Genomic DNA, 72089 nt, shown 5'->3' with positions numbered 1-72089 from the left:
AAAGTTTTCTCGAAAATCAGCTGGAAATCCACGGACCTCGGCATCAAACAGGGTCGCCAAGTGGTCAAACTTATCCTAGCCATGAGAGGATCTGTCTCGTACAATGGGGGGCACCATGCAAATTAGCTTATAAGACTAATGAATCAGATCCCCAGAAAGGATAATCTCCTTAAAGATCAAAAATCAGCTTTTAAGCCTGATATTACTCAATCCTTGAGATTAACTTTAAAGATTGAGAATTACAAACTCATGGAATTCGATGATATCTAAACTCGAGCTTGAACGAGAAAATATTTTGATCAAACTTACAAACCGATTTGTTTTCTGAAAACTCATTTTCAATGCGTTCATTACCATTGAACGTAAAATCCTAGGAATTCACCTGGAATTCATTAGGTCACCTGAACCAAATCGGGTGTCAACCGTAAGAACGGTGGTTGCATAGCATGGTCGAAGACAGGACCTTGTGCCAGACCGAAAAACTATAGGGTGATCTTTACTATTGCTCCTACAAAGGATAGTAATTGCATCCGACACGTTATAGATCATAATCAAAAGCATGTCACGGGACATTGCCTTAACAGTTGCTTATTCAATGCTTTCCTTTACAACCGGATGGTAGTTTACCGAAAGGTAATATTCGGAGCAAGTATACTGGACGTGTTACTTTCCTAATACAAGGTTAGCAAGTGGGTGACACAAAACTGCAAGTTTTGATCTAAAATTTTCAAATCTGAAACCCACAAAACCCACAAAAACAATTTGCAAACACCGGTGAAGGGTTATTCCGGAAAACTTATCTAGGGTAAAAGCTAGATTGAATTTGCAAAAGATCAAATGTTTTCATAAAGATCCAATTTCCTAAAAGGATCTAAATTTTCATAGTCATGTGGGACTGTAAACCAAAATGTCACTACCATTGTTCATACCGCCGTATTAAAATCACTGATGTACAAAGTGTGAAGAATAAAGAAGTGATTCAAGTTTGTTTATATTCAAGTTCTATATTGCTTGAGGACAAGCAACGCTTAAGTGTGGGAATATTTGATAATGCTAAAAACGAACATATATTTCATAGCATTATCCCTCAAGAAAGACAATCTTTTAGTGTCAATTGTTCTATTTACAAGTGATATTCGTTTAAATAATAAAAGGTGAAGACAAAAGACAGATTCGACGATTTGAAGATGCAAACGACCAAAAGGCCAAAAAGTACAAAGTACAATCAAAATGGTTCAAATTATTGATGAGAAACGTTTAAAAGTTACAAGAGTACGAGCCGTGAAACGCAAAGTACAAGATATTAAATTGTACGTAAGGACGTTCGAAAATCCGAAACCGGGACATGAACCAACTGTCAACGCGCGATGCAACGGAGCTAAAATTACAAGTCAACAGAGTACAAGAATATAATATAATATATAATTAATTATATAAAATTATATATATTATATTATATATATATATATTAAAATTCGAGCAGCCCACGTTTAAAATCAATTGTGACCAGTATTTGACGGCCATGCGATCGCATGGCCAGCATGAAGAAAACTCATGCGATCGCATGAGCCCAGGAGCTTGGCCACATCTATAAATTCAGCAGTTTTTCGGACAAAAATAATATACCTTTTTCTATCCACTCTCTCATATATATATATATATATATATATATATATATATATATATATATATATATATATATAATTTATAATTTTAATTTTAATTTAAGATTATTAATAATAATAAGGTTATGTTAGCGAATGTTGTAAGTGTGTAAGTCGAAATTCTGTCCGTGTAATGCTACGCTATTATTAATCATTGTAAGTTATGTTCAACCTTTTTAAATTAATGTCTCGTAGCTAAGTTATTATTATGCTTATTTAAATCGAAGTAATCATGATGTTGGCCTAAATATTAAAGACGGGGTAATTGGGCTTTGGACCATAATTGGGGTTTGGACAAAAGAATGACAGTTGTGGAAATTAGACTATGGACTATTAATGGGCTTTATATTTGTTTAATTGAATGATAGTTCGTTAATTTAATATAAAGATTTACAATTGGACATAATTATAAATAACCACATACACTCGATCGGACACGATGGGCGGGATATTTATAAGTACTAATAATCGTTCATTTAACCGGACACGGGAATGGATTAATAGTCAATGGACTCATTAAAACAGGGATGGATTACATGCAAGGACACTTGGTGTAATTGATAATAAAGTATTAAAACCTTATTACAGTTTAAGTTCCCAATTAGTTGGAATATTTGACTTCGGGTATAAGGATAATTTGAAGAAGACTTTCGTACTTTATATTTATGACTGATGGACTATTATGGAAAAAACCATATGGAAATATCGAATAATCCAGGACAAAGGACAATTAACCCATGGTAATAAATTAAAATCAACACGCCAAACATCATGATTACGGAAGTTTAAATAAGCATAATTCCTTTATTTTATATTTCATCGCAATTTTATTTACTGTTATTTTATTTATCGCACTTTAATTTATCGCACTTTAATTATTTTCGTTTACTTTACGCTTTAAATTAAGTTATATTTATTTTTAATATTTTACATTAGATTTTAACTGCGACTTAAGACATAAAATCGACAAACCGGTCATTAAACGGTAAAACCCCCCTTTTATAATAATAATAATAATACTTTTATATATATATATATATATATATATATATATATATATATATATATATATATATATATATATATATATATATTTATATAGTTTTTAAAATATAGCGTTAAACTTGGCTAGTTCCCTGTGTACGAACCGGACTTACTAAAAACTACACTACTGTATGATTAGGTACACTGCCTATAAGTGTTGTAGCAAGGTTTAGGTATATCCACTCTATAAATAAATAAATAACTTGTGTAAAATTATATTGTATTTATTAGTATTTCATAATAAATATATAACTATTTCGTATACACCTCGCACAACATCACTGACCTTCTCCATGCTTCTTCCTCTGAGATTACGGAGTCCATTTGTTTAGCTTCCTCTATGTGGGGATTTTGGATGGTATTACTGGGTAACCTTCCTTGTGGTCGGGTTTCAAGGCGTTGTGAAAACTGTCCGAGCTGCGTCTCTAGACTTTTGAGCAGAGCCAATTGATTTCTCATTAGTATCTCCATCTAGTCTTGTCTGGATGTAGTTCTCTGATTTAGCTATTGTTGTCTTTGAATGAATTGAGTCAACTGATCATCAGCTCCGAGAGTGGGGTTGGTTACTTTTGTAATTTGGGTGGTTGGGGAATTTTCCTCAGCTGGTAGACCAGTGAGTGGAAGTGGTTGATTGTAGGTCAATTGAGATTGTTGGGGTGGATAAGGTGGGTAGCGATAGCAAAAAGGCTGGTTGTTTCTTTGGAATTGGTTAACCCTAGGATGTTGATTGTATCCAGGATTTGATTTACGAGCTGGGTATTGGACGTAACAGACTGAACTATCAGGGTTCTCGTACTCAACTTGATATTCTTCAGTGGGTTGCGAGTTAGTACAATTAACACAGGCCTGAGCCTGGTTAATCTGCTGCAGTTGCGTCTTCAATTCTCCGAGTTGTTTGGCGAGAGATTTCATCTTATCCGTTAGGGATTTAATGGCCTCCGTTTGATTGTTAAGTGCAGAGAGTGAGGTGGATAATGAAGTTGTTTCACCATTGTTCCAGTCATGATGATGCATTATCATGTTCTTGAGCAATTCTCATGCATCATCTATGGTTTGGTTCATCAGATTTCCTTGAGCTGCTGCATCGATTGTCGTCCTATGATTTACCGTAAGACCATTGTAGAAGGTGCAAATTTGAGCAGGCCGTTCTAACTGGTGATTAGGGCATTTCTTCAGCAGGGTTTTGAATCGCTCCCATGCAGTGTAAAGAGATTCATCATGACTTTTTTTAAAGTTAATGATGTCATTCTTGAGTTTGCTTTGTTTAGAAGGTGGGAAATATTTGGTTAGGAATTTAGAAGCCATTTCCGTCCATGACGTGATGGAATCTTTTTCCAATCCTTCGAACCATGTTTGTGCCTGATGAGTGAGAAGGGAGAACAAGTATAGCCGGACTATATCTTGTCCTATCCCTGGCTGTTTGTAGGAGTTTAAAAGAGATATGAATTTATCAAGGTGAGAATTAGGATCGTCATTCGGTAGTCCATGAAATTGACAGCCATTTTAGATGAGCTGTATGATGTGATGTTTTAACTCGAACGAGTGTCCTTGAATTTCTGGGAATCTGATCGGTCCTCCTTAACCTTCAATCGAGGGTTTGGTGTTTTCTGCTAAAGTAACGCGTAATGCCATTTAATTTCTGATTCGTTCTTCCTTGCGTTCTTTAGAAATTATGCGTCTGGATCAGGTACGATAAACAACGGCCTTGGTCTAGACCGGGTTTGGGTCATACACTGGGTATGCCTTTTTGTTTTTAGATTTTAAATAGATAAGCTAAGTTCATAATTTTAATCTAAAGCAATCTAAGGTAATCTAAAGTAATCTAGAGTAGTCTAAGGTAGTCTTAATCTAATGTAGTTTAAGGTAATCTAATCTAATTATAAGGTAATCTAATTATCCTAAGTTTAGATATGTTTTTGGTTATTGCTACTGATTCCCTGGTATTTCGATAACAGAGCTTTGTACGAATTATTCAACAAACCAAGTGGCCAGGCCGACTATGGAGAGGCAGGATCCTTTTGGTTCTAATATAATTGGAGACTGTTCGAAAATCCAACAACCAAATCCGTGATAATAGTCTTTCTTAGACACCACTAAATGTTTGTGAATGAGTTTGATCAAAGCAGTATTGCTTGATACCAGTTCCCCGGCAGCGGCGCCAAAAACTAGCTTACCTCTTGATATGGCCAAAATGGACGGTTTTATTTGTGCGGTGTCGTTAGGTCGCAATACTTCAGAATCAGTCATTAAGAGGGGGGTATTGTTTTAAATTTATATTTAGTGGGGCCTAAATCGTACTACTCCTTATTATGAGTAAGGAAAGTATGACCTAGGGTCGTATTTTTAAGGTATGTAGAATCGAACCTATATTTAAAGCCTAAGATAATTATAAAGAGGAGTAGTGGTTACCTAATTTTTAGGTTTTTCTAGTTTATAAGACAGATAAAGTAAATGCAATAAAATTCGTAATTCATATAAGGTTAAAGCAAGTGCATACTATGAGTTCATCCGTTATTCTGCTGGGATTATGGAATGCTGGCTCATGAATAGGTAGGGACCTTATATTCATTACACTGGTCCTAAACGCCCCTATCGTAAGACATGTCACTGGGTAATGCAATAGGCTTGAAGATTCTGAATAGACAGCAATGTCCCTTACCCCCGACGCCCGTGCAGTCTGACTATAGGCATATACGTTCAGACGGATCATCCAATTGAGCAACTCGGTTGGGTGACGTATTAACATTCCACAAAGGTCTAAACTTTCTTAAGCATAATAGAATACATGGTTTACCATATCCGAGAGACGTGATGTGCTTCTATGCTTTCGTTAATGATTGGGTTTAAAAGGTAGTTAGGCCCTTAAAAGAGTTCAACCATAAAGAACACCATGGTCAAGTCTAGTGACTTCCATGAACACGTTCAGTTATCCTAACGGTCCAATCCTTTATGTATTTAAACAAACAGTTCCTTAATTAACCAAGAATCCCTCGAGCGGGGTGCAATGCTTGAGACCGCGTTATGGTGCAGTGTACTAATCAGCACTGACCGGGTTCCATGGCCTTACTTAGCAGAGGTACAGCTTACAACAACCGTTGTGCTTCAGCATGCACGTACGAAGTTTATATGCTTGGTGACTACACTAGCATGGTTTGGGACTGACAATGTACTAAGGGTCTAGTTAGATGTTTCACTGCGAAAAGAGTCCTCAGTCGAAATCCAAAGCTTGATAGACTTACTACAACCGGTGTGCCTCAGTCGATCTTATGTTGTATCCGATAGACTTCTCTTTCCAAGCAGTGACATAGATAGTGTACTCTAAATCGGGGTTCGCGACTTCCCAATAACAGAGCCAATAACTACGTTCTATTAGTTGAAAAAGTGATTGAGTTTAAATCATAATCGAAAAGCATCTTGACAACATACACAAACCATAATATTATTTCGGCATTATAACTGATTACATCATAGCATACACTAAAGATAACTACTCTCTAATCGTGGAAAAAATATCACAAAACTTAATGATTAAAGACATTATATAAAGATAAAATGAGACTACTAACTTAAAGGTTTCGAAACAATATATATATATATGTAACGTTTAACTACGAAATAATGCCTTAATCAAAATGAATACATATGTATCGTATTATGATGTATTAATACACTTTTGAAAGACTTAATTTCATATATCAAAATACTTATACTCAACAAAGATAACTACACTCATATTCGCATTCGATTTTTTCAAGAATTCTACTCGTATTCATACGGTATTTTCACCTATATAATACTCAGCTTCTAGATGTATATACTATTGGTATGTACACTTAATGATCCGCTCTTAGCAGCCCTAGAAAGTCAACAAACATGTGGAACCAACCATTAAACAACTAGCATGATTTAGGAGCAAGAAAACAAAACTAGAACTCCTTTTAACCCCACTCACCACTCACCATTCACTTCATTTCATTTCTAATTTTCTTTCTAATTATATCTCAAAACACACACACACATACTCAAGAATAAAATATCCAGCAAACCAATCATCATCTTCATCAAAAACTACTTACAGAATCAAACTATAATCATCATAGGAAGAACACTTCAAGAATCTTTCAAACTTGAAAGATTACTTTCAATCTTTCTAATCCATTCCAATAATCATCCAAGATCAAGAAACCCTTGTTATTTACAGTAGGTTTTCATTCTAAATCAAGTTAATATTCATATTCAAGCTTTGATTCGATTTCTATAACTATAACTATCTTAAATCATGTAGTAATTTTACTTGAACTTGTTTTCATTCAATGATTCTACTTCAAGAGTTTCCAAGACATCAAAGATCCTTTCAAGCTCAAGATTATTTCTTATTTTTCCAGTAGGTTACCTTCTAAACTTGAGTTAGTAACCTTGTTCATAACCTTGTTCGATTCATATTTATATAGCTATCTCATTCGGAGTATATAACCGGTAATCACTAAAATATAGTTTAGTTAATTCTAAACTTGTTTACAAACAAAGTTAATCCATCTAACTTGACTTTTAAATTAAACACATGTAATATATCTATATGATATGCTAAAATAAGGATTTAAAACTTGTAAACACAAAGAACACCGTAAAACTGAGCATACGCCTTCGTAGAAAAACCGGGGGCTGTTTTGGGTTGGATATTTAAAACCTATCATAAACTTTGAATTTAAAGTTTGTTTTATGGGAAAATTTTATTTCATATGAACATGATAATATATCCAAAAATCACGATTAAACTCAAAATGAAAGTATGTTTTTCAAAATGGTCATCAAGATGACGTTTTTACAACAGAAATGACTACCTCTTTCTTAGTTTATTTGTAACCTAAACTCTGACTATAAACCATCACCTTTAAAGTTTAGTTTAAGAAAATTGAATTCATTACAAAACCATAGCAAGTTGAATCACTCAAAACCGATTTGTAATAAAGAAATTATGGGCAAAACAATATTGGTTAGAAACAAGCTATATAGGCTACGATTTTAATTCCACAAAATCTATACTAACCATATCCTAGCTAACTTTTCCTATATCCTACCTGTATTTATACATGTCATGACTATTTCCTTGTACTATACTAGTCTTGGTTAATTCCGAGACAATATAATATAATCTTGATTAATTAAGACAATAGTTATACAATACGTCGGATAAATTGTAAGACACATGTACACAATACGTCTGGGTTAATTCTAAGACAATACATGTTCAATGGGTCATGATTGAGTCTTGTACAATACGTATACAATACGTCTTGATTAAATTCCAAGGTTATATATTGGACTATTGGACTATATTCGGACTACTAACATTGGACTACTAACGTTGGACTACTAACTTGACAACTTAAATCATCGCATGTAATTAAATATAATATTAATGTAATTGAATTATATTTTGATATATATAATTTTTATAGGTTCGTGAATCGATTCGAGGCAAAGTCCAATTTTCAACGATTTGAAAATCTATTCAAGTGAGTTATAGTCCCATTTTTACTATCTAATATTTTGGGATGAGAATACATGCAGTTTTGTAAATGTTTTACAAAATACACATAAGTACTTGAAATTACATTCTATGATTGAAGTATTATACCGGATATCACACTTTTTCATTGGTAACCTAAGAATTAGTGAACTGGCCACTAATTGACGCGAATCCTGAAGATAGATATATTGGGCCTAACAAACCCCATTCAGGTTATGGATGCTTTAGTACTTCGATTATTATTATACAGATGAGTGTTCCTGAATGCTTGGGGATATTCTAGATGCATTTTATTAATGTCAGTTACCAGGTGTTCGTCATATGAATGATTTTTATACAGACGAGCGTTCATGTATGTTGTTATGAATATGAAATCTTGTAGTCTATTACTACGATTTATTATATAGGTTAAGCCTATAACTCACCAACATTTTTGTTGACGTTTTAAGCATGTTTATTCTCAGGTGATTATTAAGAGCTTCCGCTGTTGCATGCTAATTAAGGACAAGATTTGGAGTCAGCATGCTTGTATGATATTGTTTAAAAACTGCATTCAGAAACATCTTTTTTTGTAACATATTATTAATCATTATGTAATGGTCATGTGTAAACCTTGTATTTTTAGATTATCATTGATTGATAATCTATATTATGTCAGTTAAACCTTTATCATATAAATAAAGGTTATGGTTTGTTTTAAAAACGAATGCAGTCTTTGAAAAATGTCTCATATAGAGGTCAAAACCTCGCAATGAAACCAATTAATATGAAACGTTTATAATCGGTATGAATGGGGCATTTCAAAACCTTAGCTATCTTCTAGATCCCTTTAAGAAGATTGTTTACAAGTAAACTCACAACTAAGTTTACAATCACTCTTGTTTGAATCACTCTAAATAGATTACAATAGTATTTGAATGATATCAGTAAATATATGAAAATGTAAGTGCAAGAGGTGAGTCTTCAAGTCCTCCAATGTTTGGTTTTTATAGGCAAGAGAAATTCAAACCCGGCTGACTGCGGCTCACCTCACGGTCGACCGTGGGTCGACCGTGCAGGTCTCTGACTTCTGAAATTGTAGCCGTTTAACTTTGTCATTTTCCCTTATTGGATGGCTGCAATTAGATGCCAAAAACATCTGAAAAAGTTCTGCATTACTCCTTTTACCTTGGATGTATTCTTTGAAGTTGACCTTGGCTTAAAAGAGGAAAGTCTCATTGTACTAGTGGTGTGTCATTGATTTCCCTTTATGGTAAATACAGAATTTTGATCCCTTGACAACCACAAACTTCTAAACTTCAAGTCACATGTCTTAAAGGCTTTTGTCAACATTAGTTTTGCAAGTATATGCATTCATTGGTTACTTGCAACCTTCTAAATAAGACCAATTTATTTTTACATGAAGATTTTGGGAGTTTACACTAAACTCTTATTAAGCATGTAATTAATGCTTAATGGTTAATCAAGTGGAGAGCATCATTTCATTACTTTAATTTAGATTTTAAGAGATGACTTTGAAAAAGAACTTTTAGCAATACTTAAGTATATAACATTAATCACAAGCTAAAAGTGTCATTAAGATGTCATTAACTGTGATTTACCAAGATTAGTGTTTTAGTAACCAAAACTCATTTGAAACAACCCCAACCATGCCACATTTGTCCGTTCGATACTCAACATGTCATGCTTGGTGTCAAGATACACGGTTGTAATAATGGTGATCAAGCATTAATACAATTGAGTACCTTACCACTTCCACATGTCCACATAAAGTACTTTACCCATGATATGAAAGAGACAACTATTCTAAGCATGTTGAAATAAGTTTCGTAAATTATAGATGTCCTGAAGTAGCCAAACAGTTTTTGATCAAAGATTCAGACAGAAAGAACTGTGGTCGACCCACGGTTGACCGTGCACCTTGTTTCTTAAAACCAAGGAACAGGGCATCCACGGTCTGACCTGCTATTTTGTGTTATTGGTCGCTTGCTAGAGATTGTGTAGGCTTGTGAACTTGTGTTGTACTATATGTTGTTTAAGAACATAATACTTGGTGTCATCATCAAAACAAAGGGGTTAACATTTGAATATTATCATCGGATCACTAACCAACAAGTTTGAACGACGCATTCATTGCGTATGGAGGACTTATGAAATGTCCCGTTCATATTGATTATAAACGTTCCATATTAATTGATTTCGTTACGAGGTTTTAACCTCTATATGAGACGTTTTTCAAAGACTGCATTCATTTTTAAAACAACCATAACCTTTATTTTATCAATAAAGGTTTTAAAAGCATTACGTAGATTATCAAATAATGATAATCTAAAATATACTGTTTACACATGACCATTACATAATGTTTTACAATAGAAATATATTACATCGACATATGTTTCTTGAATGCAGTTTTTACACAATATCATACAAACATGGACTCCAAATCTTGTCCTTATTTTAGTATGCAACAGCACAAGCTCTTAGTATTCACCTGAGAATAAACATGCTTTAAACATCAACAAAAATGTTGGTGAGCTATAGGTTTAACCTATATATATCAAATTGTAACAATAGACCACAAGATTTCATATTTCAATACACATCCCATACATAGAGATAAAAATCATTCATATGGTGAACACCTGGTAACCGACATTAACAAGATGCATATATAAGAATATCCCCATCATTCCGGGACACCCTTCGGATATGATATAAATTTCGAAGTACTAAAGCATCCGGTACTTTGGATGGGGTTTGTTAGGCCCAATAGATCTATCTTTAGGATTCGCGTCAATTAAGGTGTCTGTTCCCTTGGATGGGGTTTGTTAGGCCCAATAGATCTATCTTTAGGATTCGCGTCAATTAGGGTGTCTGTTCCCTAATTCTTAGATTACCAGACTTAATAAAAAGGGGCATATTCGATTTCAATAATTCAACCATAGAATTTAGTTTCACGTACTTATGTCTATTTTGTAAATCATTTATAAAACCTGCATGTATTCTCATCCCAAAAATATTAGATTTTAAAAGTGGGACTATAACTCACTTTCACAGATATTTTCTTCCTCGGAAATAAGACTTGGCCACGGATCGATTCACGAACCTATACAAATATGTACATATATATCAAAGTATGATCAAAATATAATTACAACCATTTTTATTATGTTTTAAAGATTTGAGTGTATTAAGTCAGCTGTCCTCGTTAATAACCTACAACTAGTTGTCCACAGTTAGATGTACAGAAATAAATCGATATATATTATCTTGAATCAATCCACGACCCAGTGTATACATGCCTCAGGCTAGATCACAACTCAAAGTATATATATTTTTGGAATCAACCTCAACCATGTATAGCTAACTCCAACATTACTGCATATAGAGTGTCTATGGTTTTTCCAAATAATATATATACATGGGTCGATATGATATGTCAAAACATTTGCATAAGTGTCTATGGTATCCCAAGATTACATAATATATTAGAATACATGTATAATACAATATAAGTTAGCTAGGATATGATTTGTATAGATTTGTTAAACATTTCCCGTAGCTAAAAAGATCAAAAATATCCAATCTTGTTTTACCCATAACTTCTTCATTTTAAATCCGTTTTGAGTGAATAAAATTGCTATGGTTTCATATTGAACTATAATTTAATAATCCAAATAGAAAAAGTATAGGTTTATAGTCAGAAATTTAAGTTACATGTCAATTACTAAAGAGGTAGTCATTTCCGTCGAAAGAACGACATCTTGATAACCATTTTGAAAAATATACTTTCACTTTGAGTTTAACCAAGATTTTTGGATATAGTTTCATGTTCATATGAAAAATCATTTTCCCAGAAGAACAACTTTTAAATCAAAGTTTATCATAGTTTTTAATTATCCAAACCAAAACAGCCCCCGGTTTCACTACGACGGCGTATATCCGATTTTATGGTGTTCATCGTGTTTCCAGGTTTTAAATCATTAAGTTAGCATATCACATAGATATAGAACATGTTTTTAGTTGATTTTAAAAGTCAAGTTAGAAGGATTAACTTTTGTTTGCGAACAAGTTTAGAATTAACTAAACTATGTTCTAGTGATTACAAGTTTAAACCTTCGAATAAGATAGCTTTATATGTATGAATCAAATGATGTTATGAACATCATTACTACCTCAAGTTTTCTGGATAAAACTACTGGAAATGAGAAAAATGGATCTAGCTTCAAAGGATCCTTAGATGGCTTGAAAGTTCTTGAAGCAGAATCATGACACGAAAACAGTTCAAGTAAGATTTTCACTCGAAATAAGATTGTTATAGCTGTAGAAATTGAATCAAAGTTTGAATATGAATATTACCTTAAATTAGAAAGATAACCTACTGTAAATAACGAAGGTTCTTTGATCTTAGATGATTACTTGGAATGGATTAGAAAGCTTGGAAGTAGACTTGCAAACTTGGAAGTATTCTTGATTTTTATGAAACTATACTTATAGAATTTATGAAGAACACTTAGAACTTGAAGATGGAACTTGAGAGAGATCAATTAGATGAAGAAAATTGAAGAATTAAAGTGTTTGTAGGTGTTTTTGGTCGTTCGTATATGGATTAGATATAAAGGATATGTAATTTTGTTTTCATGTAAATAAGTCATGAATGATTACTAATATTTTTATAATTTTATGAAATATTTCATGCTAGTTGCCAAATGATGGTTCCCACATGTGTTAGGTGACTCACATGGGCTACTAAGAGCTGATCATTGGAGTGTATATACCAATAGTACGTACATCTAAAAGCTGTGTATTGTACGAGTACGAATACGGGTGCATACGAGTAGAATTGTTGATGAAACTGAACGAGGATGTAATTGTTAGAATTTTTGTTAAGTAGAAGTACTTTGATATGTGTCTTGAAGTCTTTCAAAAGTGTAAGAATACATATCAAAACACAACATGTATATACATTCTAATGGAGTCGTTAAGTCTTCGTTAGTCGTTACATGTAAGTATTGTTTTGAACCCTTTAAGTTAACGATCTCAATTAATGTTGTTAACCCAATGTTTATTATATCAAATGAGATGTTAAATTATTATGTTATCATGATATTATGATGTATGAATATCTCTTAATATGATATATACATTAAAATATCGTTACAACGATAATCGTTACATATAAGTCTCGTTTCGTAATTCTTGAGTTAGTACTCTTGTTTTTACATATGTAGTTCATTGTTAACACACTTAATGATATATTTAAATATCATTTTATCATGTTAAATATAGTGTATCAATATCTTTATATGATACATATGTATTTAGTAGACGTTATCATAACGATAATCGTTATATATATCATTTCGAGTTTCTTAACTTAGTAATCTCATTTCTTATGTATATCACACATTGTTAATATACTTAGTGAGATACTTAATCATCATAATCTCATGTCAACTATATATATATGTCTATATATACCACAACATGTAGTTTTTACAAATTTGTAACGTTCGTGAATCGCCGGTCAACTTGGGTGATCAATTGTCTATATGAAACTTATTTCATTTAATCAAGTCTTAACAAGTTTTATTTCTTAACACGTTGGAAATATTTAGTCATGTAAATATCAATCTCAATTAATATATATAAACATGGAAAAGTTCGGGTCACTACAGTACCTACCCGTTAAATAAATTTCGTCCCGAAATTTTAAGCTGTTGAAGGTGTTGACGAATCTTCTGGAAATAGATGCGGGTATTTCTTCTTCATCTAATCTTCACGCTCCCAGGTGAACTCGAGTCCTCTACGATCATTCCATCGAACCTTAACAATCGGTATCTTGTTTTGCTTAAGTCTCTTAACCTCACGATCCATTATTTCGACGGGTTCTTCAATGAATTGAAGTTTTTCATTGATTTAGATTTCGTCCAACGGAATAGTGAGATCTTATTTAGCAAAACATTTCTTCAAATTCGAGACGTGGAAAGTGTTATGTACAGCCGCGAGTTGTTGAGGTAGCTCCAGTTGGTAAGCTACTGGTCCGACACAATCTATAATCTTGAATGGTCCAATGTACCTTGGATTTAGTTTCCCCCGTTTACCAAATCGAACAACGCCTTTCCAAGGTGAAACCTTAAGCATGACCATTTCTCCAATTTCAAACTTTATATCTTTTCTTTTACTGTCCGCGTAGCTCTTTTGTCGACTCTGGACGGTTTTCAATCGTTGTTGAATTTGGATGATTTTCTCGGTAGTTTATTGTATTTTCTCCGGACCCGTAATCTGTCTATCCCCCACTTCATTCCAACAAATTGGAGACCTGCACTTTCTACCATAAAGTGCCTCAAACGGCGCCATCTCAATACTAGAATGATAACTGTTGTTGTAGGAAAATTCTGCTAATGGTAGGTGTCGATCCCAACTGTTTCCGAAATCAATAACACATGCTCATAGCATGTCTTCAAGCGTTTGTATCGTCCTTTCGCTCTGCCCATCAGTTTGTGGATGATAGGCAGTACTCATGTCTAGACGAGTCCCCAATGCTTGTTGCAACGTCTGCCAGAACCTTGAAACAAATCTACCATCCCTATCAGAGATAATAGAGACGGGTATTCCATGTCTGGAGACAACCTCCTTCAAATACAATCGCGCCAACTTCTCCATTTTTTCATCTTCTCTCATTGGCAGGAAGTGTGCTGACTTGGTGAGACGATCAACTATTACCCAAATAGTATCATAACCACTTGCAGTCCTTGGCAATTTAGTAATGAAATCCATGGTAATGTTTTCACATTTCCATTCCGGGATTTCAGGTTGTTGTAGTAGACCTGATGGTTTCTGATGTTCAGCTTTGACCTTAGAACACGTCAAACATTCTCCTATATATTTAGCAATATCGGCTTTCATACCCGGCCACCAAAAGTGTTTCTTGAGATCTTTATACATCTTCCCCGCTCCGGGATGTATTGAATATCTGGTTTTATGTGCTTCCTTAAGTACCATTTCTCTCACATCTCCAGACCTTGGTACCCAAATTCTATCAGCCCTATATCGGGTTCCGTCTTCCCGAATATTAAGATGTTTCTCTGATCCTTTGGGTATCTCATTCTTCAACTTTCCTTCTTTTACAACCCCCTGTTGCGCCTCCTTTATTTGAGTAGTAAGGTTAGTACGGATAATTATATTCATAGCTTTTACCCGTATAGGTTCTCTGTCCTTTCTACTCAAAGCGTCAGCTACCACATTCACCTTCCCCGGGTGGTATCGAATCTCAAAATCATAATCATTCAACAGTTCAATCCACCTGCGTTGTCTCATATTTAGTTGCTTCTGATTAAATATATGTTGGAGACTTATGTGGTCGGTATATATAATACTTTTGACCCCATATAAATAATACCTCCAAGTCTTTAATGCAAAAACAACAGCACCCAATTCCAAATCGTGAGTCATATAATTTTGCTCGTGAATCTTCAATTGTCTAGACGCATAAGCAATCACCTTCGTTCGTTGCATTAATACACAACCGAGACCTTGCTTTGATGCATCACAATAAATCACAAAATCATCATTCCCTTCAGGCAATGACAATATAGGTGCCGTAGTTAGCATTTTCTTCAATAACTAAAACGCCTTCTCTTGTTCATCCTTCCATTCAAATTTCTTCCCTTTATGCGTTAATGCAGTCAAGGGTTTTGTTATTTTGGAGAAATCTTGGATGAATCTTCTGTAGTAACCAGCCAATCCTAAAAATTGACGTATATGCTTCGGAGTTTTTGGGGTTTCCCACTTTTCAACGGTTTCGATCTTTTCCGGGTCCACCTGGATACCTTCTTTGTTCACTATGTGACCGAGGAATTGAACTTCTTCCAACCAAAATGCACAATACTTCTAGCACTTTTCTCAAATGTTCTTTGTGCTCTTGATCATTCTTTGAGTAAATAAGTATGTCATCGATGAAAACAATGACAAACTTGTCAAGATATGGCCCACAAACTCGGTTCAGAAGGTCCATGAACACAGCTGGTGCGTTAATCTATCTAAACGGCAAAACCATAAACTCATAATGACCATAACACGTCCTAAAAGCAGTTTTTGGAATATCATCCTCCTTTACTCGCATTTGATGATATCCAGAACATAAATCGATTTTCAAATAAACCGACGAGCCATGTAGTTGATCAAATAAGTCGTCAATTCTCGGCAGTGGATAACGGTTTTTGATGGTAAGTTTATTCAACTCTCTGTAGTCAATACACAACCTAAATGTACCATCCTTCTTCTTGACAAACAAAACAGAAGCTCCCCATGTTGATGTACTTGGTCGAATGAAACCACGTTCTAATAGTTCTTGCAGTTGGCTTTGCAGTTCTTTCATCTTGCTGGGTGCGAGTCTGTAAGGAGCACGAGCTATTGGTGCAGCTCCTGGTACAAGATCTATTTGAAATTCAACAGATCGATGTGGAGGTAGTCCCGGTAATTCTTTCAAAAATACATCGGGAAATTCTTTTGCGACGGGAACATCATTGATGCTCTTTTCTTCAGTTTGTACTTTCTCGACGTATGCTAGAACAGCATAGCAACCTTTTCTTATTAGTTTTTGTGCCTTCAAATTACTAATAAGATGTAGCTTCGTGTTGCCCTTTTCTCCGTACACCATTAAGGGTTCTCCTTCTTCTCGTACAATACGAATTGCATTTTTGTAACATACGATATCTGCTTTCATCTCCTTCAGCCAGTCCATGCCAACTATTACATCAAAACTCCCTAACTCTACTGGTATCAAATCAATCTTAAATATTTCGCTACCCAGTTTAATTTCTCGATTCCGACATATATAATCTGCTGAAATTAATTTACCGTTTGCTAATTCGAGTAAAAATTTACTATCCAACGGCGTCAACGGACAACTTAATTTAGCACAAAAATCTCTACTCATATAGCTTCTATCCGCACCCGAATCAAATAAAACGTAAGCAGATTTATTGTCAATAAGAAACGTACCCGTAACAAGTTCCGGGTCTTCCTGTGCCTTTCCCGCATTAATATTGAAAACTCTTCAGCGGCCTTGTCCATTCGTGTTCTCCTGGTTCGGGCAATTTCTAATAATGTGGCCCGGTTTTCCACATTTATAACAAACTACATTGGCATAACTTGCTCCGACACTACTTTCTCCGCCATTACTCGTTCCGACACCATTTGTTCCTTTCGTTCTATTAACCCCTGGTCAGTAGACCTCACACTTCGTCGCGCTATGACCATTTCTTTTACACTTATTGCAAAATTTACTGCAGAAACCCGAGTGATACTTTTCACACCTTTGGCATAGCTGCTTCTGATTGTTGTTGTTGCGGTTGTTATTATTGTTGGGATGATTGTTGTAGTTGTTGTTGTTGTTGTGCCGTTTGTTGTAGTTGCGATTGATGTTGCGATTGATGTTGCGATTGTTGGGATAGTTGTTGTTGTATTGGTGACTCTTATCACCGTTTTCCTCCCACTTTCTTTTGACTAGCTTCACGTTGGCCTCTTCGGCCGCCAGTTCTTTAATTCTTCCCTCAATCTGGTTCACTAGTTTGTGAGCCATTCTACATGCCTTTTGTATGGAGGCAGGCTCATGTGAACTTATATCTTCTTGGATTCTCTCCGGTAACCCTTTCACAAACGCGTCGATCTTCTCTTCCTCATCTTCAAACGCTCTCGGACACAATAGGCACAATTCTGTGAATCGTCTTTCGTACGAAGTAATATCGAATCCCTGTGTTCGTAACCCTCTAAGTTCTGACTTGAGCTTATTGACCTCGGTTCTGGGACGGTACTTCTCGTTCATCAAGTGCTTGAATGCTGACCACGGTAGCGCGTAAGCAGCATCTTGTCCCACTTGCTCTAGATAGGTATTCCACCATGTTAACGCAATACCTGTGAAGGTATGCGTAGCGTACTTCACTTTGTCTCCTTCAGCACACTTACTTATGGCAAACACCGATTCAACTTTCTCGGTCCACCGTTTCAGTCCGATTGGTCCTTCGGTCCCATCAAATTCTGAAAGTTTGCAGGCAGTGAATTCCTTGTAGAAGCATCCTACACGATTTCTTGCTCCTTTAGCTATATTGCTAGATTCAGAATTATTGTTGGTATGTAGCGCGGCCTGTACTGCGGCTATGTTTGAAGCAAGAAAGGCACGAAATTCCTCTTCGCTCATATTCAAGGTGTGTCGAGTAGTCGGTGCCATTTCCTTTAAAATAGTCAAATGAAACAAGTTAATCATACAGAATATTAAGAGTAGTCAATAGTATCTCGTAGCATAATATGAACTCATTTATAAAAGCTTTTTCTTCATATTAGCGTTTTATAAGTTTAAATTCGGGTACTACCTACCCGTTAAGTTCATACTTAGTAGCTAATATACAATTCAACTACTACAATTCCATATGAAAAACTGATTATAATAATATATCACATACAAATATTCTTCAAACTTACAACTTCGCTATATTACATATAATATGAAATAAAGTACACTATGATACAGGACAGTTTTGAAGATAAATCTAGTTAATACGCAAGTTGTTCAGTAAAGGAAATAAAGACACGTAATTCATAAGTCCAGAAACAAGTCATGCATTCTGGTTTTACTAAGACGACTTCCCATCCTTGGTCTTATGGAAAATAACTGTTATGACCATTGGCTAGGTAGCATGTTGTAATGTCGTCAAAAGGACGAGGTTTCGTAATGTCCAATAGCCCCGTAATAATATAAAAACCTTGTTTCTCACCCCAACTACTGAATCCGTCACTTGTGGGAAAGTTTTATTTAAAAGCTGCAATCCGATGTTCTTTTTCTCACTTTGGTAAAAAGCAAACATCACTAACCCGTAAGCATAACATGCTTCTTTATGTTGCATGTTAGAAGCTCTTTCTAATTCACGAAATCCTATGTTGGGATATGTTGAGTCAAAATAGGTTCTTAACCTGTAGCGTAAAATTGCATTTGGGTTCCCCGCATTTAACGCTTTAAAGAAAACACGGCGTAATTTAAAGTCTCCCCAATGTGATATACCCCACCTATCAAAGGAAAGCCTTTTATAAACTAAGGCATTTCTGGAAAGTCTTTCAAATATTTGACAAGTTAATTTCACCATAACTAAATGTGCTGATGAATTCTGACCGACTCTAGACAAGATTTCCTCAATCATATCCTTTGGTAGGTCTTCTAAAATATTCGGTTGTCTACCCTTAACGTCCATTTTGTTTTTATACTGTAAAATAGACAAGGATTAGATTCATAATAACAAACAATACAAGCAATTTTTACATAGAACATAAAAGTACAAGCACACTAAAATACATTTATTACACAACATGCTCACACCCCTCTAATCTGAATCACTGGTTTCTTCTTCTTCAGACTTGGTTCTTTTTCCTAATTTTCTAGGGATATATGATGTTCCTCTAATACGAGCCATCGTTTTCCACATTGGTTTAGAAAAACCTGGTGGTTTAGAGGTTCCCGGGTTATTGTCACGATATTGAAAATACGGGTGTTGACGGTACATATAAAGTTCATCGGGGTCGGAATCAGTTTTCTCTATTTTGATGCCTTTTCCCTTATTATTTTCTTTTGCCTCATTAAATTGGGTCATGGTAATTTCTATAACATCATCGGAATCCTCATCAGGATCCGATTCATCAAAAAATTGGTAATTTTCCCAATATTTTGCTTCCTTAGCGGAAACACCATTGACCATTATTAACTTTGGTCCATTGGTTGAGGATTTTCTTTTATTTGACCGGTTTTCTGTGGTTCCTACTATTCCCCCCTCTGAAACCTCTTCTTCTTCCGGTTCCTCTTCTTCTGGTTCCTCTTCTTCCGGTTCCGTTTCCTCTTCTTCCGGTTCTTCGAGAACTTGTGAATCTTGCCAATATATATTCGACTCTTCGTTATTATTAGGTGAGTCAATGGGATTTGTGCTAGAGGTGTAGTGACCCAAACTTTTCCATGTTTATATATATTAATTGAGATTGATATTTACATGATTAAATGTTTCCAACATGTTAAGCAATCAAACTTGTTAAGACTTGATTAATTGAAATATGTTTCATATAGACAATTGACCACCCAAGTTGACCGGTGATTCACGAACGTTAAAACTTGTAAAAACTATATGATGACATATATATGGATATATATATAGTTAACATGATACTATGATAAGTAAACATATCATTAAGTATATTAACAATGAACTACATATGTAAAAACAAGACTACTAACTTAATGATTTTTAAACGAGACATATATGTAACGATTATCGTTGTAAAGACATTTAATGTATATATATCATATTAAGAGATATTAATACATGATAATATCATGATAATATAATAATTTAAAATCTCATTTGATATTATAAACATTGGGTTAACAACATTTAACAAGATCGTTAACCTAAAGGTTTCAAAACAACACTTACATGTAACGACTAACGATGACTTAACGACTCAGTTAAAATGTATATACATGTAGTGTTTTAATATGTATTTATACACTTTTGAAAGACTTCAATACACTTATCAAAATACTTCTACTTAACAAAAATGCTTACAATTACATCCTCGTTCAGTTTCATCAACAATTCTACTCGTATGCACCCGTATTCGTACTCGTTCAATACACAGCTTTTAGATGTATGTACTATTGGTATATACACTCCAATTATTAGCTCTTAGCAGCCCATGTGAGTCACCTAACACATGTGGGAACCATCATTTGGCAACTAGCATGAAATATCTCATAAAATTACAAAAATATGAGTAATCATTCATGACTTATTTACATGAAAACAAAATTACATATCCTTTATATCTAATCCATACACCAATGACCAAAAACACCTACAAACACTTTCATTCTTCAATTTTCTTCATCTAATTGATCTCTCTCAAGTTCTATCTTCAAGTTCTAAGTGTTCTTCATATATTCTACAAGTTCTAGTTACATAAAATCAAGAATACTTTCAAGTTTGCTAGCTCACTTCCAATCTTGTAAGGTGATCATCCAACCTCAAGAAATCTTTGTTTCTTACAGTAGGTTATCATTCTAATACAAGGTGATAATCATATTCAAACTTTGGTTCAATTTCTATAACTATAACAATCTTATTTCAAGTGATGATCTTACTTGAACTTGTTTTCGTGTCATGATTCTGCTTCAAGAACTTCGAGCCATCCAAGGATCTGTTGAAGCTAGATCCATTTTTCTCTTTTCCAGTAGGTTTATCCAAGGAACTTAAGGTAGTAATGATGTTCATAACATCATTCGATTCATACATATAAAGGTATCTTATTTGAAGGTTTAAACTTGTAATCACTAGAACATAGTTTAGTTAATTCTAAACTTGTTCGCAAACAAAAGTTAATCCTTCTAACTTGACTTTTAAAATCAACTAAACACATGTTCTATATCTATATGATATGCTAACTTAATGATTTAAAACCTGGAAACACGAAAAACACCGTAAAACCGGATTTACGCCGTCGTAGTAACACCGCGGGCTGTTTTGGGTTAGTTAATTAAAAACTATGATAAACTTTGATTTAAAAGTTGTTATTCTGAGAAAATGATTTTTATTATGAACATGAAACTATATCCAAAAATTATGGTTAAACTCAAAGTGGAAGTATGTTTTCTAAAATGGTCATCTAGACGTCGTTCTTTCGACTGAAATGACTACCTTTACAAAAACGACTTGTAACTTATTTTTCTGACTATAAACCTATACTTTTTCTATTTAGATTCATAAAATAGAGTTCAATATGAAACCATAGCAATTTGATTCACTCAAAACGGATTTAAAATGAAGAAGTTATGGGTAAAACAAGATTGGATAATTTTTCTCATTTTAGCTACGTGAAAATTGGTAACAAATCTATTCCAACCATAACTTAATCAACTTGTATTGTATATTATGTAATCTTGAGATACCATAGACACGTATACAATGTTTCGACCTATCATGTCGACACATCTATATATATTTCGGAACAACCATAAACACTCTATATGTGAATGTTGGAGTTAGCTATACAGGGTTGAGGTTGATTCCAAAATATATATAGTTTGAGTTGTGATCAATACTGAGATACGTATACACTGGGTCGTGGATTGATTCAAGATAATATTTATCGATTTATTTCTGTACATCTAACTGTGGACAACTAGTTGTAGGTTACTAACGAGGACAGCTGACTTAATAAACTTAAAATATCAAAATATATTAAAAGTGTTGTAAATATATTTTGAACATACTTTGATATATATGTATATATTGTTATAGGTTCGTGAATCAACCAGTGGCCAAGTCTTACTTCCCGACGAAGTAAAAATCTGTGAAAGTGAGTTATAGTCCCACTTTTAAAATCTAACATTTTTGGGATGAGAATACATGCAGGTTTTATAAATGATTTACAAAATAGACACAAGTACGTGAAACTACATTCTATGGTTGAATTATCGAAATCGAATATGCCCCTTTTTATTAAGCCTGGTAATCTAAGAATTAGGGAACAGACACCCTAATTGACGCGAATCCTAAAGATAGATCTATTGGGCCTAACAAACCCCATCCAAAGTACCGGATGCTTTAGTACTTCGAAATTTATATCATATCCGAAGGGTGTCCCGGAATGATGGGGATATTCTTATATATGCATCTTGTTAATGTCGGTTACCAGGTGTTCACCATATGAATGATTTTTATCTCTATGTATGGGATGTGTATTGAAATATGAAATCTTGTGGTCTATTATTATGATTTGATATATATAGGTTAAACCTATAACTCACCAACATTTTTGTTGACGTTTTAAACATGTTTATTCTCAGGTGATTATTAAGAGCTTCCGCTGTCGCATACTTAAATAAGGACGAGATTTGGAGTCCATGCTTGTATGATATTGTGTAAAAACTGCATTCAAGAAACTTATTTTGTTGTAACATATTTGTATTGTAAACCATTATGTAATGGTCGTGTGTAAACAGGATATTTTAGATTATCATTATTTGATAATCTACGTAAAGCTTTTTAAACCTTTATTTATGAAATAAAGGTTATGGTTTGTTTTAAAATGAATGCAGTCTTTGAAAAACGTCTCATATAGAGGTCAAAACCTCGCAACAAAATCAATTAATATGGAACGTTTTTAATCAATAAGAACGGGACATTTCAGTTGATATCCGAGCGTTGGTCTTAGAGAACCAGAATTTTGCATTAGTGTGTCTTATCGAGTTTGTTAGGATGCATTAGTGAGTCTGGACTTCGACCATGTTTACTTGAAAAATGATTGCTTAACAAATTTTGTTGGAAACTATATATTTTTAACATGTGAATATTATGTGATATATTAATCTCTTAACGCGTTTGATATTATGTGATAGATGTCTACCTCTAGAACAAGTCCCATTGACTCACCTACTAATAATGAAGAGTCAAATGTAAATTGGAATGATTCGTGGGCTGATTCACAAGTACCCGAAGAGGAACCGGAAGAAGAGTCGGAACCGGAAGAAGAATCGGAACCGGAAGAAGAATCGGAACCGGATGAAGAAATAGAACCGGTGGGGGAAATAATAAAACGGTTAAGTAAAAGAAAATCCTCAACCAACCGACCAAGGTTAATTATGGTCAATGGTGTTTCCGCCAAGGAAGCAAAATATTGGGAGGATTACCAATTCTCCGATGAATCGGATTCCGACGAGAATTCCGATGATGTTATAGAAATTACCCCAACTGAATTTAAAAAGGCAAAAGAAAATAATAAGAGAAAGGGCATAAAAATAGAGAAATCTAATTCCAACCCCGATGAACTTTATATGTATCGTCAACCCCCGAAGTCCTTAAGTTGTAACAATGACCCGGGAACCTCTAAACCACCAGGTTTTTCTAAACCAATGTGGAAAACGACGGCTCGTATTAGGGGAACATCATATATCCCTAGAAACTTGGCAAAACGAACCAAAACCGAAGAAGAAGAAACAAGCGAGTTGGAATAAAATAGTTGTATTCGTGTGGTGTAATATATGTAATATAGTGTGCTTATGCTTTATGATATATGTAAAAATTGCTTGTATTAATAAGTATTTTTTTTTTATGAATCTAACTCTTGTCTATTTTACAGTATAAAAACACAAAATGGATAGACAACCCAATATTTTAAGAGACCTACCCGGAGACATGATTGATGAAATCTTGTCTAGAGTCGGTCAGAATTCTTCGGCACAACTATTTAAGGCGAGATCAGTTTGTAAGACATTCGAAGAACGTTCCAAGAATGCCTTGGTTTATAAAAGGCTTTCGTTCGAAAGATGGGGGATATCACATTGGGAAATCCATAAGTTACGATGTGTTTACTTTGACGCATATATTGCGGGGAACCCAAATGCTATTTTACGCAATGGGTTAAGAAATTATTTTGACTCAATATATCCGAATATTGGACTTCGTGATTTAGAAAAAGCGGCTAACATGCAACATAAAGAAGCATGTTATGCTTACGGATTAGTAATGTTCGCTTCTCACCAAAGTGAGAACAAGAACATCGGGCTACAACTATTAAACAACACATTCCCACAAGTGACGGAGTCGGTAATTGGGGTAAGAAATGAGGTTTTTAGATTGTTACGGGACTGTTGGACATTACGTAACCCTCGTCCCTTTGACGACGTTACAACACGCTGTCTTATCAACGGCCATAACGGTTATGTTCCACAAGACCAAGGATGGGAAGTAATCCTAGTAAAACCAGAATGCATGACTTGTTTCTGGATGTATGAATTACGTGTCTTTATTGCCTTTGCTGAACGACTTGTGTACTAGCTAGAATTATCTTCACAACCATCTTGTATCAAATTTATTGTGTGCTATATTTCATGCTATATGTAAAATAAGCGGTATTGTAAGTTTGTAAAATATTGTGTAAAAGTTTGAACGCGGAATATTATTATAATCAGTTTTTCATATAGAATTGTAGTAGTTGAATTATATATTAGCTACTAAGTATGAACTTAACGGGTAGGTACTACCCGAATTTAAACTTATAAAATGCTAATATGAAGAAAAAGCTTTTATAAATGAGTTCATATTATGCTACGAAATACTATTAACTACTCTTAATATTCTGTATGATTAACTTGTTCCATTTGACTATTTTGAAGGAAATGGCACCGACTACTCGACACACCGTGAATATGAATGAAGAGGAATTCCGTACTTTTCTAGCTTCAAACATAGCCGCAGTACAGGCTGCGCTACATACCAACAATAACCTTGGATCTAGCAGTACAGGAAATCGTGTAGGATGCACCTACAAAGAATTCACTGCCTGCAAACCTTTGGAATTTGATGGAACCGAAGGACCGATCGGATTGAAACGGTGGACCGAGAAGGTCGAATCGGTGTTTGCCATAAGTAAGTGTACTGAAGAGGACAAAGTGAAGTATGCTACGCATACCTTCACAGGTTCTGCGTTAACATGGTGGAATACCTATCTAGAGCAAGTGGGACAAGACGATGCGTACGCACTACCGTGGTCAGCATTCAAGCACTTGATGAACGAGAAGTACCGACCCAGAACCGAGGTCAATAAGCTCAAGACAGAACTTAGAGGGTTACGAACCCAAGGATTTGATATTACCACGTACGAAAGACGATTCACAGAATTGTGCCTATTGTGTCCAGGAGCATTCGAAGATGAGGAAGAGAAGATCGACGCGTTTATGAAAGGATTACCAGAAAGAATCCAAGAAGATATAAGTTCACACGAGCCCGCCTCCATACAACAGGCATGTAGAATGGCTCACAAACTAGTGAACCAGATTGAAGAAAGAATTAAAGAAAAGACTGCTGAAGAGGCCAATGTGAAGCAAGTCAAAAGAAAGTGGGAGGAAAACGGTGATAAGAATCACCAATACAACAACAACAGCAATTACAACAATAATCGCAACAATTATCCCAACAATCGCAACATCAATCGCAACTACAACAAACGGCCCAATAACAACAACAACAACAACAACAACAACAGCACCTACAACAATCATCCCAACAACAATAATAACCGCAACAACAACAACAATCAGAAGCAGCTATGTCAAAGGTGTGAAAAGTATCACTCGGGGTTCTGCACCAAATTTTGCAACAAGTGTAAAAGAAATGGTCATAGCGTGATGAAGTGTGAGGTCTACGGACCAGGGGTTAATAGAACGAAAGGAACAAATGGTTTCGGAACGAGTAATGGCGGAGCAAGTAGTGTCGGAGCAAGTTATGCCAATGTAGTTTGTTATAAATGTGGAAAACCGGGCCACATTATTAGAAATTACCCGAACCAGGAGAACACGAATGGACAAGGCCGCGGAAGAGTTTTCAATATTAATGCGGCAGAGGCACAGGAAGACCCGGAGCTTGTTACGGGTACGTTTCTTATTGACAATAAATCTGCTTACGTTTTATTTGATTCGGGTGCGGATAGAAGCTATATGAGTAGAGATTTTTGTGCTAAATTAAGTTGTCCATTGACGCCTTTGGATAGTAAATTTTTACACGAATTAGCAAATGGTAAATTAATTTCAGTAGATAATATATGTCGGAATCGAGAAATTAAACTGGTTAGCGAAACATTTAAGATTAATTTGATACCAGTAGAGTTACGGAGTTTTGATGTGATAATCGGTATGGACTGGTTGAAAGAAGTGAAAGCAGAGATCGTTTGTTACAAAAATGCAATTCGCATTATACGAGAAAAAGGAAAACCCTTAATGGTGTACGGAGAAAAGGGCAACACGAAGCTACATCTTATTAGTAATTTGAAGGCATAAAAACTAATAAGAAAAGGTTGCTATGCTGTTCTAGGACACATCGAGAAAGTACAAACTGAAGAAAAGAGCATCAATGATGTTCCCATTGCAAAAGAATTTCCCGATGTATTTCCGAAAGAATTACCGGGATTACCCCCACATCGATCCGTTGAATTTCAAATAGATCTTGTACCAGGAGCTGCACCAATAGCTCGTGCTCCTTACAGACTCGCATCCAGCGAGATGAAAGAACTGCAAAGCCAATTACAAGAAATTTTAGAGCGTGGTTTCATTCGACCAAGCACATCACCGTGGGGAGCTCCTGTTTTGTTTGTCAAGAAGAAAGATGGTACATTCAGGTTGTGTATCGACTACCGAGAGTTGAACAAACTTACCATCAAGAACCGCTACCCACTACCGAGAATCGATGACTTATTTGATCAACTACAAGGCTCGTCTGTTTATTCAAAGATTGACTTACGTTCCGGGTATCATCAAATGCGGGTGAAAGAAGATGATATTCCAAAGACTGCTTTCAGAACACGTTACGGTCATTACGAGTTTATGGTCATGCCGTTTGGTTTAACTAATGCACCAGCTGTGTTCATGGACCTTATGAACCGAGTGTGTGGACCATACCTTGACAAGTTTGTCATTGTTTTTATTGATGACATACTTATTTACTCAAAGAATGACCAAGAACACGGTGAACATTTGAGAAAGGTGTTAGAAGTATTGAGGAAGGAAGAATTGTACGCTAAATTTTCAAAGTGTGCATTTTGGTTGGAAGAAGTTCAATTCCTCGATCACATAGTGAACAAAGAAGGTATTAAGGTGGATCCGACAAAGATTGAAACTGTTGAAAAGTGGGAAACCCCGAAAACTCCGAAACACATACGCCAGTTTTTAGGACTAGCTGGTTACTACAGAAGGTTCATCCAAGACTTTTCCAGAATAGCAAAACCCTTGACTGCATTAACGCATAAAGGGAAGAAATTTGAATGGAATGATGAACAAGAGAAAGCGTTTCAGTTATTGAAGAAAAAGCTAACTACATCACCTATATTGTCATTGCCTGAAGGGAATGATGATTTTGTGATTTATTGTGACGCATCAAAGCAAGGTCTCGGTTGTGTATTAATGCAACGAACGAAGGTGATTGCTTATGCGTCTAGACAATTGAAGATTCACGAACAAAATTATACGACACATGATTTGGAATTAGGCGCGGTTGTTTTTGCATTAAAGACTTGGAGGCACTACTTATATGGGGTCAAAAGTATTATATATACCGACCACAAAAGTCTTCAACACATATTTAATCAGAAACAACTGAATATGAGACAGCGTAGGTGGATTGAATTATTGAATGATTACGACTTTGAGATTCGTTACCACCCGGGGAAGGCAAATGTGGTAGCCGATGCCTTGAGCAGGAAGGACAGAGAACCCATTCGAGTAAAATCTATGAATATAATGATTCATAATAACCTTACTACTCAAATAAAGGAGGCGCAACAAGGAGTTTTAAAAGAGGGAAATTTAAAGGATGAAATACCCAAAGGATCGGAGAAGCATCTTAATATTCGGGAAGACAGAACCCGGTATAGGGCTGAAAGGATTTGGGTACCAAAATTTGGAGATATGAGAGAAATGGTACTTAGAGAAGCTCATAAAACCAGATACTCAATACATCCTGGAACGGGGAAGATGTACAAGGATATCAAGAAACATTTTTAGTGGCCGGGTATGAAAGCCGATGTTGCTAAATACGTAGGAGAATGTTTGACGTGTTCTAAGGTCAAAGCTGAGCATCAGAAACCATCAGGTCTACTTCAACAACCCGAAATCCCGGAATGGAAATGGGAAAACATTACCATGGATTTCATCACTAAATTGCCAAGGACTGCAAGTGGTTTTGATACTATTTGGGTAATAGTTGATCGTCTCACCAAATCAGCACACTTCCTGCCAATAAGAGAAGATGACAAGATGGAGAAGTTAGCACGACTGTATTTGAAGGAAGTCGTCTCTAGACATGGAATACCAATCTCTATTATCTCTGATAGGGATGGCAGATTTATTTCAAGATTCTGGCAGACATTACAGCAAGCATTAGGAACTCGTCTAGACATGAGTACTGCCTATCATCCACAAACTGATGGACAGAGCGAAAGGACGATATAAACGCTTGAAGACATGCTACGAGCATGTGTTATTGATTTCGGAAACAGTTGGGATCGACATCTACCGTTAGCAGAATTTTCCTACAACAACAGCTACCATTCAAGCATTGAGATGGCGCCGTTTGAAGCACTTTATGGTAGAAAGTGCAGGTCTCCGATTTGTTGGAGTGAAGTGGGGGATAGACAGATTACGGGTCCGGAGATTATACAAGAAACTACCGAGAAGATCATCCAAATTCAACAACGGTTGAAAACCGCCCAAAGTCGACAAAAGAGCTACGCTGACATTAAAAGAAAAGATATAGAATTTGAAATTGGAGAGATGGTCATGCTTAAAGTTGCACCTTGGAAAGGCGTTGTTCGATTTGGTAAACGAGGGAAATTAAATCCAAGGTATATTGGACCATTCAAGATTATTGATCGTGTCGGACCAGTAGCTTACCGACTTGAGTTACCTCAACAACTCGCGACTGTACATAACACTTTCCACGTCTCGAATTTGAAGAAATGTTTTTCTAAATAAGATCTCACTATTCCGTTAGATGAAATCCAAATCAACGAAAAACTCCACTTCATCGAAGAACCCGTCGAAATAATGGATCGTGAGGTTAAAAGACTTAAGCAAAAAAAGATACCAATTGTTAAGGTTCGATGGAATGCTCGTAGAGGACCCGAGTTCACCTGGGAGCGTGAAGATCAGATGAAGAAGAAATACCCGCATCTATTTTCAGAAGATTCGTCAACACCTTCAACAGCTTAAAATTTCGGGACGAAATTTATTTAACGGGTAGGTACTGTAGTGACCCGAACTTTTCCATGTTTATATATATTAATTGATATTGATATTTACATGATTAAATGTTTCCAACATGTTAAGCAATCAAACTTGTTAAGACTTGATTAATTAAAATATGTTTCATATAGACAATTGACCACCCAAGTTGACCGATGATTCACGAACGTTAAAACTTGTAAAAACTATATGATGACATATATATGGATATATATATATATATATAGTTAACATGATACTATGATAAGTAAACATATCATTAAGTATATTAACAATGAACTACATATGTAAAAACAAGACTACTAACTTAATGATTTTTAAACGAGACATATATGTAACGATTATCGTTGTAAAGACATTTAATGTATATATATCATATTAAGAGATATTCATACATGATAATATCATGATAATATAATAATTTAAAATCTCATTTGATATTATAAACATTGGGTTAACAACATTTAACAAGATCGTTAACCTAAAGGTTTCAAAACAACACTTACATGTAACGACTAACGATGACTTAACGACTCAGTTAAAATGTATATACATGTAGTGTTTTAATATGTATTTATACACTTTTGAAAGACTTCAATACACTTATCAAAATACTTCTACTTAACAAAAATGCTTACAATTACATCCTCGTTCAGTTTCATCAACAATTCTACTCGTATGCACCCGTATTCGTACTCGTACAATACACAGCTTTTAGATGTATGTACTATTGGTATATACACTCCAATGATCAGCTCTTAGCAGCCCATGTGAGTCACCTAACACATGTGGGAACCATCATTTGGCAACTAGCATGAAATATCTCATAAAATTACAAAAATATGAGTAATCATTCATGACTTATTTACATGAAAACAAAATTACATATCCTTTATATCTAATCCATACACCAATGACCAAAAACACCTACAAACACTTTCATTCTTCAATTTTCTTCATCTAATTGATCTCTCTCAAGTTCTATCTTCAAGTTCTAAGTGTTCTTCATATATTCTACAAGTTCTAGTTACATAAAATCAAGAATACTTTCAAGTTTGCTAGCTCACTTCCAATCTTGTAAGGTGATCATCCAACCTCGAGAAATCTTTGTTTCTTACAGTAGGTTATCATTCTAATACAAGGTAATAATCATATTCAAACTTTGGTTCAATTTCTATAACTATAACAATCTTATTTCAAGTGATGATCTTACTTGAACTTGTTTTCGTGTCATGATTCTGCTTCAAGAACTTCGAGCCATCCAAGGATCTGTTGAAGCTAGATCCATTTTTCTCTTTTCCAGTAGGTTTATCCAAGGAACTTAAGGTAGTAATGATGTTCATAACATCATTCGATTCATACATATAAAGCTATCTTATTTGAAGGTTTAAACTTGTAATCACTAGAACATAGTTTAGTTAATTCTAAACTTGTTCGCATACAAAAGTTAATCCTTCTAAATTGACTTTTAAAATCAACTAAACACATGTTATATATCTATATGATATGCTAACTTAATGATTTAAAACCTGGAAACACGAAAAACACCGTAAAACCGGATTTACGCCGTCGTAGTAACACAGCGGGCTGTTTTGGGTTAGTTAATTAAAAACTATGATAAACTTTGATTTAAAAGTTGTTATTCTGAGAAAATGATTTTTATTATGAACATGAAACTATATCCAAAAATTATGGTTAAACTCAAAGTGAAAGTATGTTTTCTAAAATGGTCATCTAGACGTCGTTCTTTCGACTGAAATGACTACCTTTACAAAAACGACTTGTAACTTATTTTTCCGACTATAAACCTATAATTTTTCTGTTTAGATTCATAAAATAGATTCAATATGAAACCATAGCAATTTGATTCACTCAAAACGGATTTAAAATGAAGAAGTTATGGGTAAAACAAGATTGGATAATTTTTCTCATTTTAGCTACGTGAAAATTGGTAACAAATCTATTCCAACCATAACTTAATCAACTTGTATTGTATATTATGTAATCTTGAGATACCATAGACACGTATACAATGTTTCGACCTATCATGTCGACACATCTATATATATTTCGGAACAACCATAGACACTCTATATGTGAATGTTGGAGTTAGCTATACAGGGTTGAGGTTGATTCCAAAATATATATAGTTTGAGTTGTGATCAATACTGAGATACATATACACTGGGTCGTGGATTGATTCAAGATAATATTTATCGATTTATTTCTGTACATCTAACTGTGGACAACTAGTTGTAGGTTACTAACGAGGACAGCTGACTTAATAAACTTAAAATATCAAAATATATTAAAAGTGTTGTAAATATATTTTGAACATACTTTGATATATATGTATATATTGTTATAGGTTCGTGAATCAACCAGTGGCCAAGTCTTACTTCCCGACGAAGTAAAAATCTGTGAAAGTGAGTTATAGTCCCACTTTTAAAATCTAATATTTTTGGGATGAGAATACATGCAGGTTTTATAAATGATTTACAAAATAGACACAAGTACGTGAAACTACATTCTATGGTTGAATTATCGAAATCGAATATGCCCCTTTTTATTAAGCCTGGTAATCTAAGAATTAGGGAACAGACACCCTAATTGACGCGAATCCTAAAGATAGATCTATTGGGCCTAACAAATCCCATCCAAAGTACCGGATGCTTTAGTACTTCGAAATTTATATCATATCTGAAGGGTGTCCCGGAAAGATGGGGATATTCTTATATATGCATCTTGTTAATGTCGGTTACCAGGTGTTCACCATATGAATGATTTTTATCTCTATGTATGGGATGTGTATTGAAATATGAAATCTTGTGGTCTATTATTATGATTTGATATATATAGGTTAAACCTATAACTCACCAACATTTTTGTTGACGTTTTAAGCATGTTTATTCTCAGGTGATTATTAAGAGCTTCCGCTGTCACATACTTAAATAAGGACGAGATTTGGAGTCCATGCTTGTATGATATTGTGTAAAAACTGCATTCAAGAAACTTATTTTGTTGTAACATATTTGTATTGTAAACCATTATGTAATGGTCGTGTGTAAACAGGATATTTTAGATTATCATTATTTGATAATCTACGTAAAGCTTTTTAAACCTTTATTTATGAAATAAAGGTTATGGTTTGTTTTAAAATGAATGCAGTCTTTGAAAAATATCTCATATTGAGGTCAAAACCTCGCAACGAAATCAATTAATATGGAACGTTTTTAATCAATAAGAACGGGACATTTCAAGAGGTAAACATCTATCACACAATATCAAACATGTTAAGAGATTAATATATCACATAATATTTACATGTTAATAATATATAGTTTCCAACAAAAATGTTAAGCAATCATTTTTAAAGAAAACACGGTCGAAGTCCAGACTCACTAATGCATCCTAACAAACTCGATAAGACACACTAATACAAATATTCTGGTTCTCTAAGACCAACGCTCTGATACCAACTGAAATGTCACGTTGATATTGATTATAAACGTTCCATATTAATTGATTTCGTTGCGAGGTTTTGACCTCTATATGAGATGTTTTTCAAAGACTGCATTCATTTTTTAAAACAACCATAACCTTTATTTTATCAATAAAGGTTTTAAAAGCATTACGTAGATTATCAAATAATGATAATCTAAAATATACTGTTTACACATGACCATTACATAATGTTTTATAATAGAAATATATTACATCGACATATGTTTCTTGAATGTAGTTTTTACACAATATCATACAAACATGGACTCCAAATCTTGTCCTTATTTTAGTATGCAACAGCGGAAGCTCTTAGTATTCACCTGAGAATAAACATGCTTTAAACGTCAACAAAAATGTTGGTGAGTTATAGGTTTAACCTATATATATCAAATCGTAACAATAGACCACAAGATTTCATATTTCAATACACATCCCATACATAGAGATAAAAATCATTCATATGGTGAACACCTGGTAACCGACATTAACAAGATGCATATATAAGAATATCCCCATCATTCCTGAACACCCTTCGGATATGATATAAATTTCGAAGTACTAAAGCATCCGGTACTTTGGATGGGGTTTGTTAGGCCCAATAGATCTATCTTTAGGATTCGCGTCAATTAGGGTGTCTGTTCCCTAATTCTTAGATTACCATACTTAATAAAAAGGGGCATATTCGATTTCGATAATTCAACTATAGAATGTAGTTTCACGTACTTGTGTCTATTTTGTAAATCATTTATAAAACCTGCATGTATTCTCATCCCAAAAATATTAGATTTTAAAAGTGGGACTATAACTCACTTTCACAGATATTTCCTTCCTCGGAAATAAGACTTGGCCACGGATCGATTCACGAACCTATACAAATATGTACATATATATATCAAAGTATGATCAAAATATAATTACAACCATTTTTATTATGTTTTAAAGATTTGAGTGTATTAAGCCAGCTGTCCTCGTTAATAACTACAACTAGTTGTCCACAGTTAGATGTACAGAAATAAATTGATATATATTATCTTGAATCAATCCACGACCCAGTGTATACACATCTCAGGCTAGATCACAACTCAAAGTATATATATTTTTTGAATCAACCTCAACCCTGTATAGCTAACTCCAACATTACTGCATATAGAGTGTCTATGGTTGTTCCAAATAATATATATACATGGGTCGATATGATATGTCAAAACATTTGCATACATTTCTATGGTATCCCAAGATTACATAATATATTAGAATACATGTATAATACAATATAAGTTAGCTAGGATATGATTTGTATAGTTTTGTTAAACATTTCACGTAGCTAAAAAGATCAAAAATATCCAATCTTGTTTTACCCATAACTTCTTCATTTTAAATCCATTTTGAGTGAATCAAATTGCTATGGTTTCATATTGAACTCTAATTTAAGAATTCAAGCAGAAAAAGTATAGGTTTATAGTTGGAAATTTAAGTTACATGTCAATTACTAAATAGGTAGTCATTTCCGTCGAAAGAACGACATCTTGATGACCATTTTGAAAAACATACTTTCACTTTGAGTTTAACCAAGATTTTTGGATATAGTTTCATGTTCATATGAAAAATCATTTTCCCAGAAGAACAACTTTTAAATCAAAGTTTATCATAGTTTTTAATTATCCAAACCAAAACAGCCCCCGGTTTCACTACGACGGCGTATATCCGATTTTATGGTGTTCATCGTGTTTCCAGGTTTTAAATCATTAAGTTAGCATATCATATAGATATAGAACATGTGTTTAGTTGATTTTAAAAGTCAAGTTAGAAGGATTAACTTTTGTTTGCGAACAAGTTTAGAATTAACTAAACTATGTTCTAGTGATTACAAGTTTAAACCTTCGAATAAGATAGCTTTATATGTAAGAATCGAATGATGTTATGAACATCATTACAACCTCAAGTTTTCTGGATAAAACTACTGAAAATGAGAAAAATGGATCTAGCTTCAAAGGATCCTTGGTTGGCTTGAAAGTTCTTGAAGCAGAATCATGACATGAAAACAGTTCAAGTAAGATTTTCACTCGAAATAAGATTGTTATAGTTGTAGAAATTGAATCAAAGTTTGAATATGAATATTACCTTGAATTAGAAATATAACCTACTATAAATAACAAAGGTTCTTTGATCTTAGATGATTACTTGGAATGGATTAGAAAGCTTGGAAGTAGACTTGCAAACTTGGAAGTATTCTTGATATTTATGAAACTATACTTATGGAATTTATGAAGAACACTTAGAACTTGAAGATGGAACTTGAGAGAGATCAATTAGATGAAGAAAATTGAAGAATGAAAGTGTTTGTAGGTGTTTTTAGTCGTTGGTATATAGATTAGATATAAAGGATATGTAATTTTGTTTTCATGTAAATAAGTCATGAATGATTACTAATATTTTTGTAATTTTATGAGATATTTCATGCTAGTTGCCAAATGATGGTTCCCACATGTGTTAGATGACTCACATGTGCTGCTAAGATCTGATCATTGGAGTGTATATATCAATAGTACTTACATCTAAAAGCTGTGTATTGTACGAGTACGAATACGGGTGCATACGAGTAGAATTGTTGATGAAACTGAACGAGGATGTAATTGTAAGCATTTTTGTTAAGTAGAAGTACTTTGATATGTGTCTTAAAGTCTTTCAAAAGTTTAAGAATACATATCAAAACACAACATGTATATACATTCTAATGGAGTCGTTAAGTCTTCGTTAGTCGTTACATGTAAGTGTTGTTTTGAACCCTTTAAGTTAACGATCTCAATTAATGTTGTTAACCCAATGTTTATTATATCAAATGAGATGTTAAATTATTATGTTATCATGATATTATGATGTATGAATATCTCTTAATATGATATATACATTAAAATATCGTTACAATGATAATCGTTACATATAAGTCTCGTTTCGTAATTCTTGAGTTAGTAGTCTTGTTTTACATATGTAGTTCAATGTTAACACACTTAATGATATATTTAAATATCATTTTATCATGTTAAATATAGTGTATCAATATCTTAATATGATACATATGTATTTAGTAGACGTTATCATAACGATAATCGTTATATATATCATTTCGAGTTTCTTAACTTAGTAATCTCATTTCTTATGTATATCACACATTGTTAATATACTTAGTGAGATACTTACTTATCATAATCTCATGTCAACTATATATATATATATGTCTATATATACCACAACATGTAGTTTTTACAAATTTGTAACGTTAGTGAATCGCCGGTCAACTTGGGTGATCAATTGTCTATATGAAACTTATTTCATTTAATCAAGTCTTAACAAGTTTGATTGCTTAACACGTTGGAAACATTTAGTCATGTAAATATCAATCTCAATTAATATATATAAACATGGAAAAGTTCGGGTCACTACAACTTATACGATTCGTTATGGGAAGGAACTTCCGGTAAACCCAGTCTAATCAACTGTGGTTAATGGCTTGGCCAAGACGCCGGAGTCTCTTGTGACTACACTAGTGGTTTGTGTGCTTTAGTTGTATGACATGATGTATGACAGTAATGTATACTATTGTTAATTGTTAGTGCCATTCACTTAACTTTGTGTTAACCCCTCCATCTCCTCCCTACAGGTTGTAGCTTGTATGATTGCATGTTTTGGGGAGTTAACGGGCGTGCTGGTGTTAAGTTTGTCATGAAGTCAACCCTGATGTGGATTTTGTATTATCATGTATAGTGTAAACAATTTTAAGTGACAGTCGAAGTTATGTATTAATGTAATAACTCAAATAGTTGTGTTTGTTTATTAATAACGTTTAACTACTTTCGCTGTGTATTATATATATAAAAAAGGTCGGTGTCACACATGTCAGGAAGCCCAATAACACTGAAAAATGGGCGTGGCGCGCCATTCCAAGAATGTGGCACGCCATGCCAAAACTTGACTGGTCTGGGCTGCACCTGAGGTGTCACACTGATATGGCCGAAACGGACGGTTTTATTTGTGTGGTGTCGTTAGGTCGCAATACTTCAGAATCAGTCACTAAGAGGGGGGTATTGTTTTAAATTTATATTTAGCGGGGCCTAAATCGTACTACTCCTTATTATGAGTAAGGGAAGTATGACCTAGGGTCGTATTTTTAAGATATGTAGAATCGAACCTATATTTAAAGCCTAAGATAATTATAAAGAGGAGTAGTGGTTACCTAATTTTTGGGTTTTTCTAGTTTATAAGACAGATAAAGTAAATGCAATAAAATTCGTAATTCAGATAAGGTTAAAGCAAGTGCATACTATGAGTTCATCCGTTATTCTGCCGGGATTATGGAATGATGGCTCATGAATAGGTAGGGACCTTATATTCATTACACTGGTCCTAAATGCCCCTGTCGTAAGACATGTCACTGGGTAATGCGATAGGCTTGAAGATTCTGAATAGACAGCAATGTCCCTTACCCCCGACGCCCGTGCAGTCTGACTACAGACATACACATTCAGACGGATCATCCAATTGAGCAACTCGGTTGGGTGACGTATTAACATTCCATAAAGGTCTAAAATTTCTTAAGCATAATAGAATACATGGTTTACCATATCCGAGAGACGTGATGTGCTTCTATGCTTTCGTTAATGATTGGGTTTAAAAGGTAGTTAGGCTTTTAAAAGAGTTCAACCATAAAGAACACCATGGTCAAGTCTAGTGACTTCCATGAACACGTTCGGTTATCTTAACGGTCCAATCCTTTATGTATTTAAACAAACAATTCCTTAATTAACCAAGAATCCCTCGAGCGGGGTGCAATGCTTGAGACCGCGTTATGGTGCAATGTACTAATCAGCACTGACCGGGTTCCATGGCCTTACTTCGTAGAGGTACAGCTTACAACAACTGTTGTGCTTCAGCATGCACGTACGAAGTTTATATGCTTGGTGACTACACTAGCATGGTTTGGGACCGACAATGTACTAAGGGTCTAGTTAGATGTTTCACTGCGAAAATAGTCCTCAGTCGGAATCCAAAGCTTGATAGAATTACAACAACCAGTGTGCCTCAGTCGATCTTATGTTGTATCCGATAGACTTCTCTTACCAAGGGGTGACATAGATAGTGTACTCTGAATCGGGGTTCGCGACTTCCCAATAACAGAGCTGTAAGACCCTAATATTTAGTATACTTAGAGTATAAATGATGTGCGTATAATGGGTGAAGCGTGGTATAAATCAAAAGGCTCAGATTCTGCCCAGACCAGTGTGCGCGCCGCGCACCCTTGGGTGAGCGCGCCGCGTACTAGCCCAGCGACAGAATCCTGTCTTTTTCTATTTTGAGTTTAATGAAGGGCATTTTGGTCTTTTCACATGAGGCCGGATCTCAGGCCATATCAGCTGGTTTGGATTCACTTTTGGATCATATTTCACATCCACAAACACTCTCAAATATCTAGAGAGAGAGAGAGTTCTAGAGAGGGAATTGGGGTTTTGGTGAAGAAGAAGCTTGGTTTGATCAAAAGCTCAAGTGTTAAAGTTGTTCACCTCGTTCCTAGCTACGTTTTGGTTGTTGTGGTAAGTTCTAACTCCGAATTTCATTGTTTGATTTGATATTCAAAGTTAGGGTTTGAACTTAAATTGTTAAGAAACCCATTTAAAACTCTTGAAGTGAGTTTGTTGATGCTAGTAATCGGGTTTATTGTTATTGTTGGTGGATTTTGGGTTGGTGAACAAATCGGTCTTGTTTATGACTTGTAATTGGGTTTAATCACTAGATTTAGTGATTATGGAAGTATTGGAACCCTTTTTGGTGTGTTTGAAAGACTAATTTTGGAATTGAGTCAAAATTAGGGTTTTCGGGTGATTTTGAGATTGATAAGTGTTAAACACTTAAGTTTGGGTTCATTTGGCTTATTAGGACCATTTTCACTTGTGATTAGTGATTAGTGGTTAGTTTGGACGCGTTTGGTGTTTGTAAGTGCAATTGGTCGAATTTGCACTAAGTGTCGAATTGAGTTGGTTTGTAAATCCACTCTAAGTGTGTTATTGTATTTGTGATAATGGATTAGGTACTTTCCATTGACGTGTTGCGGAATTACTCGGTTGCATTCTTCAAGGCGACAAGGTGAGTGTTAATATTCTATGTGCATATGTATGTGTAGGATGGGTGCGGGTCGGGTGAAGTGGTTCTCGGTTATAGAGCTCACTTCACATATAGGTGGATTTGATGGACTTGCGTTTAGATCCAATTGGCACGGTTGTGCGTTTTGGTTGACCACCTTTGGCGAGGTACACATTTTGTGTGTACACTATCACACGTGGTTGTGATGTGGATGATATAACCCCAATGGCGAAGGGTTTTGATGTTGAAAGTGAATCGCGTGTGGTTTCGGGTTCACGATGACATGTGTAGTTTGGTCATCTTATTGAGGTAGTGATCTCGTGTAGTTCGGATTACTAAGGCTCGTGTAGTTCGGCCAACCTCGATGTTGTCTTGTTAAAGATAGTAATCTCGTGTGGTTTCGGATTACTAAGGCTCGTGTAGTTCGGCCAATCTTCATTGTGGTGTTTGGTATTCAGTAATGGGTTAAGGGGTTAACCTTATTCGTTTATATATTGTTATATATATACTGTTGTATTGTCGTGATGTAGCTAACCCTCCGGGTGTAGCTTCTTGGCGTTGTTCGCATCGTCGTTGGTGAACTTATGTTTGTTGATGCATAGTTAGCTTGTTGCTTAGTGATCGTACGGTATGCTTAGATTAGCTTGCCTTTATGCTTGGATGCTCCGATATGCGATATTTGATATTTTGTGGCGTGTCCATTTTATGCATATATATGTATGTAGTATATTTTCACTCACTAAGCGTTAACTTACCCTCTCGTTGTTTACATTTTTATAGATTGCATGGACGTGGTGGCTCGGGTAAGCGTGAGACTAGTGGACTCGCGTAGTTGCTTTAGAAGGCTTGCTTTTGGATTGTTTAGGATTGGGTAGCGTATCCCCAATCGCCATGCTCAGCTTTATTTTGTATTAAAAGTCGTGTGGTCGAAACTAGTATTATGTACTTAAGGGTAATTTGGGCATATGTGGGCCCGGTGTAGTAAAATCCTTTTTATTAATGGAACGTGTTAATTTTAACTATTGTATTATGTTGTGAAAAGCATTTGGTCTAAATGTGTCAGGAAGTCGGAGATCTTTTCGCGTGAGTTGGAAAATCCGGACAGCGGGCTGCCAGGCCCTGTGCGCGCCGCGCACAGGTGGGTGTGCGCGCCGCGCACCCCATCTGGTCAGCCCAGTCAGTTTTAAAATTTTTTTTATTCCGCGTTTTTGGTTGGTTAACGGGTTGGGATGTTACAAGAGCCAATAACTACGTTCTATTAGTTGGAAAAGCGATTGAGTTTAAAGCATAATCGAAAAGCATCTTGACAACATACACAAGCCATAATATTATTTCGGCATTATAACTGATTACATCATAGCATACACTAAAGATAACTACTCGCTAATCATGGAAACAATATCACAAAACATAATGATGAAAGACATTATATAGAGATAAAGGATAGAAGTATCAGTAGATTAAACGAGTTCTGAATACAAAAGTGACAACTTCAAACTCTAGACCCCTCCTAATACAATCTTCGACGTTCTTCTCCGGGTACTAGATTTCCCGCACGGAGTCGAAAACCTTGAAAGTATGACTAATATTGTACAAGAGAGAGAAAGAAGTGAATTGAAATGTGTGTTGGAATGAATGACAAAGACCCTTTAAATAAGCTTGAAATTTGCCTGCGAACGCCTGGCAGGCCGTTTGGCAAGCCGTTTGGCAGGCCGTTTGCAGGGGCCGTGTGTCAGACCAGCCCGTTTGCTGTGGTCGTTCGATCTGGGCGTATGGCAGGCCGTTTGCCATACTGGCAAGCCGTTTGACTTGCTGATTCGCTAGATCGTAACTTGATTTCTTGTCTTTCACCGTTTTTGCTCTAGAATTTTTGTTTTAGCTCCGATTCTCTTGATTCTTTTTGCACCGTCTTCGTAATCATTTGATCTTCAATTCTAACCGACGAAGCGGGTATTTTCCGATAAAGTTTGGCACTTTCTTTTTTTTGGGTCTTAATACCGGGGTGAAAACGTGACTTTTTAGCCGATATCACACACTGTGTTAAGTTGTGGCACACCGTGATACAAAAAACTGCCAAAAATGGAGGCGGGCTGGCACGACGTTCCAAGAAGTGGCACACCGTGCCACTGTACTTTTGCACTGTGTCTGGCTAAAATGAGTAGTAGCGAGCTTAAAATACTTGAACCACGAAGTACAACCCAACTAATCATCACCAAAGCAAATAATGACCTCGAAACTTTGACTTAGCATAAATGAATCCATGAAAACTGAATCCTTACTCTCCAATAATCATCAATCCAAATCATCTTCTGAGCTCAAGTATTATCAATAATCCGCAACAAACTTTGAACAATGCTCTAAATATATATTCTTTAATATTTCACGTAAAATGAGCTAAAAGTCTGCAATAAGACACACAACCGATATCGCCTAAATTATACATGTTTGAAATATCAATTTAAGGCGATATTATTTCTATTTTAAGCTAAATTGTGTCTATTCTTTGAACAAATTGATGTTTTATGTGTTTGAAATAATTTGAGTAATTTTGTAGGAAAAAAGTGATGAAAAAGATGTTAAAAAGGCTAAAATTGATGGAAAAAGAAAGTTGGATAAAGTATGGATGAAGAATGAAGTTAAGTTGAAAAAAGTAAAAATAGCCCCAATCTGTTCTACAGTTGTGAGCTATCATATTGAAGATTATAACCGAATTCCATAAATAAATAAAATAGCCGACGGCTGAAAAAGAGCCGCCGACCTTAAAGTGAAAAGAGCCCCCGACTAAAAAAGGCTTGACGGCTATCATCATGTTTTTATGAAGATCGAAAAGTTTGAAGAAAATAATTCGAGCCGCCATCCAAGAAAAGAGCCGGCGGCATTTGGAGAAGATTCTAGAAACACCAGAAGGGATGTCGGCTATCACTACAAACCGTTGGCTAAATTGCAAAACAACCGCCGGCTATTGAAACAACGGTCGCCTCAAATTGATCTGAATCTTTTAGGGGTTTTACACTATAAATAGGGGTTTAGGCCAGAGGTTCTATACTTTTTCAATTAAGTTATTTACGATTATTAGATAGTTTTCTCTCAAGAATACTTAAGGTTTTACATTCAAGGATTCTAATATCTTAATAAGTTTATTCTACGACTATTTTGAGGTATTTATTCTTTATAATTCATGTTCAATTTTATTTCAATGTTTACTTTAATGTAACGTTTGTTTTGAAGTAATATAAACCCAGGAAAATCGTGCCAAAAGTTCTAGTGTGTTGTCTTTTTTTTCGTGTCATTGGGTACACGCTTGTGATTTACCCTAACAGAAAACCCATGATGAGATTCGAACTCGGGTCACGTACTTCGAAATCTTATGCTCATAATATAAGAAAGTACTTTATTCTTTATATTAACTTCTACTCTTTGAGAACATAAGCTAGATAATTCATTAAATTAATAAGTAGTTACTTGTTTTTATGATATATAATATTTAACTGGATCCGACTTGTTATTTCTATATTGTTTGATATCACCTCGAAGAAATAAAGATTACGTTACGATTTATCCTAGATTGGTCACATTTCATACCTCTCAAAGTTCATATGTATTATAGAGATCATATTTTTTTTCAATGGATATTTATATTATTCAATCCATTTTTATGAGCAACATATGTTAGAGTCAATCGAATTGTAATTCACTAATTCATCAAAACTGTTGTAAAAGAACGAACACTCTTAGTTATCTCTGTTACCTTTTAACCCCTAAAATGATAACGTTTAATAGTTGGTGGGTAAAATATGTAAAAAGGTACAAGTTCATGGATTAAAGGTGAAATATTCACCTTGTTTATCCTTGGTCTATAGATAGAAAATATATGGATTAAGATTACGGGAGCAAAAAACTAGTCATGACTTCTTATGCAATCGGAATGAAGCCAGTGGCTATGGCGGCTTCTTCAATTTCAGGCGTTTCAGCTCTTCATCACTTGCAGCCTAAGCTAAACGCAATTCAAGTTCCATTCAAAGGTTTTTTCAATTTCAAGAAAATAATTAATTATATCCTTTTTAGGACTTTGGTTAGATATGATTGTGGATCCTATTTACTAAAGAACCGATTAAGTTGAAGCTTTTTTTTTAATTAGTGGTTATATGTTAAGTCTGATTTTGTGCCAAATTATATAGTTTTAGACACCATGTATAGTGCCCGGATGGTAATGAGCTAACAATTGGGCATCATAGTAGTTTTAATGATGATCATAAATAATATGGTTGTTAAGGAAAGGAGTATAATCATAATCATAATATTGGTTTTAAGGAAAGGAGTATGGTATATCATAGTAGTTTACCTTCTGGGTGCTGTCTTGTGGTTTCCTCCAACACGTGGCACATATATGATAGGGTGAGTGGCTCTGGTGGGCCCGTCAGTGATTCCCTAACCGCTGTTAAAAAAATATACATGCTGTGTAATCCTCTTACGAAAAAAAAATGTCGATCTCATGAGATGTTACCATAAAGAAAGAAGAAAAGTTAAATTTTTTTTTTCCCACACAAGGTTGGTTAGTAACCAACCCTTTGGTGGTCCCCACCGACCTGTCACACTACCCACATAAAAGATAGGTAATTCGCGTAACCCGTGGTTAAAAGGGAAATGGGATTGTAAATTGAACCCATGACCTCTGTCCTTATGTTGCAAAGGGTGTTCGTGGTTCGATAACCTCAGAATATCAAGTATACATCCAGAACCAATTCCTTTTTTGGTTACATCCTATATAGAATTTTTAGGATTGTAATTTGTAGAAGATGTGCAGTTAGAATGTTATGATGGTTGTATCATGTTGTGGGTCCCCTGTATGTATTAAAATTTTTTCAGGTGTTACTTTTAAGAATCACTTGCGTCAATCTCTGATCCTGCGTAGTTACTGTTAGTAACTGAAAGTGAATGGATAATATATTATTGAAAATTTGATCTGATATTTCATGTAAAGGACTTATTTACTTGGCCTAGACATCTAATCGTTTTGCACTCCTTTTTCTCAGAAATAGTTCATTCTCATATGTATTCAACAACCAAAGATCCTGTTTATTCGTCAAAACAATTTCATCATGGTTTGATATCAACGAAAACGGCATCAAATATCACTAGATGCAGTAATTCGTCAGGCACAGATGGTACCACCGATGAGTCAACTAATAAAAGCAAGGTGCATATTCAGTAGTGTATTAAAACGATCGAGTGTGTTTGTTATAAATAAATGGAAAAAATAATGCAAAAATGGAGATAAATTTTGTTCTATCTTTCTCGAGCTTTTGCGGTGCTGATGATTCAAACCTGACTTTCTATCCTACACTAGAGATGCTCTTTAACCTAGTCCAAATATACCTCACTGTAACACATCAGAAATTGCAGATATTTAAAAAAAAAAATTAATTACTTTTAAACTTCAAGCTTATTGAAGTTTGTAGTCTCATATATGGCTTAACATTTGAAGGTACCATTTGGATATAGTCGGAAAGATGTTATATTTATTGGACTTGGAGTTACTTTTTTCGGCATCTGTCTAAAAAGTGGATTAGAGGTATCTTCACCTTTCTTTCTTTATTTAATTATCCGCAATGTCTTAAATATCATTGTAGTCATTGTTCTATCAAAACTACTATCTACCTACTGCAAACAATTCAGCTTTTTTTTTATTGGACAAAAATATATATAATTTTCTTGGCATTCAACTACTCTTGTAAAGGTCTTATAAAAAAACCAAGGTTATAAAGGACAAGGAGGCATTACAGTTAAAACATAATAATAACCAATGTTCAATTATTAACATTTTACTGATTGTCAAACACTTAATATATAGTGTACTAATTTTTATTTTGGTTTTAATTGTTAGCATTTGTGTTGACTTTGTTTGCAGTACTTTGGAGTTGATCCTTTACAGGCTGGAAATGTTGTGCAGCTGGTGTTGGTGTTGGGTCTTACTGTCGGATGGATTTCAACGTACCTTTTTCGTGTCTCGAATAAGGAAATGACGTATGCCCAACAATTACGTGACTACGAAATGAAAGTTATGGAGGTAAGTTCTTTATTAATGTTTTTTTTTTTTTTAATTATTATCTGCTATTTTTCTTAAAAAGATGTGTTTTTTTTGCCCATTTGACACCCGTTTGACCCATTAAAATAAATCATGATAATGTTTATATGCAGAAATGGTTGGAAGGTCTAAGTGAATCAGAACTAGAAGCATTGCTTGAACAAGTTGAGGAAGAAAAACGTGTGGCTAGCAGTCGTAGTACCGATTAGCTAAACTGTATGTGTTTAAATACTATTATTAAACACTACTATAGCTTTTGTAAATGATAATTAGACAACCCAAACGGGTAAAGATGAATAATGTCCACCATTAAATTTTGAACATCAATCATCTAATATACATGTTATATAGTACAGTGTACAATTCTGTATGTAATATGCATCAAATGTAGATCCACTGCTGAAGATGTATGTGGTAGAAAAGTGTCATATAGAGTATTTTTTATAAGCGGCTGAAGTTGGGTCAAAACAAGAACGATATATAACATCATGGTTAACTCCATTGTTGAGATTGAGATCGCACTACAAGAAAAAAGAGCTTTAGTGACGAGAGCTTTTTGGTCACTAACCATACAAAAATGGTCACCAAGTCAGATTAGTGATCATAATAAGTTAGTCACTCTTCGTCACTATAGGTCCGTCACAAATTTTAATTAGAGACCAAAATACTAAATTGGTCACTATAGTGACCAACTAATTATGTTCACTATATTAGTGACGAGAAAAAAAAGGTCACTCACAATTTCCATTTGTGACCCAAGAATGGTCACTTTTCTCTTGTTAATGACCAAAATGTAGTCACATTTTAGAGACCATAATGTGGTCACATTTTAGAGACCAAAAAGTGGTCAGTCTCTTTCTATTAGAGACCAAAATATAGTCACAATTGTTGATTCTTCATAGTGACATAATATGATACGAATTTTCAAATTATGCTATAAATATTTTTGCATTCAATTAACACTCTACTTTTATATCCAAACAAAGCATATCATTTTAAATGTACGAACAATACGATAATTTATAATCTTCCATGCTTGTTACAACAATGAACACGCTAATAACCTCTTAAAAATAAATCCTAAATAATTTTCAACCACAAACATTGAGAACAAGTTTAATTTGTGCTTGATCAAATCTTGTTCGACCAATTCACCTTCTTCATAATGTACTAACTGCACCGGTTGTAACTATAGCGCAGTTGGAAGATAGCTAGCCCCTAGCAGTCTTGGAACACTATAGATGCATGAAAATTACAAACCTATGAGCAAAAAATAAAAAAGAGATGTATTTGAAGGGCTGAAATAAATAATTACTCAATTAAGGCATGGCTTGTTAGGATTTAAATGTGGAGTAACAACCCTTGTCATCCTGAAATAAGTTTATAGTCATACAACCTATTAAGAGGATTATCTAAAAAGGGTCGTGTTACGATTTCAATACGAAAGAAAGATATTTAAATATTAACTTTCTAATTTTCTTATGCCTCATTTAGAGATAACTCGTACCAATTCAATTTCACAAATAGCAAGTTTAACTATAAAACTCAAAATGTTTCAATTTAGCAAAGAAATAGTTCATGGCCAAACATACACTTAAATATGATTGCAGATGTGTGAAAGCTGCCAATGCTTCCTCATATGAACCCATTGAAACAAACGCTAAATCTCTGTTTTTGGTTATGCTATACATCAAAATCTTCATGAGAACAAATAAAATAATTAGTCAACATAACAACCTGTGACAAAAGAGAAAAATAGTCTTATGCTGTCAATATAAAAAGTAACTTATACATAAACGATCGTCATGACTAAAAGATATCATTAAGCATATGTCTTAACAGAAAAAAATATAAAATTACATATGAATGAATAGTCTGGAAGAACAAACCATGCTTCAAGAAAGCACTGCCTTTCCTTTATCCAGTTTAACTCAAAGTTCCCCCACCATTTTCTCACCACAGTTGCATTTACATGCGAAATCCCAAAAATAGTCTACAACAGACAACAATTCGTTAAGATATCTTCATCCGGTAAGTAAAAGTAGACCCCCGATTAGTAAACTTTAAAATTTGAACATACCATCAGGATGAGGCTCGGTCATATGGTATGCATCACTAGTGAAGAGTTCCTGCCACAATCTTTATTTAGTAGAAATATCAATAATAGTGAAACGATACATGATATGTAGAATTCAAATACACTTTAGAATGTTTTAACTCTTATTAGAAGAAGAACACTAGTATCTTCTCTGAAAGAACATTACAAGCAACAAAACTTAAGTCCTGCAATTATGTAATCATTTTAATGTAATAATTCGTGAAGTAGGATCAATAATAGCTTCACTACCTTATCCAATATCTATAGAAATGATGGCTGAATCAGAGCCACTATATAGTATCATATCCTGCAAAATATGCATCACTTATCATTCAACCAGTTGTTCTCTCTAACCTTTAGTTATACAATCACACAATACAACCACCACATGAGACCAACAGTTGGAACACTGAAGACTAAACATTGACCAACAGTTCAGCAATGAAGATTAAACATTGACCAACTGTTCAGCATTGAAGATTTAAAGTTGACCCAACTTAAAAATAGACTTAAAACCAACACAAAAGTCAGCATGTCCACCCAACTCAATCATCCATTTGATCCACCACCACCACCACATAAAAACAACACACTAAATAGGCTACTTGTAGTAATTCTGACCTAAATTGTATATAGCAATCTAATGCAGCAGGTATCACAAACTCTATCCCTGAGACTCATGGTCAATCACTCTTTTGTTTCCTGCTGTGAAATAGAATTACTTAAAACCGTATAGCAATAAGTATAATTATACAAATTAATTCATGCTCAACAAGTGTTTGAGAGATTGATTACCTTCACAAATTACTAATAACACTCTTATTTGGGAAAATCCAAGGTATCAACAAATATTTCAAAATAGATCACATTCATAAACATTAGGAACATAATGATTCAAATACTTGAAATAATGATGATGGTATGACACAATAGAAGTATACACTACAATTCCAAATCAAATAGACCAGATATAAAATTTAGGTTAAAGTTGAGGAACATATAGATACAAGTGCATATGTACGTACTTGAGAGCCGAGCCAGTTTTACGTTTTCAATAATTATAGCCAAGTCATTATCGCAATTGCAATTAACATTATCAGCAACAGAGAGGAACTCCCCTCGCTCTTGATTCACTGGACGCAATGAATATCAATCCACACACTGCCACCTCGACGTGAAGCCTCGCATCACTCGAATATATATTCTCGAATAATATAACCCGTATATGTATGTATTGGTACCTATATGATTGATAAACACGGTTGTAGTGGTGGTGGATTTATCAACAAATTGAAATCGTGAATTCGAATTATAGAGATATTGTCCAGACCGATTGATTTACCTGTAGATGAAGCGATCAATTACAAAACAAAGCTATAAGGATTCCTCGGTACGAAATTACAGACGAAAGGATCGATTAGAGTTTAATGCTAAAAATTCAATTTCACAAATACAAACCCTAAAAAAGGATAATAAAAAGATTCAAGGATAATTTATAAAGCAGAGTGAGCAAAAATGGGGTGTGTGAGAGAGAAAGTGAGGAGAGAGACTGAGAGGTGTGAGGGAAACTTTTCCGGTGGAGCAAAAAAGAAGCGATTTGGGTACAACGATCGACTACAGGATAGATTAACAAGACTATTTGGAATTCAACTGACATCTTTCATGTTTTTCAATTTTCCAAAAAGCTGGAATGTTGAAGATCTATGGAAGAAGTTCAAAACGTTCGGTGATTTAAGAGATATCTATATGGCAGGAAGGAAACTAAAGAATGGAGACCGATTTGCTTTCGTTAGGTTTGGTAACGTCCAGAATCCTAACAGCCTGTTAATGAGTCTGGAACGAATTTCATTCAATGACCAACCTATCAGAATATTCAAAGCCAGGAATAGAGGTGATCATCTTAATTTCAACAAACACTACCAACATCCCACTGTTCAAAAGCCCAGTGATGTTACAAAGAAACAATATGGAAACTCCTTAAGGGATGACCGCAGATTCTGTGAGGTTACAAAGAATCAACATGTAGACTCAAGGAACGATATTCACAAACAGAAAAAAGAAGATCTTAGTGTTATTTAATAGATTTACCAAGCTGTAATGGGTTTTTGTATTGATCGGTTTATTGAATATATGCTTGAATTGATACAAGTTGAAAATTAAATATTTTTCATTTGCAAAGTGTGGTTTTATATATAAAATCTCTAACAGCTATTTCCTAAAGAAGTAAGCCTTTTTGTTACTTTTGGAACCACTTTTCTTTAAAAAGAAAAAGGCTGTTTGTATCCGTTGAAACCAGGATCCATTTGCTGTCTTGTGATCTTCTTAAAAGGGAAATGATGAGATAACTTTCTGATCCCAAAAGTCAAATTACCAAATATGGTAATTTGACTTATTGTTGTTGCTGTACTCTAACACTCCCCCTCAAGTTGAATAGTGGGGTTTCCAATATTCAACTTGCTAAGAACTTCGCTGAAGAGCCTTCCGTTGACTGATTTGGTGAGGATGTCAGTTAGCTGATCTTCGGATCTGATTGATGGAAGGGAAATGATTTCATCATCTAATTTTTGTCTAATAAAATGTCGATCAACTTCCACATGTTTAGTTCGGTCATGTTGAACTGGATTTTCTGATATGGCAATGGCTGCTTCGTTATCGCATAATATCTGAATGCTATCTTCTGGTGGAAATCCGATTTCTGTTAGTAGTTTTCGGGTCCACAGTGCTTCTACAACTCCTTTGGCTATCCCTCTAAACTCTGATTCTGCACTTGATAGAGAAACAACCTTTTGTTTCTTGCTTTTCCATGCAACCAAATTACCTCCAACTATTGTAAAGAATCCGGATGTAGATCTTCTATCTCCTTTTTCTCCAGCCCAACTTGCATCTGTATATATTTGAGTTCTTAGATGCCCATTTCTTTTGAACACAACTCCATGATCCGCTGTTTTCTTCAAATATCTGATGATCCTCATTACAGCCTCCATATGGTGAACCCGTGGTTGATGCATAAACTGGCTCACAACTCCAACTGCATGTACTATATCTGGCCGAGTGTGAGCAAGATAGATGAGTTTTCCCACCATCCTTTGGTATTGTCCTTTGTCAGCAAGATCAGCTTCGTCTTCCATATATAACTTTTGGTTTGGAATCATTGGAGTATCAGCTGGTTTGCTATCAATCATACCTGTTTCTGCAAGAAAATCAAGGACATACTTCTTTTGACAGATAAATATTCCCTGTTGGGATCGTAATACCTCAATCCCCAAAAAATATTTAAGTCTTCCCAGGTCTTTCATTTCAAATTCTTTAAATAAGTTCACCTTTAAGTTAGAAATCTCCTCTTTATCATTTCCTGTTATTATCATATCATCAACATAAATGATTAAACATGTAATCAAATTTCCTTTTCGTTTAAAGAAGAGAGTATGATCCGAGTTACTTTGTTTGAAATCGTATTTTTTCATAAATAAAGTAAATCTCCCAAACCAAGCCCGTGGGGATTGTTTTAACCCATATAAAGCCTTTTTAAGTCGACAAACTTCCCTGTTTTTGAAGTTGTTACTGAATCCCGGTGGTGCTTCCATATAGACTTCTTCCTTTAATTCGCCATGTAGAAAAGCATTCTTCACATCAAATTGGTGAAGTGGCCAATCTTCATTTGCAGCGATAGAAAAGAGAACTCTAATGGTATCAATTTTCGCAACTGGTGAGAAGGTTTCGGAGTAATCGATTCCATATGTCTGAGTGTACCCTTTCGCAACTAGTCGAGCTTTATATCTTTCAATAGTTCCATCTGGTTTATATTTTATTGTAAATACCCATCGACATCCCACTGGTTTTTTTCTTGAGGCAAGACACATTTTTCCCACGTGTCATTATCATTCGAGGCTTTCATTTCAACTTCCATTGCTTTGTTCCAGTTTTTTGATTTTAGAGCTTGTTCGACGGAAGTTGGAATATTTTCAGAGTAAATTGCAGAATTAAACTGGTGAGCTTCTTTAGACAGATTTCCCTGTGCTATATTAGCCATAGGATATCTGAATCTTTGTGCTTCTTTTTCAGGTGAGTATCGTTTGAGTGGGACACCTCTATTGACTCTTTGAGGTAGGACATATCGTTGGGTGGTTTCATCGGAACTTGTGTCATTTTGTTCCTCTTGTGTTTGATGTTCATTGTTCGAGGATGTTTCACTAGTCTCATGGTTTTGTGGGATAGTTTCTGTGGGTTCATGGTCTTGTGTTGGTTGTGTTGGCTCGGAATTTAGTGTTGGAGTTTGTATAGGTTCGGGGTTTTGTGTTGGCTCGGGCTCTCGTGTTTGAGGTAGTTCAGGGTTTTGTGTTTGAGATATTTGATGTGGAACCCATGTCATCCAACTGAGAGTGTCATTACTTTCATTCTCCCCCTCACTCGTGAGTTGGGTATTTTTGTAAAAGTATTCAGTTTCAACAAAATCGCAGTTCATTGTAGTAAAAAAATGTCGTCTTTTGGGACTGTAACACCGATATCCTTTTTGGTTTATTCCATAGCCAACCATGACACATTTTTCCTCACATGGATCTAGTTTGGTACGCTCATGTTTTGGAATATGGACGAAGACCGAGCACTCAAATATTCGAGGTTCAATGCTAAATGAAATCGAAAGGGTATGGAATTGGGAAAGCGTATCTTTAGGGGTTTTTGTGCCCAAAACCTTAGTAGGTAAACGGTTAATAAGATAGGTAGCGGAAGCAACAGCTTCGGGCCAAAAACTCTTCGGAACTTTGGATTCAATCATAATGCTCTTGTCATTTCTAAAAGTAGCCGATTTTTTCGTTCGGCTACGCCATTTTGCTCAGGAGTATGAGCACACGAGGTTTGATGAATAATTCCATTATTTTCGCAAAAAGATTTCATTGATGAGTTTACAAACTCACCCCCATTATCGGATCTTAACATTTGTATGTTTTTATTAAATTGGGTTTGAACCATTTTATAAAAGTGAGAAAACTTTTCAAACACTTCCGATTTGTGAGTTAAAAAATAAATCCAGGTCATGCGTGAATGATCATCAATAAATAGGACAAAATATCGGAAGTTTTTTCCTCCAGTGACCGGTGCAGGACCCCAAACATCCGAATGGATTAAAGCAAACGGAACATCTTTTCTTGTATTACTAGGTTTGAAAGTACTTCGGTGGCTTTTAGCCAAAATACAAGTTTCACAATTTAAAGTAACGTTTGATGAAAAAAGACTAGGAAATAAAGCATGTAAGTATCCGGCATATGGGTGACCCAACCTCCTATGCCATAACCAAGCTTCCCTCGTAGGTGTTCCGTGAGCAAGCATCACGGTACCTTGTTGGGTTACTTCGTCTACATAGTATAACCCACCCCGCTCAGTACCCCGCCCAATAATTATCCCGGTTCTGATATCTTGAAGGATACAAAAGGTAGGGTGTAGTAAAACAGAGCAGTTCAGTTCTTTTGTAACGTGGCTAATGGATAGAAGTTTATGAGATAGGGTTGGAATATATAAACAATTTGATAGTTTCATAGTCGGAGTGACTTCAATTTTTCCTCCCCCTTCAACTTGTACAATCCCTCCATTGGCCGTTTGAATTTTATTAACCCGAGGTTTTGATTTGGAATAAAAATCGGATTTTTCAAAGGTCATGGTGTGAGTAGCACCACAGTCAAAAATCCATTCGTTATTTTTTGTATTATTTGAAACAATATTAGCTTTTCCTATAATATGGTCGTTATTTAACTGTTTATTTTCCGAAAAAGTAGAGTGTTGGGCCTGTTTAAAGTTTTTATTCATAAAATAATTATGGGTTTGGGCTAACTTATGAGAGAATTCCTTATTATTAATATTTTAGGCTAAAGTTTTTCCCTTAAGCCCACCCTTAAGTCCACTGTTATCTGTAAAATACCCATCTGTATTATTCACCCATTTAGGGTTCGAGCTACTCTTCTCCTTCTTATCAGTTACCCATTTAGGGTTTGAAATATTTATTTCCTGTTTATCAATTCCTGGTAATTTCGATTGAAGGTCAATATCTAATCCTTCATCTTCTTCAACCGTATGAAGACAGTCAAACCTATTATGGTTTTTTTCGATTGATTTGGGTTTATCCCTTTCTAATCCGGTCGATTGAGGTGCTTTTGATCGAAGATAAGGGTTTAATCCCTCTTCTTCAATTGTTTGTAAGCAACAGAATCGATTATGGTTCTTTCCCTGTTTCGATTGATGGTGATTAGGGTTTTCCCTTTTCACTTCAATCGTTTGTTTCAATTTAGGGTTTGAGGAATTTTTCATTTTCCTTTTCCCCCATTTGGTCGAGTTTTGCAAAGAACAGAGATTGGAAGGTAAAGGTTTACCTCTATCGGCGCCGTTGCAGGTAGCCGGAAGGTTGCCGCCGGTCGCCGTTACTATCGTTGCTCTTTTGTTCACTGCTCTACCATGTTTCCTGTTGCTCCACCCTTCGGGATAGCCAATCAACTTGAAACACTGAATTATAGTATGATTGATCATACCACAGTCTACACACTTTGGTTGTTCTTGTGCTTGATGGTGGTTTGCAAAGATGGGTTCTATTTTGATGATGGGAGCTGATGGTTTCTGTTTTGATGGTTGACAGAGAACATCCAGGTCACTATTTTCAATGATGGTTTTAATTTTGCTACCGTCATCACTTGACATGGCAGCAATATTCCTGAAGCTTTCTTCCTGCTTCTGTATTTTTGAGTTACCGTCAATTATTGACATGGCAACTTGAAAAATATTCTTGGTAAATGATTGAAGCAAGAAACGGATGTATTGATCCTTAGATCGACACCGTTAGCTCTGATACCATGTTATTTAATAGATTTACCAAGCTGTAATGGGTTTTTGTATTGATCGGTTTATTGAATATATGCTTGAATTGATACAAGTTGAAAATTAAATATTTTTCATTTGCAAAGTGTGGTTTTATATATAAAACCTCTAACAGTTATTTCCTAAAGAAGTAAGGCTTTTTGTTACTTTTGGAACCACTTTTCTTTAAAAAGAAAAAGGCTGTTTGTATCCGTTGAAACCAGGATCCATTTGCTGTCTTGTGATCTTCTTAAAAGGGAAATGATGAGATAACTTTCTGATCCCAAAAGTCAAATTACCAAATATGGTAATTTGACTTATTGTTGTTGCTGTACTCTAACACTTAGAGACACACTCAACGGGTTAAAAGAAGATCTCAGAGGTACTATCAACGGGTTAAAAGAAAGGAAAGACAGAGATTCGAGGTGCCATACAAACAATGGAGTGTATGCCGACAAAAGAACAATTAAAGTCACTAACAACGACTGCGAATTGATAGGCAAATCAATAGTATGCGAAGTCAAGAACATGGAACTTTGCTTCCAGTTTGAGGATTTATGCATAGCAGAAGGGATGGAAAACTTCCATCTTAAATATCTTGGTGGCTTGGATATGCTAATTGTATGTAAAACACCAACTATTGCAAAAAACATTGTTTAAAATGGAAATCATGCAATACATAAATGGTGTGATCATGTCAAGATCCTTGATAATTCATTTAGGTCTCCTGGAAAACTTGTTTGGATCAACATTCGTGGGGTTCCTATTACATGTTGGTATGAAGAAACCTTCATGAAGATAGCAGGATCACTACAAAACAATTGATAATCTGTAACACTTTTAAGATTATTTTCTCACGCTTAAAAATACATTAATTATAATTTCTGACGCTTCATGTTGGTGTCAAAAATATTGATGTTAGAAAACTTTTTCATTTTCTAACGCTTGTTTGTGTCATTAAACACATTATTTTTGACACTTGTAAACGTTAAGAAATACAACTATTTTGTAACACTTACAAGTGTTAAAAATACATTCATTTTATGACGTTTGCTAGTGTTAAGAAATACCTTCTTTTTGTGACGCTTATAAGTGTTAAGAAATAATTACTTTTTAACACTTATCAATGTTAAAAGATAGCTACTTTTTAACGCTTATCATTGTTAAACATATAAAACTACTTTTTAACACTCATAATTGTTAAAATAAATTACTTCTTCATACTTAACATTGCTATAAAAAACTAAATATTAAAGGCTTCAAAAATTGAAATTCGGATGTGATGTATTTGTGAAACAAAAGATACGTAATTAAATTCATATTATATATTTTAAATATAAATAATACAAAGATCTGCATGACGTTTACGACAAATCGTTGCATCTATGATTATTCATTAAGATTCAAGATCAACTACAATTCAAATGTTCATACTCTTAAATAGTACCTGTAACAATTTAACCAAAGAAATTTATATCCATATACACCTAATTACAACAAAAACCTTGTATAAATACACAAAAAAAGAAGTAGAATCTGGCCATCTGTTCAATCTAAAAAACAATTGATCTATCATCCTTTTGCTTGTGATTCAAATTTCAGATAACAATATAGGCACATAACTGTACTCGTCTTTTCATAAGGCTCTTCCAACACTTTCACCTCCCGTGGAACTATCAAAAGACACATGCCTAACCATCCACCCTCGTAAAACGCCATCACCACTAGCACTCCGCACGAGTACACCATGTCTGTCAATTTGTTTTGAAAATTCAGAATAAATTTCTCATATGGAATATTATTTAAGTCATGAGAACAGAATGTACCTTCGCTTGCATTGATGAACAAATTGTAGACACTTACTGAATCTCTACACCCAATCTAACCACATCAACACATCTCTCCAAATCAAAAGGTCCAAAAATTAGTATTTTATTGATAATGTTAATAAAGATATATATAAGTTCATTAAAACAATTTATCCAAAATCCTGACAACGTTTGGACTCACAACCCATTCATGCACCTAAATTGCTACATATTAGCTTTCCCATATGCTTCTCGACAACAACAAAATTAATAAAATGTATTCAAAACTTAGCATTTCAAAGAAATCATTCTTAACTCAACTAACAATAGTTTCTTGTGCCTATATAGGTCAATCAATATTGAACAGAGTCCAATTAAAAGATTGAAACTTTATTCAATATGTAATCTAGTTCTTCACTTGAGTGTTTTGTACAGTCAATAAGTGTTGGTGTGTTCATCTTTAACCATTTTTTTTTTTTTTTTGAAAGGCAAGCTTGCATCAGTCCGGACCAAAACCTAGTCATCATTTGCACACACACGCGCTTTCGGGCAGGAAACCCGAACCACACTCTGAGGATCCGACCCTTTAACCATCCCGAGGGGCAGGCGGGCCGGATCTTAGTCCCGGAGCGGGTCGGTAAAACCTTCCCTTTGGGCCACCTTCAAGGAATATATTTCAATTCCTAGAGCGGGTGACGAGGCTCGAACCCGAGACCTCTAGCCCTGCGAGTACACAAGTGTAACCGCGGTACCATTGAAGCAATGCTTCGTTGGTATCTTTAACCATTTTTAAATACATATTCAATACTTATTAAAAAAAGAGACTTATGCTACCAAAATTAGAGGTGGCAATTTCCACCCATTTACTTATATAATGGGTCAAACCCGGTATTGTTATACAACTTACAGCATGCCACCAAGTTTTTAAAGCTAATGACATATTATACCTACCGATCAAAGGTGCATTAAACTTGAATAAATACCTTTTTGTAGCAGCTGACTAGAGATGTTGCTTATACAAATTCCATTGAGAATCTGTAAAGTTAGGTGGTTGGGGAAGATGGGTCATGAACCTAGTACACAGACCTCCAACAGATTTAATTGGTTGATCAACATTATTTACATGAATCAGAATCTACTCCCCTGCATTAAGCCAAATTCGTTAGGAAAACATTTTTTCTCTGACATGAAGGAAATAATTAATCCAGTTCTTGCCATTATGCATAGAAACACACTAAATCAGATGTAATGTTGAGCTAAGGTGTTTCATCCTACCATCTTTATGTACAACTATTTTATTCACCGTATATATGCTGTCACAACTTGAGACTTCAAGAGGACTATAGTACTATACCTTGCAGGCATATATGAATATATACATGTGCATAGATACATGAATATATACATGTGCATAGATACATGAATTACTATATTACTCACTTCAATAGACAACCAATCAATTCCATCAATCATATAGTTTCAACATTTCTAGCATGTGCTATGATAACTAATTCATGGACTAATCAAACAATATGTCAGGACCAGCAACCATTGGACCAGATGACTGTTAATTGAAGTGTAGAACGTATTAAAAACGCATACTGAATAACAATATGTTTCAGAATTCAGACTGAAAATTAAGCAGGCAACACAAATTATACATAAGTTATTACTTAATGTAAAAGCACAAGAAAAAGAAGAAATAGCCTTATACTTTGCAGGCATTCAACAATTTCAGAATTCGCCTTTGTTATCATCCTCTTAACAATTTCAGAATTCGCCTTTGTTATCATCCTCTTATCTGCAACAAGTTACAAAACCTAACTAATTAGATAACATATGTACATATTATACTGATTACTAAATCGATAGATAAATTGAAGAACCATAACTAATTAATTGATAAATCGATGAAATGAAACCCTAACTAATTGATAGATAAATCAATGAAATGAAACCCTAACTAATTGATAAATTAATCGATAACATGAAACCCTAACTCACCTATGAATGAAATGAATGTTGAAATCGGGTGAAGAAGCCAAGCTAGTCGTGTATTAGTAGAATAAGTGAAATCACGAACAATTTATGCGTGAAACGAACGGATTTATTCAAACATCAGCGCCATCTTCAACGCAATCTGAGGGATGGATTTGGGAGTTTATCGATCGATGAAATTGTGCAAGAAAAACCTAAAAAAACTCGCCATTTTGAAGTGAGGAACGGATATGGGCAAGGAAAATTGGTTTTAATTTAACCAAGGAAATTTACCAAAATAACCGGGGTGAGTTTTTCTTATTTCTAACGCTTTTGAGTGTTGCAATGTTTTCTTTTGGCTTTTCAACGCTTCTCTGCGTGTTAAGGAATTTCACATCTCTAACGTTGGCTTCTTAAACATATGTAAGCGTCGATATTTAAATTTTTTTCAACGCTTTGAAGTGTTAAGCACTTTTTGACATCTATAAATGTTAACAATATAATTGGTACACGTGAATAATTTTTTTACATCTACAAATGTCAGAAATTACAAAATATTACCACATTTGATACAACCGTGGAAAAAAAAGCGTTAGAAAACAAGTATTTTTTTGTAGTGGATGGTGGGGTAAAATTCTAGAAACAGAAAATTGCTCTCTAGTGAATGATAACCAGAACCTTAGCTGTGGTAGTGTACTACTTCATGCTCGTAGTAATACAGTTAAGTATGAAGGCTGGGTTAAACTTAGTAACGAAAATAGGGAATGTTACGTAAGCATCACAGAAGATCCTAATAAGCTCGTGAACCTTGATATCAAGCTAAAAGTCATACCACATAACGCTACGGAAGAGATCCTAAAAGATAATGATTCAAACACCGATGATGATGAATTTGTTGATGATACGTTCGAAGTCTCAGATGATGAAGGGAACTTATTTAACCTAGATCTTGATGCTGACAATCAAGATAAGAGCGATGATGCAGAATCTCCCAGGTCCGCCGATTTGCATAACTCCGACAGTCATAATCGGAAAAATACGGATCATTCGATCAGAGACGAAGAGTCAAGGTGTGGTGGCTATGTTTCCCCTCTCCAAGACAAAAGTAAGTGCGCATGCAAAAAGAATATGGAAGAGTTGGGGTTTGATGCCACTTTACAAGACAACTGTAAATGCACATGCCAAAGGAATATGGGGAGCCCATTGTCCACTAACCCTAACAATAATATTAATATTTTGAACTCTCAAGGAACGGTGCAATTAAGTATTGATTCAACACAAGTCAAAAGAACCAATCAAAACCTGGAAACACAAAAGGTATCGAGCACTCATAATAGTGGGAGTCCAAATCATGTTGAAAGCCCAATTCTTGATAAGCCTAGTCCAAAAATACATCAAGTCCAGAATGGAAATTCCCCAATTTCGAAATTCAATATGGCAAGTTCAAGTCAGGATATGCAAAGCCCAATGGCTGAGAAGCCCAATAAGGATGTAAGCCAATCACATAATGTAAATCCGAATTCAAGGAGTCCAGTCATAGACTTTAATGGATTGGGTGAGCATAAAAATAAAAAGAAATCCCGCACTGGATCTCACGATAGGGGAAACAAAAAGAAAACAAATCAAAGACAGAAGGGAGAAAGAGAATGTTGTTGGACTTATCTTCGCAGAGGGCAACCGTCATCCCGTTTGAACAGAACCAAGAACACGGCTAGAAATCATAAATATTCCAGTCAAATTCTTCGGTCCAGGTGCACAACCTGTGGTGAAGACAGTAGCTCGTTCAATTCTATATCAAAAAAAGGTTCTGATATACCGATGAACCCAAGGTCAACCGCACGAGAGTCCAGTGGACGCAATTCAATTGATTCTACTAACGAGGTACCATGTTCTCTCAATTCCTTTAACTCTGAGGTAATCTATGATTATGGGTGCAAATTGGGTTTAAAGTGGCAGAAGAAGCCATCTGTTCACTAATAAGGCTATCCTTCTTTCGCATTAATTCTTGTATCTATGAAGATAATTTCTTATAATATAAGAGGTTTTGGTGCCGGGAAAGATAGCAAATTCCGGCCTACAAAAAAGCTAATCTCAAGTGAGAAACCACTATTCGTGGCTATCCAGGAAACAAAGCTGCATACTGTAGATAATTTGTGGATACAATCGTTATGGGGTAATAGCGATTGTGAATTTATACAACGCGAAATGGTTGGGAAATCAGGAGGTCAACTCCTAATATGGGATTCTAATTATTTTGAGGCTGTAGATACGATTAGGTTTGATTGTGTGCTAGGCATTCGGGGTGTGTGGAAAAGTAATGGGTGTAACGTAAATGTAGTCAATGTGTATGGACCTCACGATGATTCCAGAAAGCAAAAACTATGGGATTCACTCTCTAGATTGCTAGAAGGCAACGACGATAATTGGGTTTTTTGTGGTGATTTTAACGAAGTTAGGGATCAATCTGAACGTTTTAATAGTGATTTTATAGAATTTAGATCTAGGAGGTTCAATGACTTCATCCTTTCGAGTAACCTAGTTGATATTCCAATAGGTGGCAGACTTTTTACTAGGGTAAGCGATGACGGAACTAAGTTTAGTAAAATTGATAGATTTCTTGTGTCGGTTAATTTTCATCATACGTGGGAGAGAACCTTTATGTAGTTGCTCTTGAAAGGCTAACTTCGGACCATTGCCCTATTGTTTTAAAGGATGAAGCAAAGAATTTCGGCCCGAAACCTTTCAAGATATTTGACGTGTGGTTGGAGGAAGAGGGGGTCGATAACATAATTAACTCTGCGTGGATTGAGTCTGTTAACGGGGTACTCGTAAAGATTGCACCTTCATGAATAAGTTGAAGAATGTCAAATCGGCTCTAAGGTCTTGGAGCAAATCGAAATTCGGGCAACTTGATTCAGAAATTGAACAATTCAAATCAAAAGCTCTAGAATTAGAAATCAAAGCAGAAACTACCGTTCTTGATCAATTTGAGTTGGCGTCATGGAAAGATTTCAGAAAATCGTGGTTAGAAAAGGAAAATATAAAATCGAAAATGTTAAAACAAAAGGCAAGATTGAGATGGAACATTGAGGGAGACGAGAACACGAGATTTTTTCATACTATCATTCGTAACAAATACAACTCGTGCAATATTCGGGGGCTTAAAATTAATGGTACCTGGAACGAGAACCCTCAAGACATAAAATCAGAAGCGTACGAGTACTACAAAAACATATTTGAAGAAACTGACGACATGAGACCATCCTTAGAGGACCTGACCTACCCTTCGATCACTGCTGATGAATCGGATGCCCTTGAATGCCCTTTCTCAGAATCTGAAATACATGATGCTATTAATGAATGCGGGAGCACAAAAGCTCCTGGGCCTGATGGGTTTAATATGCGTTTTTTCAAAAAGTTTTGGGACACCATTAAAATTGAGCTCATTGATGCGATCACTTGGTTTTGGAACAGTGGTGAGATCTCGAGGGGATGTAACGCATCCTTTGTAACACTTATCCCAAAAAAAACCGAATCCCTCGGGTCTCAATGAGTATAGACCAATCAGCCGTATCGGTAGCTACTACAAGATTATCGCTAAAATTCTCTCCAATCGTCTCAGAAAAGTTTTACCCTCTGTCGTTGGTATAGAACAAAGTGCTTTTCTTAAAGGAAGATTCATATTAGATGGGGCATTGGTAGCAAATGAAACTATTGATTTCATAAAGTCGTCTCGCAAAAGTGGTCTTATTTTCAAGGTTGACTTTGAAAAGGCTTTCGATAGCCTTAATTGGTGTTTTCTTTTGGAAGTGATGAAATCTATGGGATTCGGTAATAAATGGCGGATGTGGATCTCTTCTTGTCTCAAATCAGCCTCTATCTCAATATTGGTCAACGGATCACCAACAAATGAACTCAAATTAGGTAGAGGTGCAAGGCAAGGAGATCCGCTCTCTCCATTCCTTTTTGTTCTTGCGGCCGAAGGTCTGAATATTTTAACAAAGGTAGCTTTGGAAAAGGGCTTGTTTAAAGGTATCGAGGTTTGTAATGAAAAAGTGTTGGTTTCGCACCTCCAATATGCGGACGATACAATATTCTTCGGTGAATGGAGTCGAACGAAAGCTCTAAATTTACGGAACCTTCTAAAGTGCTTCGAACTCACATCGGGATTAAAAGTCAATTTTCAAAAAAGTTGTCTTTTGGTATTGGTGTTGTTGATTCGGAGCTAGACACCATTGCTAATCACATGGGCTGTCGGGTCAGTAAACTACCATTCACGTATCTTGGGTTACCTATCGGGCTAAAAATGAACAAGTTGAAAGATTGGGATCCGGTTATCGAGAAATTTAACAAGCGGCTTTCGGGCTGGAAAATGAGATCGTTGTCTTTTGGTGGACGATTAGTTCTTATCAAATCGGTCCTATCTAGTCTTCCGTTGTACTATTTTTCGCTCTTCCGCGCTCCATCGTGTGTTATTAAAAAATTAGAGAGTGTGAGAAGATCCTTCTTCTGGGGGGGCTCGGGTTTGGGATCAAAAAAAATCTCATGGGTTAAATGGGAAAACACTATTAACACTTTCGGGAATGGGGGGTTAAACATCGGGTCTTTAAGAAGCAAAAATTTAGCTTTACTCGGAAAGTGGTGGTGGCGGTTTAAAACCGAAACTAACACTCTTTGGGTAAAGGTAATTCATAGTATCTATGGTCCTTGTGGTGGTTTGTTGTTGGAGAGTTCTTCTAACTCCCCGACAACAAGCGTTTGGCATAAAATTGTTTCATCAGGTACAATTATTGAAGATTATGGACTTCCTTTCAAAAGCTCCTTCGTGAAATCTATTGGAGATGGCGGTTCAGTTCCCTTTTGGCACGAGCATTGGATCGGATCTGACAAGTTATGTATTCTCTATCCAAGGTTGTACAGGTTAGAAGTTGTTAAAGAGGCTTCCATTAAGGATCGAATCTCAGTTACAGGTGGCGAGAAGACGTTAAATTGGTGCTGGTCCCGTGAAGTTACAGGTCGAATCAATGGTGAACTGAGCAGTCTTTGCTCACTGATTTCGGAGTTTTCATTCGGTAACAGTACAGGGGGTGTCTCGTGGAATTGGCAGCTAGCTTCGAGTGGAGTTTTGACTGTTAAAATCCTATCTTCTATTATAGATGATCAACTTCTTGGTGGGTTCACTTCGAATCAAGAAACTTTTTTGAACAGCCTTGTTCCTAAAAAGATCGAGATTTTCATGTGGCGTGCGCTCAAAAAAAGGCTTCCTGTCAAGCTCGAACTAGACAAGAGAGGGATTGATTTACACGATGTTCTTTGCCCTTTATGTAATGATGTGGTCGAATCCGTAGATCATTCCCTTATTCTATGTAAGCATGTGTTTGATATATGGGATCGGGTATATAAATGGTGGAACTTGGGAAGTTTTTCAAGTACCACCATCTCCGACATCTCAAATAACAATGGGCCAAACCATGTCTCTTCTTCGTGTTTTGGAAAGATATTGTGGCAAGCGGTTAGTTGGATTTCTACGTACTTAATTTGGAAAAATCGCAATAAAATGGTGTTCCAAGGTAAATGTTGGAACACTCCGATGGCTTTAAACGAGATCCAAGCAAAAACATTTGAGTGGATTACTTCAAGATCAAAAGGAAGAAAGTTCGATTGGTTGTCATGGATTTCTAATCCTAGCTTGTATCTTAGTATGTCGTGATATGTTTATGTCTAGAGTCGTGTTTGTAGTTGTTTGTTAGCAATGTTCGTGTTTGTTTAGATGGGAGATGTTGTCTTTACATCCCCCATGTTGTCTTTCGTGTTTATGGGATAGCCCATCCCCCATTCAGTTGTTTCCTCGTTTTGGTTTAATAATATTTGCGTTTCAAAAAAAAAAATACAAACCCTAAAATTTGGGGACGGTGAACTTATTACTTATCAAGTTTTTTTTTTTTTTTTTTTTTTTCGGCGAAAAAAAGAAATGTATTGAAAGGAATATATATCTTCATTATTTAAAATAATGAAGACTATCAATCAAATATACAATGACCGAGTAAAGCCCGGTCATGAATTGAAGATTACTCATCAAGTTATCAGAAGATACAGAAGGAAGCGACGGAGTAAACCCCTTCAAAAACAAAATCAAGTACTCTTGTTGATGTGCATAACTCTTTGGAAAAAGTAACCAATGTACTACGTTCTCAAAAAGCGACAATTCATATAACAAAGTCAATGGCAGAAGACATAAAAAGGACTTTGTTTTCTGGTGACAAGGATGGGCCATTCGACAATTTGGATAACAATAACAAACCACCTTTTTCGGTTAACCTCAATTTGTCCCAAACACTTCCTTTTAACCTCAATGATAAAGACTATCCTACCCTTAAGAAATTTCTCTAAAAACCTTTCCTAATTCATCCATTCCTAAAGTTATTTCTCCTGTAAATAATACCATTTACCTCAACAATGGTGCCACCTTTGCTGCTGAAGTAACCGAAACAATCACCCCACCTTCACATACAAATGATGTTTGTATTGATTCTGCGTGTCGTCAATCATGCAAAGAGATAAAAGATCGTTGCAATCATATCAATAAAGAAGTCTTTTTACAACCCAAAATTCCAAACAAAAATAGTGGCAAAAAAATGAGTGTAAGTGGATCGACGAAGTCCCTAATTTATCCGACTTATTTGATACAACTAGCGAGATTAACCATATGGTTGGACAAGGAACATCTTTTAAACAAGACGTTGTTGGAGGTACTCAATTCGGGGCAAAAAAGATTACGTACAAAGAAGAAATGTATAATTTTGGGGTATTTATGGACAACATGTCGGATGATTATACCCCTAAAAAAACCTCACAACAATGAGGCTCGCCTCATGGAACATACGCGGCCTAGGATTCAAATCAAGAGGCCGTATGCGCGGGTTCATTTGTTAATCGTTTTCAAACTCTATTTTTTTCTTTTCAAGAGGTCAAAGAAGTAAGTCTTCCCGTGTTGAATGAAATTTGGAAACACTTTACATTCGGTTCATTCCAAGTAGAAGCTAGTGGAAGATCCTTTCTATTTGGAGATCGGACGTTTTCTCTTTAATTAAGTCTGGGAAGAGGAGCATTGGTTAGCCACCGTTATGAGGAGACAGGGCAAGTATTTTTTTTTTTTTTTTTGGGTTCGATTCAAGAGTGGATGTAATTATTTTGAAAGATAAATTTCCCTCATTGTTTCTCATTTGTGATAAAAAATTTTCAAGGGTCAGAATCTCCTTTCAACATTGCAAAAGTCCATCAATTGTCCTCCCTTCTATCTCGTTACAATTTAAATGAAGCAAGCCCATATTTTGTTTCTTGGGCCGCATGCCCAATCGACGTTTTCAATGTTGCGGATCTCAAATTCGTAAGGAACATGATCATGACGTTTTCATGCCGATCCAACGTCATAAGGAACATGATGTTGATGGTTTTTCTTTGGGCGTCTAATCCAAATTCGTGCATGGACTCCAAGCGTATGTGTTGGAGCATAATCCTTTTTTTACTTGCCAATTTTCTTTCGACTCTCAAGTGTAATTTTCTTATTGTCGTGAACCTTGTATTGTTTCCAATAGCCTTCATTATTTTGATGAAGCTAGCGTGTTTATTAATATAATCATCTTTTTTGCCGGGAAAAAAAAGAAAAAGAAGGAAGCGACGGATTAGAAACTTTAATTACGTAGCATTTAAGGAGGACACGAAGTTTATTTTTTATTTTATTTGTACGAAGTTTATTATTTGTACGTATATTTAAGCCTGTTTTTAACTCTCTGTACCGTAACTTTATTTTTATATTTTTTAATATTCATATATCAATATCGATTGAAATATTTTATCCCATTCAAACACATTTTGTAGGGCTTTACCCAAAAAAAAAAAACACATTTTGTAGGGATCAATCGCCTTGTTTTTTGTTATAATTCAGTAGGCTTATAACTACCTTTAGTGGTTTGATTCTTGATGTTATAATTCAGTAGGCTTATAACTACCTTTAGTGGTTTGATTCTTGATGTTATAATTCAGTAGGCTTATAACTACCTTTAGTGATTTGATTCTTGATTTAGAATACTAATAATGAAGTGTAAGAACAAAGATGATAATGGAGAGAAAGAAAGAAACACTTTGTAAGTGTGAGAAATGGTGCAAGTTTAATGCTTGCATTCATGAGTATTTATAGCCTAAAATCTCAATATAAAAATACATACTTTGTGTACCAAAATTGACTATATGTATACACCAAAATTGACTATCCATATCTATATTATTATTATTATTATAACACTCCCCCTTGGATAGCAATTTTATTTTGTTGAAGATCAACTATAAATTACTGCCTCGTTAAAAACCTTGCTAAAGAAAACCCAGTGGGAAAAAAACTTTAGCTAAGGGAAAAAGAGTGCAGCATGGAGTTGACTCCCCCTCAAGTAGACATCGCTTCAGCTGTTACATCTTTTGAACATGTCTCATGCCAATGTTATGAACGTGTGTTCTGAAAATAGCAGTTGGAAGTGCTTTCGTGAAAAGATCAGCAGAGTTTTTGCTAGATTGCACATATCTCATTTCAATCTGGTTGTCCTTAATGAGATTTTGAGTGTATGAGAAGAATCTAGGTGGTATGTGTTTTGTTCGGTCACTTTTGATATACCCTTCTTTCATCTGTGCTATGCAAGCTGCATTATCTTCAAAGATAGTTGTTGGACTTTTATCGCGTTCTAGTCCACAAGAATCAGTAATGAGTTGTGTCATTGATCTCAACCAAAAACATTCTCGAGTAGCTTCATGTAATGCAATCACTTCGGCATGATTTGACGATGTAGCAACAAGTGTTTGTTTTTGAGAACGCCATGATATTGCAGTACCTCCATTTAGGAATACATATCCAGTTTGAGATTTAGCTTTATGTGGATCAGATAAATAACCTGCATCTGCATAACCAACCAAATCTTGTTTTGATTCGTTAGAATAAAATAATCCTAAATCAGTAGTTCCTCGAAGGTATCGAAATATGTGTTTGATCCCATTCCAGTGTCTTTTGGTAGGAGCAGAGCTGAACCTTGCCAACAAATTAACTGCAAAAGAAATGTCAGGTCTTGTACAATTTGTAAGATACATAAGAGCTCCAATTGCACTAAGATATGGTACTTCTGGTCCAAGAATGTCTTCTTGATCTTCACATGGACGAAATGGATCAGCTTCAACATTGAGTGATCTAACAACCATAGGAGTACTTAATGGTTTTGCCTTGTCCATATTGAAACGTTTCAAAATCTTTTCAGTATATGTTGTTTGATGTACAAGTAAACCATTAGGCATATGCTCAATTTGTAAACCAAGGCAATACTTGGTTTTTCCGAGATCTTTCATTTCAAATTCTTTCTTTAGAAGTTGAATGGCTTCATGGATCTCTTTATTTGTACCTATGATGTTAAGATCATCAACATAAACAGCTATGATCACATATCCGGATGTTGTTTTCTTAATGAAAACACAAGGGCAAGTAAGATTATTTGTATACCCTTTGCTTATCAAGTAATCACTTAATCGGTTATACCACATACGTCCCGATTGTTTTAACCCATATAAAGATCTTTGTAATTTAATCGAATACATTTCTTTGGGTTTTGCATTTGATGCTTCTGGTACCTTAAATCCTTCAGGTATCTTCATATATATATCACTATCAAGTGATCCATATAGATAAGCAGTCACAACATCCATGAGATGCATTTCTAAATTTTTAGAAACTGCCAGACTGATTAAGTACCTAAAAGTAATTGCATCCATAACAGGAGAATAAGTTTCTTCATAATCAATTCCCGGTCTTTGAGAAAAACCTTGAGCTACAAGTCTAGCTTTATACCTTGTAACTTCATTTTTCTCATTTCTTTTTCGGACAAAAATCCATCTGTATCCTACAGGTTTCACATCTTTAGGAGTGAGAATGATGGATCCGAAAACTTTTCTTTTATTGAGTGATTCTAATTCAGCTCGTATTGCTTCTTTCCATTGAGCCCAATCATGTCTATTTTGACATTCAACCATAGATGTTGGTTCTGGATCATCATCATTATTCATGATGTCATATGCAACATTAAATGAAAATTTCTCATCAAGATTTTTCATTTCATTTCGGTTCCATAATATTTTTGAATATGCATAATTGATTGCAATTTCTGTATTGACATCATCAATCTCCTCTGCAGTAGGAGTACTGATTTGTGGTTCTTCTTGAACACTTTCTTTTACTTCATTATCAGCTGATTTTCTTTTTCGAGGATTTTTATCCTTTGAACCGATTGGTCTTCCACGTTTCTGACGTGGCAAAGATTCATGAGTGACGTTATTGCCAGCTTTTGGAATTTCAATTCGAGCTGGAGTATTTACTGCTGGTATATATGATTTTGTCACCGTTTTTGTATCTGTAAATGCATCAGGCAATTGATTTGCAAGTTCTTGTATATGCATTATCTTTTGAACTTCTGTCTCGCATTCTTTTGTGCGAGGATCAAGATACTTTAATTGAGGTTCACACCATGAAACATCATTTTCTTTATTTTTCATTTCTCCCCCTAATCTAGGGAACAATGTTTCATTAAAATGACAATCAGCAAAACGTGCTGTAAAAACGTCACCTGTCATAGGTTCAATATACCTTAATATTGAAGATGTTTCATATCCAACATATATTCCCAACCTCCTTTGAGGACCCATTTTTGTACGTTGTGGTGTCGCAATTGGAACATACACTGCACAACCAAATGTTCTAAGATGGGAAATATTTGGCTCTTGACCAAAAGCAAGTTGTAGGGGGGAATATTTATGACTTGCACTTGGTCTGATGCGAATCAATGCAGCAGCATGTAAAATTGCATGACCCCATATAGATACAGGGAGTTTTGTTCTCATTATCAATGGTCTAGCGATTAACTGTAAACGTTTAATCAATGACTCGGCTAAACCATTTTGTGTATGCACATGAGCAACAGAATGTTCAACAACAATTCCTATAGACATGCAATAGTCATTAAATGCTTGAGATGTAAATTCACCAGCATTATCAAGTCTCACCCTTTTAATGGTGTAATCAGGAAAATGAGCTCTCAATTTAATAATTTGGGCAAGAAATTTTGCAAATGCCACATTACGGCTTGATAACAGACAAACATGAGACCATCTGCTAGATGCGTCTATTAGAACCATGAAATATCTAAATGGTCCACATGGTGGATGAATTGGTCCACATATATCACCTTGAATTCTTTCAAGAAACATTGGTGATTCTTTCTCAACCTTAAGTGGTGAGGGTCTAGTTATCAATTTTCCAAGAGAGCAAGATGTACATGGAACCATTGTATCATGATGGATTTTTCTATCCTTTAGTGGATGTCCATGAGTACATTCAATAATCCTTTTCATCATTGTTGATCCTGGATGGCCTAATCTGTTATGCCATAAACTGAATACACCAGGATCAATATATTTTTCGTTAACTACCATATGTATTTCTGGTACATTTATATGTGTATAATGTAATCCAGAACTAAGTCTTGGCAGTTTTTCAACCACATGACTCTTGTCAGTGATACTTAAATATTTCTCATTTTCTGTTGTCACTGACTGATAATCATGCCCGTTAAGGTATATGTCGGAGAAACTCAATAAATTTCTGCTTGACTTGGGAGAAAATAAGGCATCATTTATTAAAAATTTTGTACCATTTGGTAGTATGAAATTTGCCTTTCCTATCCCTTTTATCAAGTTAGCAGGTCCTGATATTGTATGTATAGTTCCTTCCGTTGGTTTTAGATCAATAAAATATTTCTCGGATTTAAGTATAGTGTGTGTAGTTCCACTGTCTGCTATACAGAGATCTCCACCACTTGATTGATGTTGTATTCCAGCAAAATTCATATTGAACTTCATATATAAGAAATAAATAGTGAGTACATTAATATTACACAATATTTTAAACGCAAATAGATAGTACTGAAACATTTAGCAAACATAATGACAAAGACAGACGATATTAAATCGTTTATTTTTCAAAAGACACACAACTTAAACATTCAAGAAATCTTCATATAAATCAGATGGTTTCTCAGTGACTGTTGGATCAATATTATCCACAAAATTTACTTCCTTTTCTTTACCTTTCAGCGAATCCTGATACATCTTAACAAGATGTTTAGATGTTCGGCAAGTATTAGCCCAGTGGCCCATTCTACCACATCTGTAGCAAGATTCTTCAGAATTTTTAGAAGAATTTTCTTCAACATCTTGTTTAATGGGCTTGTTTTGTGGTTGATATTTATATTTTCGTGGATTACTATTTCTTTGACCACCACGGCCACGACCACGACCACGCCCATTACCATTACCATAAGGATGGTTTCTACCATAGTTATGGCTTTTGGCATGATGATGGTGATGGTTATTATAACCACGACCTTGCCCGCGTCCTTGTCCCTGTTTATAATTATTTGCAGTATTTGCTTCAGGGATTGCAAGTGTACCAGTAGGACGGGATTGCTGATTTTTCATTAATAGCTCATCATTTTGCTCTGCAACTAAGAGATATGAATTAAGTTCAGGATATGTTTTGAACTTTAGCATTCTCAAATTTCTTTGCACTGTGATGTTTGCAGCATTCATTGTGGAGAAAGTTTTCTCCATCATGTCTGCATCACTAATTTCATGTCCACAGAATTTAAGTTGTGAACATGTATTATACAGAGCTGAGCTGTATTCATTTACTTTCTTAAAGTCTTGGAACCTTAATGTTCTCCATTGTTCCATTGCAGCTGGAAGTAAAATTTCTCTTTGATTATTGAATCTGCTTTTGAGACCTTCCCATAAAACATGGGGATCTTCTACAGTCACATAATTATTTTGTAAGCATTCATCAATATGTTGATGAATAAAGCAACATGCCGTAGCTTGTTCTTTTTCAGAACAAGTGTTGTTTTCATTTATGGTTTCAAGAATGCCCATTGATTTAAGATGCATTTTTACTTTTATAACCCATGGCATGTAGTTGTTTCCAGTTGATTCTAAAGGAGTAAATTTAAGCTTTTCCAGATTCGACATTTTCTATTATCAAAAATTAAAACAAACATCATGATAAATTAGAGTCAATTTATATTCATAAGTATATAAACATTAAACATAAATTTAATATAACATAAATGATAAGTAGGTGACAGTGTCGACCATGTGTAAGCAATCATAAATAAATGTTATATAACAAAAATATAAATATTAGTAAACATAAATGAAAAATTTGGCGACAGTGTCGACCATATATTTTTTCAGGTGGTATAACCGACCTATATCATTCTGGTGGTATAACCGACCATATATCATTTTGGTGGTATAACCGACCATATATCATTTTGGTGGTATAACCGACCATATATCATTTTGGTGGCAGAGCCAACCATATTTAGTATTAAGATTATCGTGCTGATAACGTGTTATAATTCAGTAGGCTTATAACTACCTTTAGTGGTTTGATTCTTGATGTTATAATTCAGTAGGCTTATAACTACCTTTAGTGGT

General features: G+C 35.1%; 2 protein-coding genes and 2 long non-coding RNA genes across 5 annotated transcripts; 1 reads left to right on the top strand and 3 right to left on the bottom strand.

Moving 5' to 3' along the window:
• The first annotated feature begins 43570 nt into the window (after window positions 1–43570).
• Window positions 43571–46154, top strand: LOC139892044 (uncharacterized). The gene is made up of 5 exons (XM_071875074.1): window positions 43571–43728; window positions 44740–44903; window positions 45192–45278; window positions 45615–45773; window positions 45905–46154. Exons 1-5 carry the CDS (start codon window positions 43611–43613, stop codon window positions 45998–46000), a joined length of 624 nt encoding a protein of 207 aa, XP_071731175.1. The 5' UTR covers window positions 43571–43610; the 3' UTR covers window positions 46001–46154.
• Window positions 46155–46799: 645 nt separating this feature from the next.
• Window positions 46800–49225, bottom strand: LOC139892043 (uncharacterized). Its single transcript, XR_011773964.1, has 3 exons — window positions 48915–49225; window positions 47872–48196; window positions 46800–47784 (listed from the first exon to the last, which is right to left on the bottom strand). It is a non-coding gene; the product is annotated as an uncharacterized lncRNA (long non-coding RNA).
• A 1072-nt stretch (window positions 49226–50297) lies between these two features.
• LOC139888979 (secreted RxLR effector protein 161-like) lies at window positions 50298–51017 on the bottom strand. The gene has a single exon (XM_071871956.1). It carries the CDS (start codon window positions 51015–51017, stop codon window positions 50298–50300), a length of 720 nt encoding a protein of 239 aa, XP_071728057.1.
• Window positions 51018–56151: 5134 nt separating this feature from the next.
• Window positions 56152–58903, bottom strand: LOC139892041 (uncharacterized). Of its 2 annotated transcripts, XR_011773963.1 has the most exons (4): window positions 58539–58903; window positions 58249–58335; window positions 56553–57677; window positions 56152–56477 (listed from the first exon to the last, which is right to left on the bottom strand). It is a non-coding gene; the product is annotated as an uncharacterized lncRNA (long non-coding RNA). The 2 variants fall into 2 exon arrangements; XR_011773962.1 differs by having other exon boundaries at window positions 56553–58335.
• Between the last annotated feature and the right edge of the window lie 13186 nt (window positions 58904–72089).

This window comes from Rutidosis leptorrhynchoides, chromosome 2, assembly GCF_046630445.1.
Source record: "Rutidosis leptorrhynchoides isolate AG116_Rl617_1_P2 chromosome 2, CSIRO_AGI_Rlap_v1, whole genome shotgun sequence".
Taxonomy (NCBI): Eukaryota; Viridiplantae; Streptophyta; class Magnoliopsida; order Asterales; family Asteraceae; genus Rutidosis; species Rutidosis leptorrhynchoides.
This window is presented reverse-complemented; position numbering and strand designations above follow the sequence as displayed.

Bases quoted from the DNA above. Each gene is read 5' to 3' on its own strand.
- LOC139892044 (XM_071875074.1), top strand. From the start codon at position 43,611: ATGACTTCTTATGCAATCGGAATGAAGCCAGTGGCTATGGCGGCTTCT. The intron at 45,279-45,614 runs GTATCTTCACCT...CTTTGTTTGCAG, and splicing joins GTCTAAAAAGTGGATTAGAG to TACTTTGGAGTTGATCCTTT. The intron at 45,774-45,904 runs GTAAGTTCTTTA...GTTTATATGCAG, and splicing joins ACGAAATGAAAGTTATGGAG to AAATGGTTGGAAGGTCTAAG.
- LOC139888979 (XM_071871956.1), bottom strand. From the start codon at position 51,017: ATGGAAGACGAAGCTGATCTTGCTGACAAAGGACAATACCAAAGGATG.